This window comes from Tursiops truncatus, chromosome 6 (genome assembly GCF_011762595.2).
Source record: "Tursiops truncatus isolate mTurTru1 chromosome 6, mTurTru1.mat.Y, whole genome shotgun sequence".
In the NCBI taxonomy this organism is placed as follows: domain Eukaryota; kingdom Metazoa; phylum Chordata; class Mammalia; order Artiodactyla; family Delphinidae; genus Tursiops; species Tursiops truncatus.
In genome coordinates this window covers 86,149,848-86,221,936 of record NC_047039.1, presented here as the reverse complement: position 1 = coordinate 86,221,936, position 72,089 = coordinate 86,149,848, and the positions used below count along the sequence as shown (strand labels likewise).

The following is a 72,089-nucleotide window of genomic DNA, read 5'->3' as shown; positions in this document are numbered from 1 at the left end:
TAGCTAAGAACACACAGGGGAATAGACACACATAGTACAGAGAGTAGATTTTTTTAAACTGATCTTATCACCATTATGTTTAATGTGTTCATTCAAAATTAGAGCTGGCAAGCAACTTCCACAATAGGAAAATCACCTCCTGAATGGGGTATTGCATTCCTCCAGTGTGGTAGAACTTTCAATACATCTTCACTGTAGTCCTGAAATATAATCAGACCAGAGTTAAGTAAGATACTAAAGTTTCTCTCCAGATGCAACAATTTCTACCAAAAGAATAAGCACAAATTCCTCTACTGAAGTTGTAAATTCCAAACCCGCAACCTTAGGAATTTGAGTGATTAAAACTATAAAATGAACTAGTCTCATATATCCCCTTTCATGTGTCCTCCAAAATTCATATGTTGAAATCCCAACCCCCAGTACCTCAGAATGTGATTTGGAGATAGGGAACATTAAATAGGTGATTATAGTTATATGAGGTCGTTAAGGTGGCCCCAATCCAATATGACTGATGTTCCTGTAAGAAGAGATTAGGACACAGACACACAGAGGAAAGGAAGGAAGAGGGAGAAGGATATCTACAAGCCAAAGAGAGGTGGCTTAGAAGAAGTCAACTCTGCAAACACCTTGCTTTCAGACTTCTAACTTCCAGAACCGTAAAAAAATGAATTTATATTGTCTAGGCTACCCAGTCAGTGGTATTTTATTATGGAAGCCCTAGAAAACAAATATACCCCTCCTGTGTAAATTCTAAGAAAGATTTATCAACTATATCTAGAAAAAGTTAAAGAGGGTCCAATTGATATTTGGTTATGCCAGGTTTAGAAAAATACATGTTTTGAATATACTTACTTGCATTCAAATATGTATAAATGGGGGGAATGCCATAAAAGAGAAGTTTATGAAGAGATAAGCAGAACATATAGTTGATGGCCATACTTTTTTTTAAGATCAATTCATTAATTAAATTAGAGGCAACAACTAAAAACACTTTCCTTGAAAATTAAACATCCCTTTATGAAATAAATATATTTCAGATGACTCCAAACCTTCAGCAGTCGGTAGATATCCTTTATGTCTAAATAAGAAAACTATAACTATAATCAAATGAACTTTGAGATTTTCCAACTCTTTAATATTAGTTTGAACTTTAGGAGTATTCAGTATTAATAGGATGTATTTTAATGGTTAGTTCATTTTTAAAATTCTTTCACAGCTGCTGCCCACTTTAAATTTCATTTTAAAATTTTCTTCTCTGTCCTCCTTACTATTTCCTGACTAACTCTTCATTTATTCTCCATAAATACCATTAAAACAAGAATAGTGGTGAAAATGGTTTTCATTGCAGGTATGGGACAGCAGATAACAGTAGATGTGGCAAGAAAAAAAACTTACATACTAAACATGACTGTCTTAAAATTAGATGTTCATTACACATAAAGGGTAATTTATTCCTGGTCTTCTTATGCCCTTTTTTGCTATCTTACCCTTGCCATTTAGGATAACTTTCTTTAGCACCAACTGCCAGCTTCCCTTCCTTCCTCTCATAAAAAAAAAAGTTTCCTCTTTACTTTCTATGTAGAGAAATTGACTTTTTTCTAATGTAAATGTCTCCTATCTGGGCTATGCTTAGAAGACCTCATCTTTCATGCTCATTTATCCCATTATTCCATTTCAAGGTAATTTGTCTAAGACAAAGAAAGCATTTCTTCCTAAGAGGACGTTTCTTTTCCTGCTAATTCAACTGAATCATTTGGCAGGCGTCTTTTTTCTTGATCACAAGAAAATCACTTACAAGCAACGATTAATGAGAAGCTAAGACAGCAATTTGAAATTAACAGGAGACTGACAAAGAAAGCAAAAGAATTTAAACCACAAAAACCCACAATCCTATACTACAATATAAAGTCCTTAGAAGTAGTAAATAGCAGAAAGTATAACAATAATGGGGTAACTGACTTGCATACAAAAATTCTATTAAAATTCTGAAGGAAAGAATAAATGAATAGAATGAATGAAAAGAACATAATTGATAAACAAAAAATACAGTGGCTTAAGGCTTCATACACTTCACCCATGTGCGGTTCATGATAGGGCTCCTGATGCGTGGGAGACTTTTCACATGGTCATAGTCTTGATTACCTTTTTTTGCTTCACTCCCATGATGTGATTAAGGGAATCCCACTCATTAAGAGCTGTTCTCCTTGGTCCGCTATATAATCCTTGGGGGATTGAAGAACAGGAGAAGAAGAATCATGCCACACTGATTGTTACCTACACCTCACAATAACTCTGACATTACTTTTGCACCATTTTTCTGCCCAGTAGCAGCAGCAGCATGCAGTGATCTTCCCATGGCAATGTGCTAGAGAGAAAAGCTGTCCCATTCTTTGACCTATTCTCTGACCATGATGGTGAACGTCTGCTACCAGAGGTTGCTGCTTTCCCTCAGTCTTAGGCCACTCTCTTTACCTATTTTGAGTTCTTTATCAGCTTTTATTTGACTTTCATTCATTCAGTCATTCACTTATATCTCCAGATGTGAGCTTGAACTGGGAGTCAGCAGTTGAGATTAGTCTCCATCTTTCCATTTTGTCTGGTTTCACACATATTTCAAGTTGAATAAATAAGGTTATTTGGGGGCAAAGCAAGAAATGAAACTAGAAGATCAAAATATGCATAGGCACAGTTTATAACTAGATGTAAGGAGAACATCGTTATATCTAGTTATAAAGGTCAAATATAGTCAGAGATAGAAATGCCCTACACTGAAATGTAGTAATCCATATCCCTTGACATGCTCACATAGATGTTCCAAGGAATACTTAAGAGACATATTTTAGAGATGATTCATGTTGAAAATGTCTCAAGGATTCTGTTATTCTAGATATATCATTAGATTTCCAAACATATTACGTGGTATTTAATCTTGGTATCGATAAAATCACACCTTTACCTTTTTCTCTACAAAATGTATTTCCAGTGTTTATGTATGTTTTTGATTTAACCTTCTTTATCCCAAGTTGAGTCACACAATTCAGTGTTCTGTCACTTTTACTCTCGCTACACAGCATGAGATTTCTTTCTTTTATTATTGCTAACTATAAGAATTGCAAGTGTAATTACCATGGCAACTATTTCCTTTCGCCTGCAAGAACTTAGGAAATGTAAAAAATGTAGCACATATTATAACTGTTTGAAAACCATAAAATTAATTCTTGAACAGATTAAGCACCTTGAGATTTCCTATTATTTTTCTCTTCTACTACCTCAGTCTGTTAAGAAAACTAGGAGTCACTTTCCAGATATACTCCTCTTATACTTACCCATAGTAATATTTTTCATTCATAACATATTGTACTTTGTTTCCACAGGTAATTTTATTTTTATAATGCATTATAAATGCATTATAGGCTCCAGATTAGGCTGAGTGCAGGAGTTCTGTTTGAATCATTTAACAAGGAGAGACTTGAAATGGAAGCTATGCTTTCCTAGAATTTATTAGATTTCTCCAGATGCTACATTGAATGATGATCAAAACCCAGAATTCTTCCATCTGGTCTATTTACTAATGAATTATTGTCCAATGAATAAATAAAATTGATCTGGCAAACATGATGTAAAAATACTAAAATAACGAAAGAAGACCATGGGAGATAGAAGGCAGATAGGCAGGTAGGTAGGTAGGTAGGTAGGTCAGTAGATAGATAGATAGATAGATAGACAGATGGATAGATAGACAGATGGATATTCCTCATTAGTGATCTTTTGAGCAATTTGTTGTAACAATTATCTCTCCCCTCTCATTTTTACAGAGAATGATCCAGATTTTACCAAGTTATTCCTTCACTACTTGACAAAGATATATATTGCAAAGGGAATTTGAATAACACCTTTTTCAGAATTGCATTCATATTTTCCCTGAACTATCATTTTTTTGAAGAGGCCAAATTTTGTGTAAAAAAATAATGCATATCCACAAAACTTTCATGTAAGTTTTGGATACTTATGGGCTTTAGGTTAATACCTGCTTCCCTGTAGGTAAACTTTTTTGTATACTTCATGAAGAAACTTTAGAGAACTTTACTGTGTAAACCCACAGAGTAATGGTTTTGGGGTTTTGCCACCTCTTGTGTGAGACTGACCCCTAAGACTGTATTAATAATGCTTTATTCTCTTAACCGTCCTTCATTTCCCTCCTTTTCAAAATCAGTTAGCTTCACATGGACCCCATTTTTGTCACTTATGTGGTTTCATCAGGTTTCAAGTACCATTACAAGATGACAGTCACCTTTTCTACAGGAATAAGTTAAATTCCTTTAACCTGAAGTACCAAAATTCAATAATAAGTGACTTTTCATCAAACCTTTGCGACAGTGTCTGGCATGAAACATGTTTTGAGAAAAAGGATATAACTATTTAACATCTTGTAGTACTTGGAAAACCTAGATTATCAAAGTTATATAGAAACTTAAAACAAAAGAAAAATAATTGAAGCAACTTTCAACTTTATAAAAGCAAAAAAATGCAGAAGAAATGCGTGTTCCCTTATTCGGCAAACACAATAAGGAAAAAATGCAAAATCCAGTCTATTAGTGTCTATTAGTTGTATGTAGGGGTGTGTATGTGCATTTATGGATAGTTTTGGCATTAACTCTCAGTCCATCAGTGCCTGTATACAAAAGAAACCCTTATGTAGGAGAGTTAGAAAACATTCTGTCTTTATCATTAGCGGATAGTCTTATTGTTGTCCTTTCATCTTATGTGACCCTATGTGACAAACATATCCCTGTTCTGCATTGTTTCTGTTTCACTAAGAGCTGTCCTATTCTTGATAGTCTTAGAGGCAATATTAACAAGGTTCCAAGGCTACATCCAAGGCTATAATCCCTCAAAGATGTCATTTTATTTTACATGACATGATATAACGAGTGGATACCAACATAGCTGTTTTTTAGGTTTACACTTTGTTTTATTAATTATTGTTGCATAGATCTGTTTGGTAACTCCAGGAGTTTGAATTCTCTTATGTTGACTTTAAATGGCTTTGGAAATTTTTGAAGGCTTATAAATACTTCCTGCTTTCTAGTCACTTGCATATTCCTCCAGCAGATATAGTTTATTATCTTTAGCCAGAAATCTCAATGCATGGCTTTAGCTAAATTTTCCTTATAAAAGAATATCACATAAGATATATGATTTATATAGTGAGTTTTGCAGATATGTTTGATTTTTGGTCAGATAATGAATACCTATGATTTAAGCTCTGACTGGAGCTTATTACTCTACTAGCCATCTATTTGTAATTTATTCTTTTTATTGTATACTTATAAAAACATCCTCCCAAATTCACTGAATAAGGATTAAAAATAGCTGTCTGAATGTGTTGTTTATTGCTAGTAAATGACATAGTTAACATTTATTTTGTAAAAAACAGAATAAGTAATGGTAGAAAATTCAGGCTTTAAGTATGACATATTTTTTGAACGTTATCTGTTTGAATCTAGCAAAGTACTCTAAAGTTCAGATGAAATTTCAGTATGACCATTCACAAAGTTGAATAATTATTATTATAATTTATTTAATGGGTGATTATGAAGATTAAGTAAAGCATTTATATTATATTTTGAATGGTGGTTGGTTCTGAGAAAGAAGTATTGTTTGTTATTGTCATTGTCTTTTGTTTTATTGTTGGTAATGTTTTTCTCTATTCTTCTCAGATAATCCCTTGATTTTAGCCATAATAGAACTTAAATTGTTACCTAATTTCTTCCACCAAATTAAATTCGGTATAGACTTAAAGTTAAAAATGTAAAATTATAAAACTGTGAATAAAATAGAAAATGATGTAGGTGAGTAATGATATAATATCAGGTATAGGGTAGTATATTGAAATTAACAATACACTTTTTTTGTCAATCATTTCCTCTCCATTCCTATACTACATCTTCATAAAGGAACCAAATTCTATCTCACAGGAATTTAGTATTTAGATTAAGAGACTCAAGATAGTCTATGTTGGACACTTGTACATGGAAATTATTTAAAATCATAATTAGCAAAGCTTTGTTATTTCAGTATACTTTCAGAAACAGACCAAACTCATCTACTCCAAAGAAGAGAGTGAAATAAAGGATAAGCTCAGATACTAAGTGGAGATGAAAGTCTGTATAGCGCTAGATTGATGCATACCCTCAGTTCCCAACATTCTATTTCCTGATTCAGAGACTCATAGATTCTTGCTACGTTTCTTTCCTTGTGTTCTGAGAGAGATCTCTAAATCCTTCCAATAATTCTTATTTTTATTGACATAAAGTAATTTGAATATATGTCTATTTTAAAATATTTCTTGACAAAGATAGACTAGCCTTTCTTAAAATACCTCTAAAGGAAATGTTTAACTGATCAACAGATTCAGCTGCATTAAAATTATGAAATTTTCACATGAGAAATATACTAATTTTATTTCATTAGAATCTTGTCAATTGCTCAAACTGAATTTTGGAGATAAAGGATTTTCATCCGAAGAGAATGGATTTTCCTGCTTTTAATAATCCTGGAAAATAGGACAGAATATGAGGCAAACATTTGAATGACAAGAATAGACATTTTCTCCTATACCAAGTTCAGGTTTTATGGAAGTATAAAGTCATAAGCATTTCCAAAGGGGAGAGAGTGAAATGTTCGTGAATACATATATCAAAATAGAAATTAGAAATTAGTTGTACTACTGTCCTTTTCTTTCCTTTAGTATCACTGGCAAAAGCAATTTCTGGCAGTATCACCAAATCAATAAATCAGAAAAAGCATCCTATTTAAAAAAAAAATGCTAAATTTGAGTTAGTGTTGAAGGAGTAGCCCAGCAGAGTTTAAGATGCCATCTTCCCGGTGAGAACCATAAGGAACCATGCCATTTCTTCAAGATAGGAATAGAGCAGGGGAGATAGCAGGGGTCACCAGCAGAGAGTTACTGAGCTTGCAAAGTGAATTTCTTTATGGGGACAGTCAACAGTAATGATGGTGTCATGGCCAGAGGAGAGGTGGAAAAATTTTTTTTCAAGAGTACATTTTTCAGAATTAATGTATTCTACCACCAAACTTTCCTCTTCCACAGGATTATGACCAGCAAGCATTACATGCATAGATCACTAGTTATGGAAAACAAGTATCAATTTTAATTAATTTTGGCAAGAATTTTATGAAAAAATGTGGATAGAGAACATGACAAAGGCTGATGTCAAAAGAGAAGCTTCCTTCTTTTTACCTCAAACCTAAACTTCACAACCCCTTTCTACCCAAGCTTTGTGTTCACTTAACCACTAGCCTCTTTCTGCAGCAGTTTAAGATTGAGTCATCTTCCAAGGGAATTGATTCTCATTAAGCAACTCCATAGTTACAGAGCAGCAATATTATATTTACAAGAAACAGAGATATATAAGCAGATGTTCAATAGTGCAGCATTTATTCTGTAAGTATGATTCAGTTACAATTTTCACATTCCCTAAGCCTTCAGAATTTACAAAGTGTGTTCTATGCTCTTACTCACAATTTTTATCCTCCTTCATATTTTTCATAAACCAGGCCTTCGTTAAACTTCACTGCTCCAAAAACAACTAGAATCTTTTTTTTCCTGTTTGCATGTTGCAGCCCTAAATAACAGACCCCTAGCATTTCATGAGAGAAAGAATAAAGGGGAAAAAAATCTAGAAAATTAATTTAAATTTATCAATACCTAATACTTCAAAAGGAATCTGACACAATAGACCTGCTGTACCTTTTCTACTCCTTAATGCCTGAAGCCAATTGTGACATGTGATTTGAGATACAACTAACTTGGCCCTAGAAAATGCCTGGATTCTCAAAATAAGACTTTGAAATTTCTGGGGAAAAAAAAGTCCCTCTTTATTCTAATTTCTTCAGGAGAGAATTTCTTTATCTCAGGAAAGTAAACTATGGATTGCTATCCATAAATAGATCTTTGCCCTTTGACCTTTCAGATAAGCACATTTTGATTCCCACTGTGAATTCCTATTCTTTTTGACCCCAGGTGTGATCCTGTGACTGAACACAGCAGTCAAAATTATGTTAATCTTAACTGTGTATATAAGCAAGGAGAGAAAATTATTCAAATAACTGTACAAAATTTGATTAACAGAGTCCTTAATCTTCCCATGTGACATTTAGGTACCAAATATTAAAAATATTGCATATACTTATTGGACTTTAGCCATAGCACACCCGTGTTAAGGGTACAGGGTGTTCTGCTTATTCTCTCTTCTCTTTAGGATTTGTTGAACGTATAGTATACACACACACACACACACACGCACACACACACAAACACACACAGTTGTTGTGAGTTTATGCACATATATATATATGTGTGTGTGTTTAATTTGAGCAATCTTCCTGTATCACCAGTGAGACACTCTGGCAGAACCTGCAGTGAGAAATACATCTTGTACCATAGACTAAAATAGGACAACCTCAAGTTTTCCTGAGCCAAAATTGTTGCCATCAGAACGTAGTGTTAAAGAAGTGTAACATATTACTAAAAGTCAGAGAAAGGCCTAGTTTTTTGTTGGGTTTTGTTTTTAGTTACTAATTGTCAGAATTAACTATATATTTTACCAGCTTTCTTTCTCATTTCTTATTTTCATAATTCTTCATTGATTAATTTATTGTTGTGCAAAAATACATTTAATAGTATTTCACTCTTAGAAGGTCATTGTGTGGTAAACTTTGCTTGCATTTCTGAAAATGTTTTTATTCTACCTTCCCTGTATATGCTACTTTGGTTGAGTATAAAAGTCTAGGTTCTGACTATTTTGGTTAATATTTCTTCATTGACCGCTGTGATTCCCCTAGATGATAAGTCTGATGTCAATTAGTTTTTTATTCCTTTGTAGATACTCCTGTGATGCTATTGTGTTTGTTATGATTGGAGCTGTTTATTCTCTCTGGAAACTTTTTATATTGCGTTCTGTCCTTTTTACTTTCTTTTTATAACTTACCGTGATATTCCTTAAATTGTGTACTTTTATATGAAATATATCATAAAGACAAATATATGAAACATATATGTGATGCATAAGGGATAAGAATAAAATAAAGACCCATGAACTTGCCAATCAGCTTCAGCAGAACTTTCCCGTCCTCATGGAGTCCCTGGTGGCCTTTTCCTGACTACAACCCACCCTTCTCCCTCTCAGAGGCCTGCTAGCCTCAATTTTGTTTTATTTCTTTTACTTGTGCTTTCTTTAGCATTTCATCACATGTGTGAATTCCTAAAAATTATATTTTAAGGTGGGTGTTTTTGCCATTTAAATATATGATATCATTCTGTAATTTATTGGACTTTCATATTTCTTTCTCTTAAATTGCCTCTCTAAGCATGTGTCCATTTATCTTCTGGATACTTTGTGATTTTATCCTAAATTTTGCAGTCATATATGTTGAAAATACCATTGATTAGCTTATGTCACTGTCATATGACACTGCCATAATTATGGCATCTTTAAAAATAATACTTGTTAGTTATCTGGCTGATAAGTCTTGTTCTTTAGGAGTTCCTTGACTATTTTTGGCCCTTTGTTCAACCACTTAAATATTGTACTCTGTTAATTTTGACCAAATCCTATTGGGATATTGACTGAAATTAAGTTGAATTTATATTTCATTTTTGATAAATGTGTGGCATCTTGTGTTTTCTAATTTATGTGTTCTCTTGATTATCTCCTTTAATATGTCAGTAAATTTTATGTATAGCAAACATATATACTGCATATAAAATATACAAATTTTGTTATGGATAAATATTATAAATATATATACATTTTTTTCTGTAAAAATGTTGCCCACAATTTCTTAGATTTTACCTCTTAAGTACGTTAGAATTTTTTGTGCTATGTTAAGTGATGTATTTTAATTAGATATTCAAAATGCTTATAACTGTAATATGAAAGTGTAATTAAATTTCCAATATAAATTTTGTATACAGACATTCTACTATGTTCCATTATGAATTTTAACAGTATGCTTGTAAATTATTTTCTCTACATCATCTGTAAAAATAAAGGATCTGACTTGACTTTTCCTATCCCCTTATCTATTTTCTTTACTTGACTTATTGCACCGGTCAGTTACTTAAGCAAAATTTGAAATAACTCCAGTAAGAATGGATGCCTTTTATTTGTTTCTGGTCATAAAATAAGCACTTTAAATGTTGCATATTATGTGTAATGTTTGCTTTAAGTTTTATAATAGTTAAGGATTATCAGTTAACATTCCATTTTCTGCTTGTTGGGGTAAGATTTTTTTTAAATAATCTTTTTTGTGTGTAACTTTTGGGATGATTACTTATTTTGTCATATACAAGTTAATTTATGTTATTTTATTTTATTTCATCTTTATTGGAGTATAATTGCTTTACAATGTTGTGTTAGTTTCTGCTGTACAACAAAGTGAATCAGCTATATGTGTACGTATATCCCCATATCCCCTTCCTCTTGAGCCTCCCTCCCACCCTCCCTATCCCACCCCTCTAGGCTGTCACAGCATCGAGCTGATCTTCCTGTGCTATGCAGCAGCTTCCCACTAGCCATCCATTTTACGTTTGGTAGTGTATATATGTCAGTGCTACTCAAAAATAATACATTCCTGGGGATTCGCTGGTGGCCCAGTGGTTAGGATGTGACATTTTTCAGTGCCCTGGGCCCAGGTTTGATCTCTGGTCAGGGAACTAAGATCCCGCAAGCCGCGCAGCATGGCCAAAAACAAAGAAACAACCAAAAACATACATTCCTGCAATAAGTTCAAATTGTTCAAGATGTATTATCACCTTTATTTATTCTTGATTTGGTTTAAGTGTATTTGTTTTAAGATATTTGTACCTATGTTTACGTGTGAGAATTGTTTGTAATTAATTTCGATTTAAGATTGTCTAAAAGAGTTGATACCAACGTTATGAGATTTGGTTAAAGTGATGTGAATGTGTTTGTTCTCTTTCCATTCTTTGTCATAGTTGCATTAAATTTGATTTTATTTTTCCCTCAATTGTTAGTAGGTAAAAACTTCTTGCACCTGCTTGGACCGGATCTTTTTTGTGGGATGACTTTTAAAAACCATTTTGGCTTTTGTAATGGACACAGTAATATTTAGGTTTTTGGTATTGAGTCAGCTTTGAAAAATAGTATGCTTTCTTGAAAGTGTAAGTTTTCAGATTTATTAAGATAAAGATTCCACTTTTCTGGGCTTCCCTGGTGGCGCAGTGGTTGAGGGTCCGCCTGCCGATGCGGGGGACATGGGTTCGTGCCCCGATCCGGGAAGATCCCACGTGCTGCGGAGCGGCTGGGCCCGTGAGCCATGGCCGCTGAGCCTGCGTGTCCGGAGCCTGTTGCTCCACAACGGGAGAGGCCACAACAGTGAGAGGCCCGCGTACCGCAAAAAAAAAAAAAAAGATTCCACTTTTCTATCTGTTATTTTCTAAATGTTGCTGTCCTCTGTTTTCATACATGTTTTACTTTCCTGATCTGGTCTTTTTTTTTTTTTTTTTTTTTTTGCGGTACGCGGGCCTCTCACTGCTGTGGCCTCTCCCGTTGTGGAGCAACAGGCTCCGGACACGCAGGCTCAGCGGCCATGGCTCACGGGCCCAGCCGCTCCGCGGCACGCGGAATCTTCCCAAACCGGGGCACGGACCCGTGTCCCCTGCATCGAGCGGCGGACTCTGAACCACTGTGCCACCAGGGAAGCCCCTGGTCTATTTTTTGCCTTCTCTCTTACTTCTTAATTTAATGTTTAAATTTGAAAGGCTATGAATTAGTTGTTTTTCCAAAAAGCTCACTTTTGTTGCTACATTGATCTTCCCTTTTTGTTCATTTCCTATTTTTATAATTTTCCCTTTTCTCTTTTGATATTTAATTTCATTCTACTTTAGTTTTTCTAATTTAAGGTCCATTATACAAAGTTCTCTACTGTAATTTTAATTAGATACACAGATTTTATTATACTACAGTTTTGTTATTACTTTTTTTTTTCTTTTGAGGTACGCGGGCCTCTCACCTTTGTGGCCTCTCCCGTTGCGGAGCACAGGCTCCAGACGCGTAGGCTCAGTGGCCATGGCTCACGGGCCTTGCCGCTCCGCGGCATGTGGGATCTTCCCGGACCAGGGCACGAACCCGTGTTCCCTGCACCGGCAGGCAGACTCTCAACCACTGCGCCACCAGGGAAGCCCTGTTAATACTTTTTATTTCTGATTTTATTAAAGCCGTTTCATTCCTTGAGTTACTTAGGAATGTTCATTAATTTCCAAATAATTGAAATGTTGGAATGTTCCTAAATTTTGTGCGTTCTTAATTTTTAAATTTATTAATTTGTGAACAGTGATTTTTGACACCTTAGAGCCTCAAATGAGATAAATTTTTATGAGTGGACCTTGCATGCTGGGGAAATGGTATATATTTTCTTTGTTATTAACTGCAAAGTTACATATTTGTCCAGTATATTCAGGTGTTAAGTTTTCAAAATTCTTACTGATGTTTAATGTCTGTCACTAACAGAGAGAGATGAGTTAACTTCTCCCAATAATAGATCTGTCTCCATTTAATTGTTCAAGTTCTGCTTTATAGCTTTGAGATGATAGTATTGGGTGCGTAAAAGATTAGAATCATATTTTCCAGGTGAACTGAAACACATGTTATTGGGTTGGTAGTGACTCTCATTTCAAAGCTTTTATTTTCTCAATTAGTGATTCTTCTGAGTTATTTTAAAATATGAATACCAGTGATCTTTTGGTATTACCCTACAGTTTTTTGTTTGTTTGTTTTGCGGTACGCGGGCCTCTCACTGTTGTGGCCTCTCCCGTTGCGGAGCACAGGCTCCAGACGCACAGGCTCAGCAGCCATGGCTCACGGGCCTATCCGCTCTGCAGCATGTGGGATCTTCCTGGACCGGGGCATGAACCCGTGTCCCCTGCATCGGCAGGCGGACTCTCAACCACTGCACCACCAGGGAAGCCCTACCCTACAGGTTTTTTAATCTGTTGTTGTTGTATGATTAGTTTATATTGATACTGAAAATACCTGTAATAAGATGCTTATTGTTTAGTGTGAAATGTAATATTTATATTATTATGTAGATATACTGTATCTGTCTTTTATTATTTTTGGAATATTTCTTTACATCAAACTACACTTGACAGTAGTAGGGGAAAACAATGCACTACTGGGATTCAGATGTGTCTCTCTTGTTCTCTGAGAATTCAGGGTCCTAATTTTGCTAGATAGAGCAAACTACCCAAAGGCATTGCCCTGTCTTTGCCAACAGGTAACAATTGTTATAAATATCGAGAAAAAAATGGGGATTGGAGAGAGAGAGATAGGCAGACAGACAGAAAGACACACACACACAAATTTAAAAGTTTGTCAAAATTCCCAGTTTGTCACTTAAACTGAATTTTCCTTACACAAACAGGGGTCTTGAGAATAACAACTATATTACAAAACACATGTGACTAAATTTGCCACATCATGGACTTCTAAAGAAGTAAAGGGATAGTACTTAAACAATTATTATTCTGAGTAGTTACATCTTATTTTGGAGGGAGAGGTTATCTAATCTGTAAGTGCTTACTAGAAATTTCTCTAGAAAAACCTTTACCTTTGCCAGGTTTTACCCCCAGATTCAGTGATTGCTATCTACTTTTTACATTAACAATACTTGATACCTCATGGAAATGAGATTGGATAAGTATATATCAAGTACTGATATATATTTTAAATATATATGTAATAGTATTTTTAATTTCAACATTTTTATTTTATTATTATTGATATTTCTGATATGGAATGTGGACCATAGATTTCTTAAATTTTTTCTACTATTCAGGTAATAAATAAAGGAAAAAAATGGGCTCTTCAACCAACAATATTATCATGCTTATTCACACTTTCAAAATGTGAAATGACATTTTTCAAATGTAATGATATAAACTTTTTAATGATTCACATTAAGTTCAATTTGAATATACGTAGAAAAAATATTTTGTTATTTTATCACCAACTGTAATCTTTTGACAGTTTAATACTTACTGAATAGTATAGTAATATAAGGTATGGAATATTAAAGTTAAGACTAACAGTCAAGTCTAAGTAATATCTGTTTATTCTCTGCATGACCTAAGTCCTACCAGGAAGCACAAATAAAGTTTAATTTGTACTTGGGTGGATGGGGGGATTCGTGCATTTATTTTTTTAGGAAGTGTGATTTTATATACAATTCAAGAATGGCTGAAAGTATGAGTCAGTCCTTTTCCATTAGTGAAGGATAAATTCTGACAATTGCCTAGTAATAAAATGTAGCTTTAGTAATATCCTTGATGCTTCTATTTACTCTAGAATACACAGGAAGATATTTATAGGGAAAATGATGTGAATACCTCCTACTATAAATAGTTATATAAATTAATTACAATCATAATGGAAAATATATTAACATTTTCCATGTAAGTTCACTATTTTAAATTCACTTTTGTACAGCTATAATAAGAAATGTTCCTTAATCTATAAAACTGAACTTGTGATCATTTAAAGGGATTTTAACTTGTTACAAAAGTAAATGCATAGTTCACAAAGATTGGATGGAGGATGTTTTGATGAGATTTGAATGCCCAGCAGACAAGCATCACATATGAGCTAAGTGATGGTCTCACATACATCATCCCGCCATTAAACATTATTAAAATTCAGCAAAATTAAAATTCAGTACATACCATAGACCTTGAATAATAAAACCTTGAAAAGTCTTCATTGCCAAAGTTCTGTTGTACTTCTAGTAGGACCTTTATAAATTTCCTTTTTCTGTGTGTCTTTCCTCCTTGGTTTTCTCATGCTCATGTTCTTAATTATCTCTATGGTGTTTAGCATAGTCTTTTCTTAGAACATTCTGTAAATGATAAAATAGTGTAGAAACATGATTAATATTTGTGGCTGGGGCTAACCTCATAGCCAGTGTGAATGGAAGAAGAATTTACATTTCCAAAACTACACCTGTATTTCCAAATTTAGAACTTATACCTGGGGTGTTTACTATTACTTCACTCTTCCTAAATATTGTCTCTACTTTCAAATGTTCTTGATCATAGCAGTGTTTATTTAATACAAACTTCATTTCAATTTATTGAAAAGGAAATAAATTACTGACGGTAGGACTTAAAATTCAAAACCCATTGTATTCCAATAATTATTCTCTATTAAAAAAATATGACATACATAATGAAAGTCAGTGGATTTAGGACATGGACCAGTAAATATACATTTTTTAAAAAAAATTAATAGCCTTGTCATAGGATACCCATGAGTGGTGAATATTTTATAGATATGTGCAACAATTCACAAAATGTCTTCTTTGGTGAAATGTCTATTTAGGTCTGCTCGTTTATTGCTTTTTATTATTATTATTATTGATTTGTATGAGCTGTTTGTATATTTTGGATATTAACCCCTTGTTGGTAACATCATTTGCAAATATTTTCTCCCATTCTGTAGGTTGTCTTTTCATTTTGTTGATGGTTTCCTTTGTTGTGCAAAAGCTTTTGAGTTTGATTAAGTCCCATTTGTTTATTTTTGCTTTTATTTCTTTTGCTTTGGGAGACTGATCTAAGAAAATACTGCTATGATTTATGTCAGAGAATGTTTTGCCTGTGTTCTCATCTGGGAGTTTTATGGTGTCATGACTTATGTTTAGGTGTTTAAGTCACTTTATTTTTTTATGTGGTGTAAGGGAGTGTTCTAATTTCATTTCTTTACATATAGCCGTCCAACTTTCCTAACACCACGTTTTGAAGAGACTGTCTTTTCTTCATTGTATATTCTTGCCTCCTTTGTCATAGATTAATTGACCTTAGGTGTGTGTGTTTATTTTGGGGCTCTCTCTTCTGTTCCGTTGATCTATATGTCTATTTTTGTGCCAGTACCATGTGTTTTCATTACTGTACCTTTGTAGTATGGTCTGAAGTCTGGAAGGGTTATGCTTCCATCTTTGTTCTTTTTCTTCAGGATTGCTTTGGCAATTCTGGTCTATTTGTGGCTCCATATAAATTTTATTTTATTATTTTTAAAATATTTATTTATGTATTTATTTTTGGCTGTGTTGGGTCTTCGTTGCTGTGCGCGTGCTTTCTCTAGTTGCGGCAAGCAGGGGCTACTCTTCGTTGAGGTGCACAGGCTTCTCATTGCTGTGGCTTCCCTTGTTGTGGAGCATGGGCTCTAGGCACACAGGCTTCAGTAGTTGTGGCATGCGAGCTCAGTAGTTGTGGCTCACGGCCTCTAGAGCGCAGGCTCAGTAGTTGTGGTGCATGGGCTTAGTTGCTCCACAGCATGTGGAATCTTCACGGGCCAAGGATTGAACCTGTGTCTCCTGCATTGGCAGGCAGATTCTTAACCATTGTGCCACCAGGGAAGTCCCGATATAAAATTCTAAATTTTAGAATTATTTGTTCTAGTTCTGTGAAGAATGTCATGGGTATTTTGATAGGGATTGCCTTAAATCTGTAGATTTCTTTGGGTAGTCTGGCCATTTTAACAATATTAATTCTTCCAATCCAGGAGCGTGGGATATCTTGCCATTTCTTTGAATCATCTTCAGTTTCCTTTATCAATGTTTTATAGTTTTCAACATATACTTCTTTCACCTCCTTGGATAAGTTTATTCCTAGGTATTTTATATTTTTTGACGTGATTTTAAATGGGATTTTTTTCTTTCTCTGATATTTCATTATTAGTATAAAGAAATGCAAAATATTTCTGTATATTAATCTTATATCCTGCTACCTTGCTGAATTCCTTTATTAGTTCTAATAGCTTTTGTGTGGACATTTTAGGGTTCTTTATATTGAGTATCATTTCACCAGTCCAACTGATATATTGTGTCATTTAGAACCTTTGTTACTTTGTTATTATTGTTATTATTTTGTTATTATTGTTATTACTTTGTTACTTTGTTATTATTGATTTTCTATCTGGATGATCTGTCCATTGATCTCAGTGGGATGGTAAAATTTCCTACTACTGTTGTGTTATTTTTAATTTCTCCTTTTATGTCTGTTCACATTTGTTTTCTATATTTAGGAGCTCCTATATTGTGTGCCGGTATGTTAATGTGTGTAAAATCCTCTTTTTGTATCGATCCCTTTATCATTATATAGTGTCCTTCTTTGTCTTTCTTTATGGCCTTTGTTTTACAGTCCATTTTGTCTGATATGTGTTTTGCTACCCCTGCTTTTTTGTCATTTCCATTGGCATGAAATATCTTTTTCCATTCCCTTACTTTCAGTCTCTGTGTATCTTTTGCTCTGAAATGAGTCTCTTGTAGGCAGCATATTGTAGGTTCTTGTTTTCTCTGTGTCTTTTGATCAGAACATTTAGTCCACTGACATTTAAAGTAATTATTGATAGGTATGTACTTATTGCCATTTTAAACCCGGTGTTCCTGTTGTTTTTGTGGTTCTTCTTTGTTCGTTTCTTCTTGTTTTTGTTTTTCCTTTTGTGGTTTGATGATTTTCTTTTGTAATATAGTTTTCAGTTTCTTTCATGGATTTTTGTGAATCTATAGTATGTTTTTGATTTGTGGATAGATACTGTGGCATTCAAGTACAATATGTTGACCCATAACTATATCTACTTGCTTTAAACTGATAGTCATTCAAGTTCAAGCAAATTATAAAAGATTTACATTTTTATACTCCCTTTCCCCATATTTTGTTATTTTGATGTTCTATTTTATATCTTACTACTTATCCTTTTACTGTTATAGTTATAATCACTTTTACAATTTTTTATTGTTTTTTAACCTATGTACTGACTTATTTAAGTGATCTTCAATCCTTTTACATACTTGCCTTTCCTATCGTGATTTTCCCTTTCCTATAGATTCTTGTGTCGTTTCTATTTATAGAAGACCTTTCATTATTTCTTTAGGGTGGGTTTGGTATTGCTGGATTCTTTTAGTTTGCCTGTCTTAGAAATTCTTTATCTGTACTTCTATTGTAAATGATAACCTTGCTGGGTAGGGTATCCTAGGTTTCAGGTTTTTCCCTTTCAAGACTTTAACTGTATCATTCCATTCCCTTCTGGTCCACAAAGTTTATGCAGAGAAATTAGCTGATAGCCTTATGGGGGTTCCCTTGTAACTGACTTTTTTTTATCTTGCTGCCTTTAGAATCCTCTCTTTTTCTTTAGCTTTTGCCATTTTAATTATGATATGTCTTCGTGTGAGTCTGTTTAGGTTCATCTTGTTTAGGACCTTCTGTGCTTTCATTTGTCTTTCTATCTGCTGTTCTCATTGGCTGATTTCCATTATTATGTCTTCCAGATCACTTATTCATTTTTGTCTGTTATTAATCTTCTGTTCATTGTTTCTAGATTGTTTTTTATCTCATCTATTGAATTGTCTATTTTTGATTGCTTCATCTTTATAGTTTCTAATTACTTGTTACAGTGATCTGCATTTCTATCTATAATCTTTTTAAATTTCTTAAGCCTTTTTATAATTATGGGTCTCAATAGTGTCAGGGACAGGTGTCTCTGACATAGCTACCTAAACTCTCCTCTGGGCTGAGGACGAGCTTCTCCAAGAATGGCGACAAGTCACCAAACAGCCTCCTTTAGCATTTTTATTACCTCCTTTTTGAACTCAGGGTCTAGTAGACTGGTGAAGACTGTTTCATTATTTGATATTTCAGGGGATTTTTCTTATTTTTCTTAATTTGGTGTCATTTCTCTGCCTTTTCATTTTACTTATATTACTTATATTTCTCTTTCTCCATGAATTTAGGAGAAACAGTTATCTACTGTGGTCTTGAAGGGGTGTTTTTATGTGAGAGCATCCCTGTATAGACTGTGCGTGTCCAATATTTTTGATGCAGGGGCTCATTTTGGTACAGTCACCTGTGTTTCCTCAGGGTGTGCTGTCCATTATCCCCTTGATAGAGGGTGTGGTTGGTGCTGATATACCTAGAGCCTGTGTGGGATATGAGTCAGGGCTTCCTCTCTGCTCCATGTCTGTCATTGCCCTGTTGGGGACAAGATCTCCTCTCCAGTTGTTGGATTAGAAGCTTTGAGGGTCAAGCTCAATCAGGCTTTGTTGCCCATGCGTGTATACCTTGCCCCAAAGGAGGTGATTGCTAATGTAGTTGAGGCCTACGGTCACAGAGGACCTATAAGCCGCCTCCGTAGGTGTCCCTGGTTCTGCTCAGAAGCAGCCCAAGGTCGCATCCATTTCTCTCTTGTTTTCATCCCAGATCTAGTTAGTGCAAAGCTGTCCTGTGTATTAATCTGCAGGTGGGGTTGGAGTTTGGGAGTTGTGGCTGCGCAGGAGTTGAGGTGACTGCACTGCTGCCTGAGATCTTGGCTGCCTCTGTGGCAGTCTTCTCCCAGGACTTGTCTGCCTCAGATCCAGCACTAAGCTGCAGTGTGGAATGGGCAGAGCTTGGGCACTGTCACTGGGAGACAAACTGCTGTGTACTTCTGAGCGTGCTGACAATGGCTGTTGCCATCCCAATGGGACCACACCCCAGATCCTCCGGGCTGTCTCTCTGTAGCTAAATGAGTCCTATCCCAGGAACTCTTTGCTCCAGATTTACTGGTTAGCCTTTGCATACTGTTGTGCCACCATCCCCCTCTTTGCACACACTGACAATGGCCAGTTTTGTTTGTATAGGAGTTCTGCCAGTTTCCAGTTAGTTTTCCATGAGAATTATTCCACATGTATTTATACATATAGATATATGTATCTATATGTATAAATACATATATATATATATATTTTTTTTTTACTGTGATTGCATTGAAATGGAAATAAGTATAGGTAGATTAGCTGTAGTGGTTTAGGCAGAACCTGATGATACTTTCGACTCATATGCATTATTGGAGATGAGAACTGAGGACTACTTAGGAATAACTACAGAACTTGAAATCAATTTGAACTGCAACAGTACAAGTTAAGATATTTAATACTGTACTTATTCTTGGAGTCTGCAGTTCAAATCATGTCCCGGGGTAAATGGTGATATTTTCCTCATTAAGATATTATGACAGATGAATTAAACTTTTTTGCCCACTTGACTTAATGATTCTTTTTTCTCTAAGCCTTTTTTTTTCAGTTTTATTGAGGTATAATTGACAAATAAAATTACACATCATGGTGATTTGATATACACATACATTGTGAAAGGATTCCTCCCATGAGTTAATTAACATATCCACAGTTGTTAACACTGTATTGTTTAATGAAATTTACTAAGAGAACTTAAATATTGTCACCACCTCCCCCAAGAAAAATTACTCTTCTCCCAACATTGGCAGTATGACTAAGCATTGACACTATTGAACACTGTCTTTCGTTGATCCCTTTTGTATCTTCTGGTTAATATTATGAGTATTTTTTGTGTATCAGTGAGAAAAAAATTAGCATGTTTACTTGAAACATGTAGCAGAATGACAAAGGTAACTCCTATAACTGCTGTGCCTTTGAAATTTATCCCAGTCTTATTCATAACATTAATTGGATTATTCACCCATTAACCAAAGGCATCTCACATGCTGTGCATTTTGAAAGGTCAAATCTGTGGGAAATTTTATTAAAGAAATCTCAGTGCTGATATTAATAAAAATAGTCTTCACGTTAAAGCAGGGTGGCAAATACATGGCCTACATGCTCTCTCTCTGTCCTTCCGTTTCCATGTCTGGGATACTAATTGATAAAGATATGATTTCCTACTGAGCCTTTTGCGAATCCTCCTCAACACAACACGCTATGCAGCCAGTTGATCAGAGCTGGCATCAGAGTTGGAACTCATTTGTCATCCCCATTTTAACACTAAGTAAATCCTTTGTTACCCCCAAATACTCACCTTAAGTGCGTATTTACTTAGGTTTTTCTCCCCCCACAAATATGGTTTTCCGGTTTTTGTCAACAAGATCTGCTGCTCCTTATCTTTTTTTTTTTTTTTTTTTGCGGTATGCGGGCCTCTCACTGTTGTGGCCTCTCCCGTTGCAGAGCACAGGTTTCGGATGCGCAGGCTCAGCGACCATGGCTCACGGGCCCAGCCGCTCCTTATCTTTTCAGCTCACCTGAGCTCACAGGCAACTGTGGATGTTTCCAGCAAACTGACAGTCCTGCCTTAAGCACCAGAGTCTCTTATTCTCTGCCTCAGAACTTTCTGTGTCACTACAGGTGCTTCCTAAGCAGGGACGACCCAGAACTGTGGTAAGGTTCTCAGTCTGTATTGCAATACTCAGTGAAGACCAATCCATTTCTCCCAGTGGGAGAGGAGAGTCAGCATAAATGCCCTGGCCTTGCCATTCCACAGTAGGAAGGTTCTGATGTGTGTTCTCTGTGGCTTCTCAGAAGATCCGCAGGGGGACTGAGTGATTATCTGCTCATTAGTGTTTTGCTTCCCTGATTCACTTTTCTCATTCTTCATTTGTGCTTCCTAGGGTCACTGAAGTCCTTACGTCAGGGTCTGCTTTTAGAACTAAAGCTAAAATGGTGTCTTTTGTCTTCATGTTATGTAAAACATTGATTCACAAACTGCAGTCAGTGAAGTTTCTCCTGATGATCCACGGACTGAGCTGTGAGCTCTGACTCGCCACTCCACAGCAGATCCAGTAAAGCCATTTTTCCTTCCTCTATGGAAAGTCCCACAGGACTACCTTAGAGCACTGTAGGTCAGAAATCCAACACGGATCTCACTGGCTAAAATCAACATGTCAGCACAGCAGCATTCTTTTTCTGGAGCTCCTAGAGGATAATCTGTTTCCTTGCATTTTCCAGTTTCTGGAACTGGCCACTACTTGTCATCTCTATCACTATAGATGTATTTTTGATGTGTTTGTTGTGGAGAGGTGAGCTCCACGTCCTCCTACCCTGCCATATTAATCCCCCTCCTTTTTACTAATGATCTTTATTTCTGTATTACAATTATTGATAATAGTGGTTTTATTAAAATTAGAGAAAACCAGTAGTATCTAAAATATATAATTTCAGAAAATTAGTGTATATTTTATATGGGGCATAATGTGATGTTTGCTCTCTCTTACATAAAACATTTCTTACAAAGCATTAAAGTCCATCAGTTATTTCATCTTTAATGACACTCACTTTTAACATTTTTTTCTTACGTGCTCTGTGATGTTGACAATGTTACATTAACACAGACACACATATGCACACATTCATAGGAGAAAAAAAACAAACCAAAAACACCTTGTAAGTATTCATACCACTACAGGTGCTGAAGCATATTGTGGAGTATTTATAGAATTCTATAATATCAAACATGACTAAATGATGATTTATTGTACTACCTTACCTTTCCATTTAAGGAGGCCAGAGAACTTACATATTTCTTTCAGGACATATACATTTCTAAAGACAAGATTTCTTTCTTTTTTTTTTTTTTTAATAGTATTGCTTCTGTGATTTTAGTCACACTGAAAATCTTTAACCATCACTGCAAGCCATTGCAATGATTTAGTCATATATCCACTGATCAACAAGCTTACAAAAGTAGCAATTCTTTAACATCTGTATTTCAGTTTTACAGCTCTAAGCTTTACTCAGGGAAAATTAATCAGTAAAAGAGGGAAAATTAATCAGTAAATGAGGAAAAATATCTTCCACATATAAATTGTGTGATGAAAGGTCTAAATTGAGAATTGAAACATATGGCAAGATTATTGAGTAGAAGGTTGTCCTGTACATGGAGCTCTCCCTTCAAATTGAGCTCCCAGACTGTTTCACCTCCCGTTTGGCCTTAGTAGGAGACCAGGCAAATAAGGGTTAGAGAAACAATCTATAGTTAAACAACCAATCATCTCTGTTGCTTATTGTTAGGAATAAAGAAAAAGTTAGCAAATAACTAAAAGTTAGAAAACTGGATATTACCTAGAGACATGTATAATTCTCATTGACTGAATGATTTTCTTAATATTTTATTATAATTTTTTAATTTTAGTGACCAAAAGCCTTTTTTTGCATATGAGTTACAGTTTTAAATTTTTTCTTTAATCATTTTCATATATTTCTAACAGTCAGAACTCATAGCCCACATTTAGGTCATAAAATATAGCTTTAGAAAAAACCCAAGAGCCTCTGCCATAGGTCAAAGTCTAAACTGATAAGTAAATTCATTTTTAGGTGATACTAGTAGTCCTTATGGAAGAATTAATAAGTACATAGGTTAGAAATCAGAGCTACACGTAAAGACTGAAAAACCGTGCCTGTATTTTTTTCCCCCCACTGTATTTGAAGGGGGTAAAATCCTTAATTGCCCTTATGTAGTTCAAACATTTTTTAAAATTCTACTTTGTTGTGCCGGTCTATAAATAGGAAGGGTATGAAGCTAGGTAACATAACTTCTAAGTTAAGCTAACCATTTGAGAGGGAGTATAGTTACCTTGAGAGGAATCTTATCAAATGAGATTAAGCCATATCCTTGTGAGCAAAATAGCAATTGAAGGATTAGTCTGACTTTGCTAAGACTTGTATGTTTCAGTTTAGGATTTTGGAGAAGCCTACCCCAAGTAAGTCATTTCAGTTAGGTGCTCCAAACTGACATATTCATTTACCTGACATGTGGTTTGAGTGTATACTACATGTCTGAGATAGTTTTTTACCCTGAAGATACAGCAGTAAATAAGTCACATACTTTCTTTCCCTGGTGGAGTTTTTATTCTTGTTGGGGAGATAAGCAACACACAATAAATGATTTTGACTAGAGAGATAGGTAAATAGATTAAAGATAAATTAGATTAGAAAACAGATAAGATAGATTGATTGATAGATATAGACAGAAAACAGGTGGTCGTGTATGTTACATAGAAGAATAGAGCATGTTAGTGGATAGAAGCAGCTGGGTGATAGGAAAGTGAATGACAAAGGATGGGCAGAGAAACATGTTTGGATCAAAATGGATCACAGACCTAAATGTAAAATGCAGAACTCTGAAAGTCTTAGAATATAATATGAGAGAAAATCTAAATGATCTTGAGTTTGGTGGTAACTTTTTAGATACAAAACCAAAGAAATTCATGAAAGAATTGATAAGCCAGACTTCATTAAAACAAAATAAAAAATTCTGCTTTGTGTAAACATTGACTAGAGAATAAAAAGACAAGCCACAGACTGGGAGAAAATATTTGAAAAATATTTGATAAAGGACTTATCCAAAATATTCAGGGAACTCTTAAAAATCAACAATAAGTAAACAAACAGTCTGGTTAAAAAATGAGTCAAAACCTTAACAGACACATCACCAAAGAAGATAAACAGATTGCAAATAAGCATATGAAAGTGTGTACCACCTATGTGTCTTGGAAGAAATGCAAATCAAAACGAGATACCACACTAATTAGAATGGCCAAAATCCAAAACACTGATAATGCCAAATCTGGGAAGGGTGTAGAGCAACAGGAACTCTCATTCATTGCTGGTGGGACTGCAAAATTGTACAGCCCACTATAAAAGACAGTTTTCAGGTTCCTTTTGTGTGTGTGTGTGTTTATGAGCAAGTGTGTGTGTAATATCTATATGTGTATATATATATATAATATATAATACATATATACATATATATATACACACACACCTTTTTTGACATGCAAAAAGCTGTACATATTTAATGTATACACGTTGATGACTTCATGAGTTTGGAGATAAGTATACACCTGTGAAAGCATCACCACAATCTATGCCATAAACCTATTCATAACCTCCAAAAGTTTCTTCCCACCTTCTTTATATATTGTTACCATTTTTTATATGATAAAAAGCAGATCTACCCGCTTAGCAAATTTCTAAGTACATAATGTAGTATTGTTACAAAACTAAACATATTCTTATCATACAATGCAGCAATTGTGCTCCATGGTATTTACCCGAAGGGGTTGAACATTTATTCAAAGTTTAGAATCAACTAATATATTTTTCAGTTGGTAAATGGATAAATAAACAGTCTTACATCTAGGTAATGGAATATTTTTCAACGCTATAAAGAAATGAGCCATGAAAAGACATGGAGGAATCTTAAATGCATATTACTAAATGAAAGAAGCCAGTCTGAAAAGGCTACTAACTATATTATTACAACAAAATGATATTCTTGAAAAGGAAAAACTCTGGAGACAGTAAAAAGATCGGTGGTTGCTAGGGGTAGGGGGAAAGGGTGGGATGAATCAGCAGAGCACAGAGGAGTTTTAGAACAGTGAAATTACTATATATGTCATTATGCATTTTTTTAAAAACCCATAAAGTGTATACCACTGAGAGTGTACCCTGATGTAAACTGTGGGCTTTGGATGATAATGATATATAAATGTAGGTTCATCAGTAGTAACACGTACTACTCTGGTGGCGGATGTTGACAATGGGGGAAGCTATGCATGTGTGGGTACAGGTCATATATGCGAAATCTCTGTACCTTCTGATTAATTTTTCTGTAAACCTAAAACTGTTCTAAAAAATAAAATCTTTTTAAAAATATCCAGAAAGGTAAAATTTAAGGTGAAAATTGTTAATTTGAAGATGTCAACAATATGAAGTTCGTGGAGAATTGTGTTATAAGCAGAGGGAACAAGTGTGAAGCCTAGAAACCTTAATGGTCTATATAGTTAAATACAGAAAGAAATCCAGTGTGGCAAGAGCATGGTAGGCAACATGAGGGCAGAGAAATAGTCAGCAGCCAGATCATTAAAGGCTTTATAATCTAGAGTAGAAGAAAATTTATGCTAAATGTGACTTTGATACACTAGAAAGTTTAGAGTAATGGAGAAACATCATGATTTTTGTGTTGAGAATGGTTTGTGGCAAAGTGGTGAGAAATGATGTAGGGGGCTTCCCCTGCATTTAGGTAGGGTTTGGGGGGGTTCCAATTGAGATATAATGGCTAATTGGACTTCTAGTGTGGAAATGGTAGAAATGCAGTGAAGTAAACCAATTCAGTTATCTTGGAGGTAGTCAGGAAGGACTTACTGACTGATAAGCAGGGTAAAGAAAAAAGTAATTATGCATGACCCATCAATTTTGGATTGAGTCATCAGGTTAGATGTCACTGTCATTTACTGAGTTGGTGAAACTTTGGAGAACCACAGGTTTTGGTGGAGGGATATCAAGAGTTCTATTTGGGACATGTTAATTTTGAGGTGCCTGGAAGACAGTCATGTAGATGCTTTAATTTAATATTTGGATATATGAATTTGGAGTTGGGTGGAGAAATCAATACTACGTTTAAATGTGGGATTCAGCAGCATAAGAATGTTGTATAAATCCATGGGGATGGATGGAATAACTCAGGGAAATATATAGATAGAAAAGAGAAGAGGGACCAGGGTAAAAAGATACTGCTATTGGATTTGGCTACATGGAGGTTCCTGGTGACCTTGGTGCATTTCAGTAGAATAGTAAAGGCAGACACTCAGTTGTTCTTTCACTGTACATTAAATTTGAATCTAAAATTTGGCTTTTGAATACTGTGTTAGAAAATGATCTTAAAAGCATTTTTAGAGGTAAGAGGGGGATTTAAAATGATTTCCTAAACTAGTACAACATTGTTGTGTTATCAACTATACTCCAATAAAAAATGAAAAAAAAATGATTTCCTAAATTCCCAGAGTGATGCTAACAATTTCAGAAAAGGTTGAATGCCTAAACATAGAATTTTACTCTAAGCAGAGGGAGAATGAGGAGTTTCCTGGAAGGGGGAGGAGAACAGTGGGGCAGGATTTGATTCTCTTTGTCATTGCAGCTGATCCAGATCAGCAAGGTAGGACCATCTGGAAGACCGTGAATTACAATAGCCATTAATCCTTGAGCAGTTGATGTATGGGGGACAGGGGCCAATATTTAAAGAACAGGCAAAACAGTTATACTTCACTATTAATAGAAAGTTAGCTCTTGAGGGCATATGGAATAGGAGACCCTTCCTTTAATATCAAGGAGAAGCTTTAACTAGGATCTAGAGTTTACACTGCAAAGAATAAAGGGGAGAGAAAATCACTTGGTGAGTTCTGCAACGATGCTGAGTTTATCTGAGAGAGAATGATTTAAATCAGAAAATATTTAATTGGCACTAATTGGCAGGTCCAAGATTTTACCTTTTGCTTTATATTGCTTTTTATTTTTCTTCACATTAATAAGATTCATGGGTCAAAAGAGAGTTTAATATAGTTATAAAGATATAAAGTTAATTGTTTCCACATCAAAATAATATCATATAGGTATTTTCACTCTGCTAGATTCTGTTGAATTCTGGTTAATTTGGTTTTGTATATATATTTATCAGATTATCAAGAATCAATATGTCTCATTTAAATTTACTCACATTTGTAGTTCGGACAATTTTGATTTTCATCCTTCCTTAAATGGAGAGAAGTTGGCCACCATTTTCTGTTAGAACAATCAAACGAAACTTTTGTTAAGTAATTGTTAAAATTATTAAAGTTCTATATCATAAGCCAGTCTCTTCTCCCTCACCTTAAATAATTCTACTTCCCTTAACCTTTTCATTGACACTTGTAAAATCTCCATTCATGTGGTGTTTCCCTCCATATTCTTAAATATTTCTTATTATGAAAAAGTCCAAACTTGCTGAAAGTCTAGTAAAAATCTAGTGAGCAGATTATGGAGATTTTATAAGAATGATAAATTTCAATTCAAACCTTTAAGTCAGTTTAATTGTTTTTAATCTTATTTGACTTAAAAGAAAACAAAACTAACTTACCAAGTATGTTTATCTTGTCTTGGAAGCAGAGTATTCAAAATCCATCCACCTGGTTGTGGCTGTTTATACTTCAGAGATGGTACAGGCTCACAAAAAAGCAGTAATTTTTTTCCTCTTTTTCTTTTTTTTTTTTTTTCTTTTGAGGAACGCTACCTTTAATTTGTATTTGTACTTATTTGAAAGTAGACTTTATGAAATTTGTTTGACTTCCTCTCATGACTCCTGTGGTTCTTTATTTAAATCTGTGGGTGCAATTTCAGGTTGTTTAAATCTATGGTTTCAATATCTGCATCCTTGAATTTTGTTGACGCCTTTGTTGATTTTTTTCTTCTTTGTATCCACAGATTCAACATCATTAACTTCTGAATATTCTTTATGAATCTTTCTAGGGATCTTTCATTGAATTCTTCATATCCCCAAATTTAGCATAAGTATCCTCCAAGTCCTTTTAACGTCTTTCTTATATTTTTCATGAAGGTTTTCTGAGCCCATCTTTGTGTTCTTCTTTCCCCCATTTAAAAACTTATTCCATTAATTCTTTGAATCCCCCTTTTCATATATTCAGTTTCAGACTACTAAAATTGTTCCATCAAATACTCTTTTGAATTACCATCCAAGGCCTACTTGCCCTTCTTGGCATCTTTCTTTGCATCCTTCTTGGCATCTTTCTTTTCTTTCTTGGCAGCATCTTTTGACTCACTATCTGCCTCACCGGGCTTTTCATCTTTCTTATCTTTTTTACTCTCCTTCTTCTTTGAATCTTTCTTGTCCTTTGATTCATCTCCTTTCTCGCCAGGTTTCTTTGAATCCTTGCTCCCTTTCTTATCCTTCTTTCCATCTTTCTTTTCACCTTCTGATTCTGTAATGGACTCCTTGCCCTTCTTTGAACCTTTCTTATCTTTTTTGGAATCTTTCTTTGCATCCCCTTTTTCACCTTCTAATTCTGTAGCAGACTCCCTGCCCTTCTTTGAACCTTTCTTATCTTTCTTTGAATCTTTCTTTGCATCTCCCTTTTCACTTTCTGTTTCTGTATCAGACTCCTTGCCCTTCTTTGAACCTTTCTTATCTTTTTTGGAATCTTTCTTTGCATCTCCTTTTTCACCTTCTAATTCTGTAGCAGACTCCCTGCCCTTCTTTGAACCTTTCTTATCTTTCTTTGAATCTTTCTTTGCATCTCCCTTTTCACCTTCTGTTTCTGTATCAGACTCCCTGCCCTTCTTTGAACCTTTCTTATCTTTCTTTGAATCTTTCTTTGCATCTCCCTTTTCACCTTCTGTTTCTGTATCAGACTCCTTGCCCTTCTTTGACCCTTTCTTATCTTTCTTTGAATCTTTCTTTGCATCTCCCTTTTCACCTTCTGTTTCTGTATCAGACTCCTTGCCCTTCTTTGACCCTTTCTTATCTTTCTTTGAATCTTTCTTTGCATCTCCCTTTTCACCTTCTAATTCTGTATCAGACTCCCTGCCCTTCTTTGAACCTTTCTTATCTTTCTTTGAATCTTTCTTTGCATCTCCCTTTTCACCTTCTGTTTCTGTATCAGACTCCTTGCCCTTCTTTGACCCTTTCTTATTTTTTTCAGAGTCTTGCTTTGCATCTCCTTTTTCACCTTCTGATTCTGTAGCTGAGTCGTTGTCCTTCTTTGAACCTATCTTGTATTTTTCAGAACCTTTTATTGCACCTGCTTTTTCATCTTCAGATTCTGTAACTGACTCCTTGCCCTTCTCTGAACCTTTTTTCTCTATTTTGACATCTTTCTTTGCATCTGCTTTCTCTTCTTTAGCTCCTGGTTCTTTCTCTGAACCTTTCCTAAGTTTTTCCTCTGAAACTGTGGACTCTGCTTCTGCATCTGATTTGTCCTTCTTGTCTTCCTTACTTTTCTTAATTATTGATGGAGATAAAGGTTTTGCTGCATCTTTAGCATCCTCCCTGGAGTGTCGAGCTGGTTTCTGTAGAGGCTGCCTCCTAGCAGCTAAATAAACAGATGGTCTCTCAGAAATTCTCATTAAAGAATGGTGCATCCATAATGGTGGTTTATGAGCTCCCCTTAATTTGTCTTCATCATATCTCTGAAATATTGGTTAGAATAATAATGAACAACTTGTGTGTGAGTTACACAGCCTTTATTACCAGATATTGAATACATTTAACTTGAACCATGAAAAGATTTTAGATTTTGATAAATAGTGGGTAAATGGTAGATTGCATAGTTTATTATGCTTTTTCAACTTTGTTCCTTTTTTGTATTAAAGGACAGCATGCCTCATTTAAGGCCTAATTTTAATTTAGAGGATCTTCATAATTCCCTCAAGATTTTATGTTAAAATTCTCACAGAACTTCACTGACTAATGACAAATCAGAACCTCTCTTCACAATCATGAGAGATTTAGGTTTTGTTTTTGTTTTTGTTTTTTTACTCTGTGTTCTTGAGATTTCTTGGAATGTCTTCCCCACCTTCCATTTCTGTGCTAACTCAGAAACTAATTATTCTCTAATATCTAAGAGTTTCATGTTCAGGCATATCCTGGTCTCTATTGTCATATTCAGAGTCTCTGGAATTTAGAATGCTACCTGTGGTTAAAAGTAAAAGCCTAATACTCCTCTGCCTGACAAGATATAATTTGAGTATCAGATAGGAAACTGCAGTAATGAAAACTATAACATTCAGTATACATTAGTTTGAGCAGAATGGTACATTCTGTTTTCAACTCCTAATCAAATATTTTTAAAAGCTTAATTGCAAAAATAGCAAATTTTGGAAAGAATGTTAATGGCTGTAAAAATAAATTTAATAAAGAAAGGAAAATGAAAAAAGGATGAGAAAACAGAAGAAACCTAGGTTACTACTGATTAAATATATTCCCTAAAATAAACAAGAGTTCATGATATGTTATTTTGTGAAAACTTTTCTTGGAACATTTTCATATTCCTTGATGATTCCAGAAACATTGGGAAATATTAATCTTCTAATACTCAAAATCTGGAATTCTATATTATAGGAAATGAGAAAGCATTGAAACTTCCTTAGTTTATAATGTAACTCCATGATTCTCATGAGGGTGTTTCTCCAACTGGGGAATATTTTCTGAATGTTCATACTAACTGTAGCCTTAGGATCTCCAGATTTCTGTGCTTCTTGGATACATATTTTCTATAATGTGGGATTGCTGAGCAAATATTTAATATGAAATAAGGGAGTAATTTTTATATACTGAAATGCAAATTAAATATATCTACTTTCTCCAAGTAGTAGAATTGAATTACCTTCAACTGTGCTGTATAATATGACATTTAAAGGCCACATGTGTGAACTGAATCAAATTGAATGTAAAATTCAACTGCTCAGTTGCAGTAGCCTCATTTCAAGTGTTCAGTAGCCATATTGGAATTGGAATGCAAAGATATAAAATACTTCCATCATCACAGAAATCCCATTGGTCAATGATGATCTGTAACATATATAGCTATACATGATTTCACAAGATTATTACCAGTAAAAGTATGTGATCTTTTCAAAACTCACAGGAACTGTTTTCTCTTGTAGTTGGGAAGGTTTTGATCTCCTTCTTGTTCCTGGCCGTGGTGGTTTGGGAAATACCAGGGCAAAATGTTGCTGATTCCATGATTTTTTACTTAATTCACTGACTAAAATAAGAAAACATTAAGCATACACTTCAGAATAAATAGAATTTTATCAGACCTAAAATGGCAGTAAGTTTCTCTTGCCCATTCTTTCCCATTGCCCAAGTACTGTCAAGAGGTTAATAATTCATAAATAAATTTGGTTTGGTTTAGAAAAAATAAAAAATAAATAAATAAAATGGCAGTAAGTAATCATATGTAAATTAATAAATAAATGATTCAAATTATGGCTTCATGTATTTGGTAATGTTTGAAATTCTGTACTATTAATATGAGAAAATAAAATTTTATTTTTTAAAATTTTAACTAGGTTTTTTTTTTTTTTTTTTTTTTTTTTTTTCTGTACGCGGGCCTCTCACTGTTGTGGCCTTTCCTGTTGCGGAGCATAGGCTCCGGTCGCGCAGGCTCAGCGGCCATGGCTTACGGGCCCAGCCGCTCCGCGGCATGTGGGATCTTCCCAGACCGGGGCACGAACCCGTGTCCCCTGCATCAACAGGCGGACTCTCAACCACTGCGCCACCAGGGAAGCCCTTAACTAGTTTTGTAGTTAATTATATAGTCATTGTGAAACTAATATAGTCTGTAATATAAATGGAAAAAAAACAGTTTTACTGTTTCCTTTTAATCTTTCTATCTCTTCCAATCTAGATTTTTCCTTTATACTCTTTTGGCTAGAATACAATTCTACTGAGAACAGAAATTATGGTAGCTACTTTTGTAACTCCCAAAGTACTTAGCACAGTTCCTATTTAAAATATTCAGTAAATATATGACTGAATATAAAGGCTAACACTTAAGATCCCCTTAGTTAGTAACCATATTCTAAGCTACAAGAGTAAATGTCATACACCCCAGAACCGCATTGTCATCGGTGGCATACTAATGAAGAAAATCGATAAATAAAGAGTACCTACAGAATTGTGATTGTGAGAGTCGAGTTACATAGAAACTATAATATAAATGGTTAAAAATATTTAGGTTACCAATAAGACCTGTGAGAGAGATATCCTCATCTATTTAAGTATGTACAAAAATGCTGTATATAAGAGAAAATAGACTTGTCCTGTGAGTCTCCTAAAGATAGAATCAGGATCAATGAGAAAATATGCAGAATGAAAGATATATTTAAGTTTAATATATGAGAGAAAATTGATTACTTGATATAAGAAGTCCTTCACCATCAGATTGACTGGCCTTGTCAAGTAATGAATTTTTTTGCCAATTATATGTCCGATATAGAATATCAGCAATGTAGCAGAAGACGTTCCTGACACAGGTAAGAAGTTATTTATCCATTTTTTTACACTGCCTTTCAACTGTAAGATTATCTAACTGTTTGAATTCTAACCTGTAAATATGTCCACCTTTATGTTGCTGAACATATTCACTTAATCTTCTGTGGATAGTAAGACAAAATATCTTTAGAAGGTATTCACTGAGCCCATGAGAAAGGTGCTTAGGAAAATTAAAAGCTGATTTTTAGTAATACTCCATGACAGCTGTTGTTTATTACTTATCCCTAAAATTAATCATACCTGTTTTAAAAAATTGAACTTTCTTACCTGGGATGTAATTATCACATGTCCCGAAGTTTATTTTTTGGCTATTAAAATAAGAGGGGAAAGTTTTAATTAATTTATACAAAATCACTCTATTTAACGATCATTACTGTACATAAACACTTGCCATGACCAACTAGAGAAATATTTTACATTCTTAGATCTCTATTATTATGTAAGATTACTTCATCCTAGAAAAATAGAAATGACCAAATATGTGTTTTTAACACAAACTTCAACATAACTAAAACAAGATGGATAAAAACATTTTTAAAAAAAGTCACCAGGACTTCCCTGGTGGCGCAGTGGTTGACAGTCTGCCTGCCAATGCAGGGGACACGGGTTCGAGCCCTGGTCTGGGAAGATCCCACATGCCGCGGAGCGACTAGGCCCGTAAGCCACAACTACTGAGCCTGCGTGTCTGGAGCTTGTGCTCCGCAACAAGAGAAGCCGCGACAGTGAGAGGCCCGCGCACCGCGATGAAGAGTGGCCCCCTGCAGTTGCTCACTGCAACTGGAGAAAGCCCATGCACAGAAAAGAAGACCCAGCACAGCCAAAAATAAATAAATAAATGAAATTAAAAAAAAAAAAAAAGAAAGTCACCAAAATGCATATCTGAAATATGGACATTTATGGGCTTTTTAATGACACCACGATTGAATTTTTCCCCACTTTATGCTCCAAATTCTCTTACAATTGAACTGTAAGACATTGTAAGAATTATAAGACATCATCTTAAAAACACTATGCCTAGGTGAGATCAGATCCTCAAAATAATCTCAGAATTTAACCAAATCCAAATCACTCAATGGCATGCATGTCTGTCTGTGAATGTGTGCATGTGTGTGTGTGTGTGTGTGTGTGTGTGTGTGTGTGTGTGTGTCAGTGTATATCACAAGCATTGATATGGATTTTGACTTTTTTTCTTCTCTAGGAAAATATGAGAAATAAAACTATGTTGCAAAGTAGTTTCTATTTACAAATTTCCATTTGTCTTAGTACTATATGAGCATGTTTATTCTCACAAAGGGGAGTTTTATATCTAATTCTTATTTATTTGTAATGGAGGCACATATTAAGATCTGTTAAATATTATTATACATCATCCCATTATATTACAGAAATAATGTCATTGTTGATCATGAGTGAGTTTGGGGCTTACACACACACGCATACACACACACATAAAAACACACATGCTCATAGAGTGATTTCCTTATTTTAACATTATATAAATATTAAGAATAAAGTGCAGTACAAAAATATCTTGGTACCTTCATTAAAATTTTTGTTCCCAGTAAAAAACCTGGCACATTTTTGCCACTCTACAAAATTTTGAATGAATTAATTGAATAAAATTCAGGATGTGTTGACTAATAAGTTACCTGGTCTAGTGATTTCTTAACTGAGGGCGTGTATTAAAATTACTCACCCTACTATATCTCTAGGTTTAAACCTAGCCAATCTACATTTATATACTGCTTAAGAAATTTTGATTTTCAACCATGATTATGAACTTCTCTTTTCTAAATGCTCTGAAAGAGGAACTATGTCATGAAACAATATTATTAAATTTGAGATTTAAAAAGTGGTACATAGGCATGGTCCATTAAGTTCTGTGTAAGCTCTGAGGAATATTCTTTGATCATAAAGCAATTCAATTAAAAATCAATAACAAAATTACAGTTGACCCTTGAACAGCAAGGGTTTGAACTTCATGGGTCCACTTATATGTGGATATTTTTCAGTAATACTACCATACTACAAGATCTGTGGTTGGTTGAATTCCTGAATGTAATACCGCAGATTTGGAGGGCCAACTATTAAGTTCTGTGTGGATTTTTGACTTTGTGGGAATTGGCTCCCCTACAGCCCATGTTATTCATGGGTCAACAGTATATTGAAAGTACATAAACATTTGAAACATAAACATCTTCTAAATAACCAGCGGTCAATTTACAATTCACACTTATGAAAAAGAAGCAAATGGACAATAATTTATAACAAAAATTGTGGAATACTGCAGACAGTACATAGAGAGAACTTTATAGCTTTAATGCATTTTATTAGAAAAAAGTTTAAAATCAATGTTGTAAATTTCTGCTTTAAAATTAGGAAAATATCATAATAAAGTTAAAGGGAGAAAATAATAAAGCTTAAGCAAGAAAAATCAGTGAAAGGGAAAACAAAATTAGAGCAAATATAACCCCACTTTTATCAGTGGAAAGATCACCCAGACAGAAAATCAATAAGGCAACACAGGCTTTAAGTGACACATTAGACCAGATGCACTTAATTGATATTTTTAGAGCATTCCATCCAAAAGCAGCAGAATACACATTCTTTTCAAATGCCTGTGGAACATTCTCTGGGATTGATCTCATGCTGGGCCCCAAAGTGAGCCTCAGTAAATTTAAGAAAATTGAAAACATATCAAGCATCTTTTCCAACGACAAGGCTATGAGATTAGAAGTCAACTAACAAGAAAAAAAAAAAAAAAACCTGTAAAAAACACAGATATGTGGAGGCTAAACAATGTGGATCATTGAAGAAATGAAAGAGGAAATAAAAAAAAATACCTAGAGACAAATGACAATGATAGCGCAATGACCCAAAACCTATGGGACACAGCAAAAGAAGTTCTAAGAGGGAAGTTGATAGCAATACAATCTTACCTCAGGAAACAAGGAAAATCTCAAACAATCTAACCTTACACCTAAAGCAACTAGAGAAAGAAGAACAAACAAAACCCAAAATGAGCAGAAGGAAAGAAATCATAAAGATCAGAGCAGAAATAAATGAAATAGAGATGAAGAAAATAGAAAAGATCAATGAAACTAAAAGCTGGTTCTTTGAGAAGATAAACAAAATTGATAAACCTTTAGTGAAGCTCATTAAGAAAAAAAGAAAGAGGGGTCAAGTCAATAAATCTAGAAATGAAAAATAGGAAGTTACAACTGACAGCACAGAAATACAAAGTATCGTAAGAGATTACTACAGCCACTATATTCCAATAAAATGGAAGACCTAGAAGAAATGGACATATTCTTCGAAAGGTATAGTCTCCCAAGACTAAACTAGGAATAAATAGAAAATATGAATAGACTGATCATAAGTATTGAAATTCAACAAAGTACAGGACCAGATGGCTTCACAGGCAAGTCTATCAAATATATAGAGAAGAGCTAAAACCTATCCTTCTCAACTCTTCCAAAAAACTGCAGAGGGAGGAGCACTCTCAAACTCATTCTGTGAAGCCACCATTGCCCTGATACCAAAACCAGACAAAGATACCACAAAAAAAAAAAAAAAAAAAAAGAGAAGAAAATTACAGGCCATCCACTGATGAACATAGATGCAAAAATCCTCAACAAAATACTAGCAAACAGAATCCAACAATGCATTAAAAGGATCATACACCACTACCAAGTGGGATTTATCCCAGGGATGCAAGGATTTTTCAGTATCCTCAAGTCAATCAATGTGATAACACTACATTAACAAGTTGAAGAATAAAAACCATATGATCATCTCAATAGATGCAGAAAAAGCTTTTGACAAAATTCAACACCAATTTATGATAAAAACTTTCCAGAAAGTGGGCAATGAGGGAACACACCTCAATATAATAAAGGCTATATATTACAAACATACAGCTAACATCATACTCAATAGTGGAAAGCTGAAAGCATTTACTCTAAGATCAGGAACAGGACAAGGATGTCCACTCTTACCATTTTTACTCAACATAGATTTGGAAGTCATAGCCACAGGAATCAGAGGGGAAAAAAAGAAATAAAAGGAATCCAAATTGGAAAAGAAGTAAAACTCTCTCTCTTTGCAGATGACATGGTACTATACATAGAAAATCCTAAAGATGCTACCAGTAAACTACTAGAGCTCATCAATGAATTTGCTAAAGTAGCAGGATATAAAATTAATACACAGAAATCTGTCGCATATCTATACACTAACAATGAAATATCAGAAAGAGAAATTAAAGAAACAATCCCATTTACCATAGCATCAAAAGAATAAAATATCTAGGAATAAACCTACATAAGGAGGCCAAAGACCTACACTCTGAAAACTATAAGCTGCTGCTGAAAGAAACTGAAGATGACACAAACAGATGGAAAGATGTTCCACGTTCTTGGACTGGAATAATCAATATTGTCAAAATAACTATATTGCTCAAGGCAATCTGAAGATTTATTGCAATCCCTATCAAATTACCAGGGGCATTTTTCACAGAACTAGAACAAAAAATTTTTTAATTTGTATGGAGACACAAAAGACCCTGAATAGCCAAGTCAATCTTTTTTTTTTTTTTTTTTTTGGCCACGCCACACAGCATGTGGGGTCTTAGTTCCGCCACCAGGGATCAAACCCATGCCCCCTGCATTGGAAGTGTGCATTATTTTCTTAACCACTGGACTGCCAGGGAAGTCCCAAAATCAATCTTGAGAAAGAAAAACATAGCTGTAGGAATCAGGCTCCCTGACTTCAGACTATACTACTAACCTATGGTAATCAAAACAATACAGTACTGGCACAAAAACAGAAATACAGATCAATGGAACAGAATAGAAAGCCCAGAAATAAACCCACGCACCTATGGTCAATTACTCTATGACAAAGGAGGGCATGACTATACAGTGGAGAAAAGACAGTCTCTTCAATAAATGGTACTGGGAAAACTAGACAGCTACATGTAAAATAATGAAGTTAAAACATTCTCTAACACCATACACAAGAACAAACTCAAAATGGACTACAAACCTAAATGTAAGACTGGATACTATAAAACTCTTAAAGGAAAACATAGGCAAAACACTCTTTGACATAAATGGTAGCAATATCTTTTTCAGTGCATCTCCTAGAGTAATGGAAATAAAAAGAATCAAATGGGACCTAATTAAACTCAAAAGCTTTTGCACAGTAAAGCAAACCATAAGCAAAAAGAAAAGACAACCCACAGAATGGGAGAAATATTTGCAAACATTGTGACCAAGAAGAGATTAATCTCCAAAATTTACAAACAGCACATGCAGCTCAATATCAAAAAAAAAGAAACAACCCAATCAAAAAGTGGACAGAAGACCTAAATAGACATTTCTCTGAAGAAGACATACAGATGGCCAAGAGGGACGTGAAAATATGCTCAACATCACTAATTAGTAGAGAAATGAGAAATGCAAATCAAAACTACAATGGGATATCACCTCACACCAGTCAGAATGGCCATCATCAAAAAGTCTACAAACAATAAATGCTGGATAGAGTGTGGAGAAAAGGGAACCCTCCTACCATGTTAGTGGGAATATAAATTGGTATAGCCACTATGGAGAACAGTATGGAGGTTCCTGAAAAAACTAAAAATAGAGCTACCATATGATCCAGAGTCCCACTCCTGGGCATATATCTGGAGAAAAGCATGGTTCAAAAGGATACATGCACCCTAGTGTTCATTGCAGCACTGTTTATAATAGGCAAGACATGGAAGCAACCTAAATGTCTATTGACAGATTAATGGATAAGAAGATGTGGTACACATATGCAGTGGAATATTACTCAGCCATTAAAGAGAATAAAATTATGCCATTTGCAGGAACATGGATGGACCTGGAGATTATCATACTAAGTGAAGTAAATCAGACAGAAAAAGACAAATATCATATGATACCACTTATATGTGGAATCTAAAAAAAAAAATGAAAAAAATGAACTTATTTACAAAACAGAAACAGACACACAGACATAGTAAACAAACTTATGGTTACCAGAAAGGAAAGGTGAGACATATGGATAAATTGGGAGTTTGGAATTGACATATACACACTACTATATTTAAAAGTAGATAACCAAGAAGGACCTACTGTGTAGCACAGGGAACCATGCTCAATATTCTGTAATAACCTAAATGGGATAAGAATTTGAAAAAGAATAGATATATGTATATGTATAACTGAATCACTTTGCTGTACACCTGAAATTAACACAATGTTGTAAATCAGCTATACTCCAATATAAAATAAAAATTTTAAAAAACCAAATTAGAGCAAATATAAAAATCCAAAATTTGTTTTTGAAAAGATTATTAACATTTATTAACTTTTAGGATTCCCTGGTGGTGCAGTGGTTGAGAGTCCGCCTGCTGATGCAGGGGACGCGGGTTCGTGCCCTGGTCTGGGAGGATCCCGCATGCCGCAGAGCAGCTGGGCCCGTGGGCCATGGCTGCTGGGCCTGCGCGTCCGGAGCCTGTGCTCCGCAGCGGGAGAGGCTGCGGCGGTGAAAGGCCCGCGTATCGCAAAAAAATTTATTAACTTTTAGAAAAACTGATGAAGAAAAACAGAGAGAACACACAAATTACCAATATCTGGAGAGATGAAGCCTTTGTAATTATATAGATTTTAAAGGATAATGAGGAATATCAGTAACAATTTTATTGTAATAAACTGAGCAACTCAAGTGAAATAGATGAGCTCCTTGTAAAACTCAGTTTATTTACCAATACTGACACAAGATGAAACAACAAAAATGTGAAGAGCCCTATAATTATTAAATAAATTTAATTCACTATCAAAAACCTTCCCAGAAAAGAAGGCACAGGCCCATGGAGTTTTATTGATAAATCAAATTAAAAACTTAAGGGAAAATACTAACAACTCTACACAAGTTTTTCAGAAACAAGAGGAAGCAGGAAGATATTTAAACTCATTTTTGAGATCAATATAAGTAACCCTGTCACCAAAATGTCTCAAGGACATTACCAGAAATGTATATTATAGACTAATGCCATGCATTAACATAGATGCAAAAATTCCTTAACAATTTATTAATTATTCTTGCTGAACAATCTATAAAAAGGCTAACATATCATGATCATTGAGGTTTACTCTCTGCAATGTAACCTAGTTAGTTTAATATGAATTAATCGTTGTAATCACTCCAAATAACATATAAGAAATTCATCTGATTATCTCAAGTATGCAGAAGTAGTTTTGAAAAAGAGTAACATTCATTCATAATTAAAAACTCTGGGGGCTTCCCTGGTGGCACAGTGGTTGAGTGTCCGCCTGCCGATGGAGGGGACGCGGGTTCGTGCCCCGGTCCGGGAGGATCCCACATGCCGCGGAGCGGCTGGGCCCGTGAGCCATGGCCGCTGAGCCTGCGCGTCCAGAGCCTGTGCTCCGCGGTGGGGGAGGCCACAACAGTGAGAGGCCCGCATATTGCAAAAAAAAAAACCAAAAAAGCAAAACTCTGATAAAACTAGGAATAGAAGGCATCTTCCTCAAATAGATAAAATGAGTCCTGACAATAGTTATTATTAAAATCAAATTAATTAATGGTGGAATATTGACTGTCTTTCCTCTATAAACTATAAACAAGGCATGGACGCTCACTTCCTTCAGCATTGTAATCCAGATGCTGTATTGTTCCATAAGGCAATAAAAGCATTAAAATGGAAAGGAAGAAGTAAAATTGGACTTTATTCACAGAGGGCATTGTTTAGTAAGTAGAATATCTAATGACACCTAAAAAATAATTTAGAGATATTTTTTGAACATAATAAGATCATATGATACAAGGTCTAATTATATCAACTAATTATATTTCTATAACTAGAAAAGTTGGGCATATAAATTTAAGAAAACAATATAATAGTATAATTTGTAATAACAAAAATTATTTTAAAATAATTTTATTGAAATATATGTGAGACCTGTATAAGAGAACTAAAGAAAAACAAATTCCTCAGGGAAATTAAAGATGAAAGGGAAAAAATATATATATACACACACACACACATATACACACACACACACACACATATATATATCTGATTAGAAGTAAAAGAACCCTTTAAACCCACTAGAATAGCTAAAGTTAAGGATTAATGACACCAGTCATCAGCTACAATATAGAGCATCTGACATGTTCAGCATCAGTGGTGGATGTACAAATGGTACAACCACTTTGGAATACCACTTGATTTTTTTTTTTAATTTTTTCTTTACTTTTTTTTTGATATGGACCATTTTTAAAGTCTTTATTGAATTTGTTACAACATTACTTCTGTTTTATGCCTTGGTTTTTTGGCCGCAAGACATGTGGGATCTTAGCTCCCTGACCAGGGATCGAACCCGCACCCCCGGCATTGGAAGGTGAAGTTTTAACCACTGGACCATCAGGCAAGTCCCTTGATTTTTTAAAAATAAAGTTAAACATACACATGTTCTGTGTATGGTTCAGCATTTCCACTAGTAGGTTACCCAAGAGAAATCTCCAAAAAACTTGGGAAAAATGTTTATAGCAACTTTATTCATAATAACCCAAAACTAAAGTAACCCATAATAATCCAAAACTAAAGTGATCAACAGGAGAATGGATAAACTAAGTATGGTATATTCATGTAATGGAATACTACTCAGCCATGTAAAGGAACATATTACTGATGTATGCAACATGGAAACATGGATGAATCCAAAAAAATATATTATACTGAAAGAAAAAAATCCAGAAACCCAAAAGCATATAAGTTATGATTTAATTTGTGTTAATTTCAAGAATAGGCAAGATTTTCCATGGTAACTTAGCAGCCATTTGTGGGGGAGAGGCAGAATGGACTGACTGGAAACTGGCAAAATGTAACTTAATGGTGTGGTTGAAAATTCTTATGTTTCTTAAGGTTGGTTAGGTTAGAGTTAGTGACAATTCAATACATTTAGTTTTATTTTTACTGAGAAGAATTTATAGGACCCCTAAAATAGCAATGATCCAAATACCATAGTTCTCACTCTCTATATAAATTTACGTATGTCATAAGCAGTTAAATCAATTTAATCTTTTAGGGCTGGAGAGAATTTTTCCATTCTTTCCCCTAAGTCTAGTTCTGCTGGTGAGAGCATCTCTCGCCTTGCCTCTCTGGGACAGTCAAGAAATTTTCTAGACCAGGATGCATTCAGATTCAATTCTTGAAGTTTCTTATGAAAAAAATACGATCTCTCAGTGTATGTTTTATTGGTTTTTATTTGAAAACTATTTTTATGTGAATATAAATTTACTTCTATCCTTTTTAAAATGTCCCTCAAAAGTGTGAAGATGGTCTAATTTAATTACTTACTCTAAAAAGAAGAAGAAACACAACAATTAAGTCAAACGGTTGTTATTTTGTGATATGCCTAGTTTTTTAATTAAGGTCTTGGAATACACACACACACACACACACACACACACACACACATACACACACACACAATAACTAATACTTCATCTTAACTAAGATTAAATGGAACACAGAAGCCACAAATCTGCCTTCGCTTCAGGTCCACATATCTAAACATTCCAAAATCAGTCTCAGTGTCCGTCAGCTTTTTAATGTAAAGAAGATACACATTGTCAGCCTTGTGGAATGTAATATTACAGATTACAGTAATGTACATTACATTGTAATGTTACACGTGTACAATATAGTAATTCACAGTTTTAAAGGTTATGCTCCATTTATAGGTATTATAAAATATTGGCTATATTCCCTGTGTTGTACAATATATCCTTGTAGCTTAATTTATACATAATAGTTTGTACCCCTCTCTGCACTGGTAATCACAAGTTTGTTCTCTATATCTGTTAGTCTGTTTCTTTTTTGCTATATTCACTAGTTTGTTTTATTTTTTAGATTCTATATGTAAGTGATATCATACAGTGTTTATCTTTCTCTGTGTGACTTATTTCACTTAACATAATACTCTTCAAGTCCATCTATGTTGTTGCAAATGGCACAATTTTATTCTTTTTTATGGCTGAGCAGTATTCTATTTCATATATATCCCAATATATCCTGACAACCGGCTCTGGATTTTGGGATTCTGTGTCAGATGCACAGTAAATAAGGCCACAAAGGACTTAGCAGAAAGTTTTCCAGGGACGGACTGGGGCCTGAGTCATTGTTGTATTGCTAGAGGGGTCTCGATGTAAAGGCAAAGGTCAAGAGCCACATGGGTATTTTCTTGCTGAGGGATGGCTCTATGTGTAGTATCCTGAGATTTCCTGTCTTTTTCTAACATTTTCTAGAGCAGTGTTTCTCAACCTGAGTGTATTTTGAATCTCCTCCCCCAGGGGATATTGTGCAACGTCTGAGATATTTTTGATTGTCACAGTTGTGTGCATGTGTGTGTGTGTGTGCGTACGCATGTGTGCACACATACTTGCTGATACTGACATCTAGTACGTAGGGAACCACAAATGCTACTAAACATCTTATAATGCACAGGACCCCCATTCCTTCCTGCCCCCCACCCCGTCCTCAACTCCAATAAAGAGTTATCCCCCCTAAAATGTCAATAGTGCCAAGGTTAGTAAACCCCGTTTTATATCAAGGTGAAACCCTAGGCCAAGATAGTAAGAGAGGACTTATTAATGCAGCACAGGGGAGAGAAAGATAAAATGTACAGTGGATATGAGATCTGGAAGCTAATGCTGGAAGTTTTTAAAGTTCAGATTTTTAGATACCTATCTGATGCCAAATCTTTGGGCAAACCTCTTGCACTTCCCTCAGATGTCTTAGACCTATTCAGTATTAATAATGGAAGGATTGAGTTGACTGACACTACTTGAATTGAAGACAAAGGCAAGAAGAGGTGAAACTCTTGAGTTGGGTTGTTGCGATTTGGATGAACAAAGGTATTAAAGAAGATTAATTGGGCAGGGGGTGTACTGAGCTCAAAGAGGAGAATTTTCTTTATCAGGTACAAAGTTGGTAGTCATGGCACAGAAATGTAAGTCTAATATTAAGTTCCTATCATTGTTAGAAAAGTTCAGAGGAAAGACAAGCAGAAAATTATTTTCTGCATCTCAAATTCTCTGTTAAGAGAATGGGAAGTTGCCACTTGAGCCTAAGGAAATATGATAATTAAGGATTTTTATGTGGGCTTCATTGGCTAACAATGAGGCCATTTGATTATGAATTCAACCGCACTTTTATTCTACAATAGCACAAGAGTTTGGGGATTACAGTAGAAAACAACATAAAGAAATAGTCATAAAACCAAAAATAGGTTTTTAACCATTATGGTGAAGTTCTTTGAAAGCTACACAATCCTCATGATAGTAGTAATGAAATCAATATTTTATTGTGCTTAAACATTTTAAAGTAAGTACAATATGATGTTATTCTGTCATGGTGTATTCCCAAGCAGAGATTACTGTGTAATAGTGAGCAAGTCACTCAACATCTAAAGTAATCAGGACAAATACAGTCAAACATTTTACTAAAGATTGTCCTTTAAAGTAGTGATTGTATTATAATGAGGTAGGCACAGGGAAGCCTGTTTTATTTTCAAGATTTGTGTTTTATCTTTTCTTTAACAGTAGTGTCCAAAGAAAACCCAGTTACACTTTCCTTTATATTTCCAGAGTTACATGCCTTTGCCTTTGTTCCGTGTCTTCACAGTAAAATGGTATACATAATTGAAAGGTTTTATTTTCCTACCTCACTTTAACGCAAGATAAATTAAGAATATGGACACTATTATCATCAAACTTCCCATGTCTGCATAGTCTGCTTTTCATTGCAAAGTACTTTTGCATACTCAGTATTTCTCAAGAAGATACAATTAGTGTTTAGTTGTTCTTCTTTGTGTTGGGCTGCCCCACTTACTACCAAAGGTTTAACACCCTTGACCCATGCTGTCTAAAGTTCAGCAGCACTCCTTAGTCACTGTGACAAAAAAAATGTTCTTATAAATTTCCAAATGGCCTCTAAGGAGATGATAGTTATCTGAATGTCAATCATGAATTCTTTCATTCTATATGATCCAAAATACAATATGATAAAAAAAGGAAGAATCACATGGAAAAAGAATTATCCATAGCCATGTATATATTTTACCCAAGTGAATGAAATAGTTAAGTCTTGGATCAGAACAACTTATGATATTGCTTGAGAAGATAAGTGTCTGTTAAACACACACTCTCTTGTTTGTCGGTGACGTAATAATAATATAACAAACATCTCTTTACATTAAAGAGAATAAATGTAAAGTTAACTAGAGCATTTCAGTTATTTTAAAACATAAAATTTGACAAGAGGACTTACAATCTTGGTACAGACATTTCCCCCACCTATGATTTGCCAGGACTTAAGCACTGTGAGTTCAAATTAGTGATGTTGAGAGGTGACATCATAAAGAGGCCAAGACCACTGAGAGTTAAAGGGGAAAACAGGAAGAGCCACTATTACTTGTGTTTTCCACTATTACTTGTGTTTTATGTTCTCTAATATTCAGTCTAATATTGGTGTTTACTTTCATTCATTATTACTGACTAAATACAACTGGTAGTTTCAAAATAACCAATTGATTTTACATCTTAATAAACAGATTGTTTCAATTTTTTATATAGTTTTAATTTATTGATGAAAAGGATGAATCTAAACATTTATCTACTAAGCTTGATTGTAATCCTAACTTCCCTGACATTCATGTATCTTTTGTTAAATCATTTGCATAACTTAACATTGCCTTTTCCCATTGTAACCTTATGGGCTGCTCATAGATACAAGGTTTTAAAGAAGGCTAGGTGATTATTAAAATTACCAACTTACTGACAGAGCTGAGTTAGATAATTTTAATTCTGCCTACCACTCCACCCCACTAATAGATGAATAAAAATACTACTAGTGGGGCTTCCCTGGTGGCGCAGTGATTGAGAGTTCGCCTGCCGATGCAGGGGACACGGGTTCGTGCCCCGGTCTGGGAAGATCCCACATGCCGCGGAGCGGCTGGGCCCGTGGACCCGTGGGCCACGGCCGCTGAGCCTGCGCGTCTGGAGCCTGTGCTCCGCAACGCGAGAGGCCACAATAGCGGGAGGCCACAACAGGGAGAGGCCCGCGTACCGAAAAAAAAAAAAAAAAATACTACTAGAGTAATATTTGAAAATGTTGCCATTATTTAGCTCCTTTTGGGGAATTTCAACTGACGTTTTTTTCCCCTAAAGAGTAGTTTGTTTGTTTTTTTTAAATTTTCTTGAAGTTTAGTTGATGTACAATGTTGTGTTAATTTCTGCTATACAACAAAGTGATTCAGTTATACATATGTATATCCTTTTTCACATTCTTTTCCATTATGGTTTATCACAAAATATTGAATGTAGTTTCCTGTGCTATACAGTAAAACCTTGTTTTTTATCCATCCTATATATAATAGCTTGAATCTGCTAATCCCAAACTCCCAATCCTTCCCTCCCCCATCCCCCTTGGCAACCACAAGTCTGCTGTCTATATCTTTGAGTCTGTTTCTGTTTCATAGATAAGTTCATTTGTGGCGTATTTTAGATTCCACATATAAGTGGTATCATATAGTATTTGTCTCTCTCTTTCTGACTTAACTTCACTTAATATGATCATCTCTAGGTTCATCCATGTTGCTGCAAATGGCATTATTTCAGTCTTTTTATGGCTGAGTAATATTCCATTGTGTGTGTATGTATATCACATCTTCTTTATACATTCATCTGTTGATGGACATTTAGGTTGTTTCCATGTCTTGACTATTATAAATAGTGCTGCTATGAACATAGGGGTGCATGTATCTTTTTGAATTATAGTTTTGTCTGAATATATGTCCAAAAGTGGAATTGCTAGATCATATGGAAACTCTATTTTTAGTTTTTTGAGGAACCTCCATACTGTTCTCCATAGTGGCTGCAACAATTTACATTCCCACCAACGGTACAGGAGGGTTCTCTTTACTCCACATCCCCTCCAACATCACAGCCTCACACCATACACAAAAATAAACTCAAAATGGCTTAAAGACTTAAATATAAGACATGACACCATAAAACTCCTAGAAGAGAACATAGGCAAAACATTCTCTGGCATAAATTGAGCCAGTGTTTTCTTAGGTCAGTCTCTCAAGGCAATAGAAATAAAAGCAGTGATAAACAAATGGAACCTAATCAAACTTAGATTTTGCACAGCAAAGGAAACCATAAACAAAACAAAAAGACAGCCTATGGACTGGGAGAAAATATTTGCAAATGATGTGACTGTTAAGGGCTTAATTTTCAAAATATACAAACAGCTCATACAACTCAATAACAACAGCAAAAACAACAACAACAACAAAAACAGGCAAACAAACAACCCTGTCGAAAATGGGCAGAAGACCTAAATAGATATTTCTCCAAAGAAGACTTACAGATAGCCAGTAGGCACATGAAAAAATGCTCATCATTGCTAATTATTACAGAAATGCAAATCAAAACTACAATGAGGTACCACCTCACAGCGGTCAGAATGGCCATCATTAAAAAGTCTACAGGGGCTTCCCTGGTGGCACACTGGTTGAGAGTCCACCTGCCGCTGCAGGGGACACGGGTTCGTGCCCTGGTCTGGGAAGATCCCACGTGCTGCAGAGTGGCTAGGCCCGTGAGCCATGGCCGCTGAGCCTGCACGTCCAGAGCCTGTATTCCGCAACGGGAGAGGCCACAACAGTGAGAGGCCCGCGTACCGCAAAAATAAATAAATAAATAATGCTCTAAAAATTTATAACAATACACTTTTCATAATCTATGGTAAAGGCATCATCAAGAAAGGTAGAAGAGACGATTTTGCAAATACTATCAAAACTCACTTTCTCAGTAGTATGCCCACTCGTGTGATGTCCTGGGGTCTCATCATCCCTTCATATACATCAGACAATCAACACTTGAAAACTTCTTTAAAATGCAGTGGTCTGTTGGTACCAGGGATAAGGCCCAGGACCTCAACATTCCTCTTAAACACCAAACTCCCATAGATAAACTTGAATATCCAATATAGACTCTAGCACTGTACACATAAATATATCTGAATAACAAAGGTGATTATAAAACTGCAAAATATAAATGTAATATGATGAGAATACTACAGTGTAGAATTTAGCTAGGAATAAAATCACCTCCAGAGAAGCAAAGTGCAGAGACGTTACAGATTAAAATAAGTTTGAAATATTTACTGATTAATGATGTTTCTCACATAAACCAAAGTTCTGAGTATAAAAAATAAGATCTTTCTAAAAAAATCAAACAAAAAAACAAAAACAAAATCAGATCTTTCTAATATTATAGTTACTTTTTTCAAAATGAACAATATGGAGCACACACACTGTTACACTTGTTATTTCTTTCTTATATTTTTTCCTTTAATTTAACTAGTGATTCTTTTTCAATTTACCAGTCTCAAGGTATCAATACGTCTGCCTAGGTCCTGTAGGATAGAACTCCCTATCAGTCCTTACGTAGCTATCTCGGCTTGGTTTCCTAACATAGGGGTTGACAAACATTGTTTTATTTTGTTCTAGATTTGGTTTATTTCAACCCTAGTTCTCCACCATTGGTAATTTCAACCATAAAACTGGACAGTGGCACCATTTCAACTCCATTTCATATCTGGATAATGTATTTCTGGCTTTGGCTTTATTTTGGTGCCAAGTTTTAAACCACTTACAATGTGTGAACTATGTAGTGGCACCAACTCACATCAATGTATCTATATTTGTGGCCTTCTTTTGGTAATATATTTATTTCTGAATTATAAATCCTTCTATGGTGTTAACATGACTTAATTATTTATTACATTTAAGTGTATCTAATATTTCTGTGTGTTGAGAAGTTATTAGAGATTTTGTCATGTACTCAGTTCACTGCCTACCACAAGGAATCTTTTCAAAAAGTGTCACTGGATTAGAAAGTAGAACTTTATTTAACTATTGAAGCAAACTTTGAATTTCCACATCAAATATGAACATGCAAATATGGAGGGATTATCAGTAAGAAGCAACTGAAGTATCACTCTGCTTCATATAATGACTGATGCCAAAAGCAAACTTCAGAGCTCTCACTCCCCCACATCTCTCTCTCTATCTCTCTCTCTTTATATATATATATATATATATATATATATATATATATATATATACACACATACACACACACCAACAGTAGCTCTATATTTAAAAAGTGACGGTAACCAGTACTCTTTTAGAAACTACCTGCTGATAGTCCACATGGATCAAAGAAATTCAAGAAGTGGGCCTCTCCGTAGCTCTCAAGAATTTCCTTTTTAAAGCTGATATCATCTGTTTATGAAGCATCAGGAGAGATCTTCCTCTAACTTAGTGCCTGGATAAATTAAATGCTCAATAAACATTTGTTGAATAAATTAATAAATTTGAAATTGAACATGCAATTGAATAAGAAATCACATAAATAAGTGTCAGGGTTTTCACCCACTGTCTTCCTGGAAACACAATTTAGAATTTGAAAGAGGCAGTCAATTTGGGCTTGCCACACCCTTGTCCAAATGTTTACAAAGTTAAGTGTTAAACTAGTCTCATGAAGCAGTTGTTTTAATAGTAAAGTTAGATTGTTTTCAGGCATTGCAACTTTTGACATATTGAAGAAATAAAGATGTTGCCACATAAAAAGCTATTTCCAAAATGTTGATTAACTTAAATCAGTATAGAAGAGATCTAACCATTCCTGCCCTTGATTTTTTATGTGCCATAGGCAAAACTGATTATCTCTAAGAACTTTAGATGTCTAAAACAGTGGTTTAGTGTCTCCCATTATACTCGGGTTATTACCATGTATCTACTCTCCTCCATTTAATTCTGGTATCAATATGCATCTTTTTATTTGAGAATATTTCTTTCGTATGTATCAGAACCACCTGAAGGACTTGTTAAATACTGATTGTTGGGACCCAACTCTAGAGTGTCTGATTTAATGGTTCTCTGGTAGGGCTTGAGAATTTACAGTTCTAACAAGTTCCCAAGTGAAAATAATACTTCTGCTAAAGAGACCACACATTGAAAATTATTGCTTTAGGCCTGTTGCTATGATTTAATAAATTAAAAAATAATTATTTAATCTTGTTATTAGAGTTAGTTGGAGGAAAGGGTCATCATTGCTATATATAAACGTATCAGTAATGACAAATGACATTGTACTTTTTAAATTTAAAAAAAAAATTTATACAATTTTTAAAGATTACACTCCAATTACAGTTATTACAAAATATTGGCTGTGTTCTCATGCTATATGCTACATCCCTTTAGCTTATCTTACACTCAATAGTTTGTACCTCCCACTCGTTCACCCCTCTGTATCCCCTCCCCCACTCCCCACTGGTAACCACTAGTTTGTTCTCTATATCTGAGAGTCTCTGTTTTGTTATATTCAGTAGTTTGTTGTATTTTTTAGATTCCATATGTAAGAGATATCATACAGTATTTGTCTTTCTACGTCTGACTTATTCCACCTAGCATAATGCCCTCCCAGTCCTTTTTTTTTTTTTAGAAAATTGATCATATGTCTTTCTTCTCCTGCATTAAAATAAAATTTTACATTCAAAATTGGCTCATTATTTTGGAATGTTATTTCATAAATAATCTAGGAAAATAAAAATATAGATAAGAATTTTTAGTTCATTCTTAATGCAATTATACTATATATTTCTGTTACAACCAAGAGAATGCAAATGCTATTAGTTAAACAGTTTGTCACAATTATGTTTATCCATAAATCATTTTTTAGCTTGGAAAATTGTCTAAACTTCAGTTAGAAGGTTGCTTTTCTTCCTTTGTGCTTAGCTACAAATTTAATTAGCTGCAATATCTTTTCCCCCTTACAAAGTTGTTTGTTTTTGTTTTGTTTTTTTTGCTTACTTAAGTGACAGTAATTAAACTGTCAGTGAAAGGAACATTTAGAACACATACAAGAACATAACACGTGTAAATTTTGGTTATTCTGCTATGCCAAGTACAGGAAAACTGTGATATAAATGATAATGATAGAACAAAATAAATTGCTTTGAGGATAACTGATTTTAGATAGCAATTGCAAAATCTTTTTTTCCAGCTACTCCACTCAACTCTGGTGTTAATATACATCTGTCTTATTTGTTTGGGTATTATTATCCAAATATAAGTATCTATCAAATCCAAGTATCTTTTGTACTATGAATGTCAAAACATTGTATTTCTGAATATGGTATTCTAAAGAACCCACTGTTGGCTAGAACATTTGTTATGTGATTACAGATGCTCAGTTTATTTATTCACTCATACAGTAAACACTTATTAGATTTCTGTTGCACATCAGGAGTTTTACTATCTATGATATGCAAACATAAGAATTATGTTATAAAGTTCCTTGAATATATTAACATAGAGAAACTTGGAAGAAACTAATTTCAAGCCAATTTGAGGAAAATATGAGGATAAAAAAATCATCAAAGATTTTTCTTACTCTTTTTCTATGACTTAATGAAATAGTTTCCATTGTTATCCCTGTTTTTATTTCAATATCCAAGTGTAACATTTGATTAAGTTGCAGATCAAGAAGTTGTACGTAGGCTGTTTGGTTCCAGAATCAGTTCTTTTAAGCACTGCACATATAGCTCATAATCTTTCTACTTGCAGAAGGAAGTCTGAGGGGTTATGTGATCACAAAGAAACAACCCTGCCAAGAGAATTCAAAGAGTAATGTTTTATAGAAAGATGGTACTTAATCTGGGTCTTGAGGGATGAGAAATACATGAGCATTGATAAAACATAGAAATATAAAAAATTAAGGAGTAAGGAGAAAGAAAAGTAGTTTAATGTGGAACAACTGACACAGAAAGAAAAAAATGTTGAAAGATGAGGTTAGGATTTAGGTAGGCATAAGTTTGGTGTAATATCTGTATGCAAATAAAATAGGTTTAGATGATGGTTGAAGAGGAAGCAAGTGCACAGTTAAAAATATAACAAGACAAAACAGTGACATGGGCAGTGTTGGCATGAGAATCAGGAGTTACATATAAATCCCCATCTAGTGTCTCTATCACAGTGCATAAGACATAAACAAGTCACTTATTTAATTTTCAACGTTCCTGTCTGTAAAAGTATTGAGCTGGATGTTCTTTTCAGATCCTTTTCTATAGAAGGATCACTTTTATTGAGGCAAAAAAACCATGGATGTGCTTTTCTCTTTAGATGTGTATTGTGTGAATAAGAATAATTGCAACCTGTTAGTTCCTCTCTCTCTCTCTCTCACACACACACATTAAAAACTGCCAGCAAATGGGTTAAATTCCTTATATACTATCAATATCATTAATAATTTTAAATGATGTTTTTTGCGCTCATTGATGCTATTAGGGATGAAGAAATTATGGAAACTAATGTAACCTAAAAATAGCAGGGGATTTCATGTGCAATCCTCCAACAGCTACGTGAGTCGTGGGAGGATTTTAAGTGGAGGTGTGATGATTTGACTTGCAAAAGACCATTCTTTTTTTTTTTTTTACATCTTTATTGGAGTATAATTGCTTTACAATGGTGTGTTAGTTTCTGCTTTATAACAAAGTGAATCAGTTATACATATACATATGTACCCATATCTCTTCCCTCTTGCGTCTCCCTCCCTCCCACCCTCTTGCTGCAGTCCATTGTAGGTCTTTCAAAACTACTTTGCCTTGAAGATCTTCTAAGAGGAAAATGGAGGAAGTTACATTTAAAACCTTTCTACCTATCTGAGATTATTTAGGTTCAGTATTAGATTTCTTTAAGTTAATATTGAGCAATTATTTTCTTAATTCAGAGACATGATTCACAGGGTTATGGTATGGATTAAATTGAGTTAGATAAAAAGGGCATCATAATAGTGTATAATGGTAATAGTTTACCTCCTTCCCATTTTCATGTAATGTTTAGCAAAATGGCCAAAACACAGTAATGGTTGGGTGAGAGCTCCATGAGGGTAAGAGCTGACTAAAAGTAAAAGAAAATTGCATTAGTTTGAGCATAAATTTCAACATAATGTTACCTTACAAACAACAGAAGTATTCTTGTTAAATCTTTTTATCCATCCAAGAAACACTGAGGACTACTTCTTAGGGATTAACGTTCAGTAAGAAGCTGACTATAGAATTCTGATCAAAAAATAATGAGCATTCATTCTGAATAGGAGTCTTCCTGAACTCACTTTAAAAAAAGTGTAAAACAGGTTATATCTGAAATGTTATCTATAAAAATTCAATAAGATTTTAAAATTAATGTTTTAAAATAAAAATAAATGATATTGCTCCTATTATAAAAGTTAAACATGCTTATTTTAGAATGTGGAATAGTAGAGGTTATAAACCTGTATTTATTGAGTTAATTAAATGTCGACAGTTACTGCCCTGAACTCAAGGGAATGGAGGTGAGGTTTTCTCAATCTTTTACTCATTCTTCAGAAATGCCACAACAACTATATATCAGTTTTAGAAGAACAGCAATGAAGATTAAACCAATAATGACTTAAAAGATTGTTTTCTGCCCTCCAGCAGGTGATAGTTTATACATGAAAATAAACGTATATTTCCAATATAAAGTGTGGGAAATAGAATCACACACTATATAAGGGTTGATATGGATATGTGTTTAACGTATCTTTATCCAAAGATGAAAAAATAAAGTGAACATAGGTAAATAATAGTTTATTTCTGCAAATTATCAATGATTCACTTATTTCATTCTCAAGTGCAATAGTTGGCATTCATTATTCTAAAACTGTCATGGAATTCAGTAAATGCTAAAATACATATGATGAATTGGGTTATATCAAATATGTAAATCTGCAGTTACCTTTTTAAAAAGCAATGTAATGAGAAGACAAACAGTGCAACCGATGTCTAATTGTTCCAAAATTGTATTTTTTCTAGTTCAGATTTATAAAATGAATTCAGTTTTGCTGCAAATATGAGATTTCCCATTCTATACGTAAAATTTTAAATTGTATGTAAAGAGAATATACATGGCATATTTCTGTAGCATGAGAATATTTTCTGGAATTTGAAAACTAATTTTTAATTTTTTCCTACTTGATGGTATTACTGAAAAATTCAGACAATCCTAGTTGTGACATGAGTGTCTATATGTGTCTCTGCATATCTATATATTAACAAAATATTTGAAAAGTCATACAGAGGATTAAAATCACTTATAAATGCATTTATTATTTGAAAATTATATACTTGACAGCACACTCTTGAGGATATATGGCTTGAAGATTTGTTTTTATTGTTATTTTAGCCAATTTTCTTTCTGTTTTTCATCTAGATGTTTATATAGATATGAGGTTTTACTTTCTGTCATATGGAGAACTAATTATATTGTCTTTTCTTCAAAGTAATAGTTAGGTTATATTAATAGGATCCTCATTTTTCTCCTAACTTTAAATCTTGTTGGATAAGAATGAAACTACACCCTGAGAGAAGATTTCAATATTGTGCTTAAAACAAAAATGATAGTTTGATTATTTCAAAATTTCTTCATTGTTTTCTTACCTATATGTTAGGTGTCCGCAAATAAACCCTACTCCAACATCTTTTTCTATATTTTTTGTTAAAGTTGCCAAGTTAATTTAAACAACTTCTGGTTCATAGTACTGTTCCCACAAAATTCACCTTCCTACACTTGGTACGCCTGCCTTGTCAGCCCTCAACCATGAAAACCACGTTCCATGCACTTTTCCCTTAGGTCCCACTAGAACACAAGCTACATAAACGGAGAATTTTTATCTTTTTTCTTCATTGTAGTATCATTAGTTCTTATTATGTTCTTGACATATAGTGTATGCTTAATGTATAGGTACTGAATAAATGAAGGCCCTGAATTTATATCTTTATCAGTGCATGTCTCCTAGACCTCATCTATTATTCCTTCAACTCAGCTGCATTTTCATCACCTCCCAATTTAAGTCATCCTAATCCCATTTCAGTTGAAAGTCCAGGGGTTTACCTCCTTTACTTTCATTGTAATTAGTGGTTTTTATCTAATACCTATTGCTACTTAGGGTATTTAATAAGTGCAAAAATACCATCATTAGGACATATAAAGCTAGAAACGCAATTAAAACATATATAGTACATTGTTACTTGGCCTGCATTTCTTAGTTCAATATGGGATTAATCCATGGAAGACCTTTAGGGAAATTCTGATTAATTGGCATGGAAATGTTTCATAAGCCTAAATTTCATCTGATTATCAAAAAATCTATATCTTCACCAAAGCCAGTGATTTAGCATATAGTGATCTGGGAAATTTTGATCATGATCCACAAGAACAATACACTCTTTTTTCATCTTGGCCTAGTACACATACATATACACACACGCACATATATGTTGATTATTAAAAATTACCCGTATAACAAATGAACCATACTTTCATTTTCTATTCTAATATATTCTATCTTATCATTTGAATTAAAATACTGGTTATAGGTTATTAAAAAAATTCTGTAGCCCTGAGACAATTTATATACTGCAGTTTTAAAATCACTGATCCACTACAACCTCTGTATTTTAAAAATAAGGAAAGACACTCAGACAATTGAATTAGATTAATAATGATGACATCACATTCTTATTTTAGCTAAAACTGCTTTGAAATTCATTTGTAAAAGAATGATACTCAGCCTTCAAAAATTGTTATTATAATATAGATACATGGATAATATTTACTTTGTAATAAGCTTATGAAAAATTATTATATCATAGTACTTCCTATAACAATGTCAAGTACCATTCAACACCTCTCTTACAAGATTTCCAAATCATAAAAATGTAAGCTGTTCAACTTTTAAATATGTATGTAAATAATTATTTGCACTTATTTATTTCTTCCAAGAGGGTGGTCATAAAGGCTCTTTCATTAGTCACATAACTGCTTACAAAGTGGAAGATTTCCTTCTTTTTGTAGCATTTTAATAATACAAAGTGAGTAATTTATAAATTAAATACAGGCTTTTGGTAGAGCACCTATGGATATAGATCTCGAGAGTTGCTATTCTGAGTTTTCTTTAATTCTTGAGGAAATAAGATTCATAATTATGATGCACCCAAGGCTGACGTTTACAGTAGAATCTGTACTTTTTCTCACATATGTGTGAAATTATATGAAGCCAGAAATCTGTTTATAACTGGTTTCATATCAGAGTTATTTATACACAAGTATACAATTTAAAACTTTGTTACACCTGTGATCAAAACTTTGAATAGTTGTTCATTACATCTATTGCATGTGGTTGTTGTGAAGATCAAGTACAATTTTATATAAAGACTACCCCTAGCTAGTGCTTGGTATATAATAAATATTCAAGAGTTATCTATTCTTTTCTCTTTTGTTTAGAAGTTTGGAAGTAAAATGTTAAGAATGGTTCTTAAGAATTGTTTTTTCAATGGGTACAAAGTTTCTTTTATGAAAGATGATTAAGCTCTAGAGATCTGCTGCACCACACAGTACCTATAGATAACAGTATACTATTCAGAACATTTTGTGCTTAAGCAGAGAGTCAACCATTCCTAGACTGACTGGAAGGATTAATAGGAGGGCCAGTGGTGCAATGGATAACCTGTCTGACTCTAAGGATCACTACAAAAACTAATGTAAGATGGTAAAATTACAAAATAAAGTAAAATAGCATGCTTGACAGAAACTTAAAGTATGATATGAAAAGGAAAAGAAAGGGAAGATAGATTTATCACACAAATATGTGTTTATTCAACCATTATTTATTGACTATACTTTAGGTATTAGTGTCTTGCCAATGTCTGAAAATTCAAGACAGAGTAAGACATTATCCCTGTCCTCCATAGCTTACAGCCCAGTGGTGTTGGGAGTGATGTATTTGTAATACTAGTGTAAAAAGTTTATTAAGGGATCAAACGGGTAAGTTACAGCTTTGGTTTGCTCTCATCATTGCCCTCAAACAAGGTATTTCAATCACCTGCTTCCAGTTTTTAGGATATCTCAGATGCATTCAGTAATTTAGAATTGTCCAATTGGGGAGGGAGGTGCCATGCTCCCCTTCTTGCAAGCATTCCAGATATCTAGAGCAGTTCTTTTGGAGACATTATCTCCCCTTTGAAGATGGAGCAATGATGGACACAATTTAGGTATCAGTAATCAACAGAGTATATCAGCAAAAGTGACAGAATGAATGAAAGGTTTTTGTTACTGTTCTTGTATGTCATCCTCAAAAATACGAAAACAGTTTGGCCCTTTGCAAAGAATGAGTCTCGACAGGCCACCACACTATGCTTCATTGTCTGAGTTTGCTCCAGCAAACAGGTGGAAAGAGACAAATATTTGTTCCTTGGATATAACTGGACAAAATAGGTTCATCAGGGGAGTGTCAAGTATCAGTGTTCTCTTTTCTACAGGAGGATAGAAAATCATTGTTTGGATAACTGAAATGGGGCACTGAAGAGTTTAAGAAGAATGCTAAAGGGAATGAGGTGGGTTTTATTTATTTATTTATTTTAATTTTTTATTTTTGGCTGTGTTGGGTCTTCATTGCTGCACACGGGCTTTCTCTAGTTGTGGCAAGTGGGGGATGCTCTTTGTTGCCGTGCGCAGGCTTCTCATTGTGGTGGCTTCTCTTGTTGCAGAACATGGGCTCTAGGCATGCAGGCTTCAGCAGTTGTGGCACGTGGGCTCAGTAGTTGTGGCGCACGGGCTCTAGAGCGCAGGCTCAGTAGTTGTGGCGCCCGAGTTTTATTTTGTACCCGAAATAGGTAAAGCATAGAATATAGGTTTTGTACCTTACAAGACTAGGAAACCACAGGCAAAGGGAAAGGGCTTAGGTAACTAGAAAATATTGCATTTTTCTCTAACATGGATTAAAAGAGGGGAAACCTGGCTGGTATGTTGTGGGATAGTATTGATGACTTGGTTTTAGATTTATGAAACATGGTCCAGGATGATTGTTGAATGATGAACTGCTGACTGAGAATTTGTGTATATTTTGAGACATAGGAAAACTGGTTTGTTTAGAGCCTAGCTAACCATACTCATATAATGCTTTAACACTTCAATAATGACCAAACCCCACAATAACATGTTCATCTCTTCTTGCTTTGTGTCAGACTTAAACTTCTGATAGCTCAGTGGATTTGCTGATTAGATCTTCCTCAGCTTGTGAATAACTAGAACTTAGCTCTGTGTAAGAATAATTTATTTATGAGTTTATATTTGTACTAAATGGAAACAGTATCATCAAGACAGATGAGTTCCTATTACTGCATACACTTGCAACAGAATTTGCTACAAAAACCTGGGAACATCCTTGCTGCAAGCCCTGAGTCACCTGCAAAAGGAGATAATCTTGAAAGAGTCAGAGTACGTGGTACCACCCTCAAAATTGAAGGCCTATGCCATTCAATTTCTCCAGAAATCATTTATAAGTTACAAAAGAGAAAGGTGGAAAGCATGAAGCATCTGCCTGATATTCTTTTAATATCTTAACTTTTGTCCTGAGAAATTACGCATCTGTGTTACTTTGTAAATACATACATACATATACACATATATGGATATATTGTATACACACATTATAACACACACACACACACACACACATAGAGAGAGAGAGAGACAGAGACAGAGAGTGAGAGACTGAGAGAGAAAGAGAGAGAGAGAGAGAAATCTCAAAATTTTAGTTACCCTAAGAAGAAAAGCTATAGTTTTCACTGTTAATCATTTCAACTATAAAAAAGAGAATTGAATCACCTTGGTCCTTAGAAGCAGAAAACAGGTCATGTCTTCAGAGCTTCACAATGGAAGAGTCACTCTTATCAACTGTACCTAAGGCAGGGGCAAAGTCTCTACTCTTGAGACATTAAAGCAAAAGGAAAAAAAAAAATCTTTCATGCCTAATGGTTAGAAAGAAGTGAACAGAGTCTCTGACTTTTACTTAAATAATTTCTTAAGAGAACTTAACCCCTTTCTAAAGATGGCACTCTTAAAGTTCTAAATTTTGTATTCAGGTAAAAGCTGAAACAATGAATCAATGTAGGTGTACAAAGAAATTGGTATCTCTCAGAGAAAACAATTTCCTAAAATAGAAACGTGAAGAATAAAATATAACAGTAAATCTAATAGTGCTTTGGGATGGAGCAGATCTAAATTTTAAAAAGGAGGGAAAATAAAAATCTGTCAAAATGAAAATAGATAGAACTAGAATAGTAAGAAAATATAACATTTGGTCTTATATCACCAGGTTGCAGTGGTTTAAAATGGGAAGTGAATATCCCTATTACGTATTATAATGGTGGAGTGACATTAAGAGTAAAAAATATGTGCCTACCAATGATCCCAAATCAAAAATTAACTCAAAAATGTATTAAAGTCCTTATCTTAGGGATGGAAGTATAAAATTCCTAAGAGAAAATAGAGGGCAGAGTTTCATAACACCGGATTTGGCAGTGAGCTCTTGGGTATGATACCAAAAGTTCAGACAACAAAAGTGAAAATAGACATATGGGACTATATAAAACTTAAAAACTTCTGCATGGCAAAAAGAGTGAAAATGCTACCTATGGAAGGGGAGAAGATATTTGCAAACCATGTATCTGATAAGGGGCAAATATCCAAAATATAAGGAATTCCAACTCAATAACAAGAAAACAAATAACTGATTTAAAAAAAAAAAATGGTCCAAGGACTTGATTAGACATTTCTCCAATGAAGATATACAGGTGACCAACAAGCATATGAAAAGTTGATCAACATAAATAATCATCAGAGAAATGCAAATCAAAACCACAATGAGATATCTCCTCACACCTGTTAGTATGACCACTGTCAAAACAAAACAAAACAAACAAACAAAAATAACAAAATAGGGACTTCCCTTGGTGGCGCAGTGGTTAAGAATCCGCCTGCCAATGCAGGGGACACAGGTTCAAGCCCTGGTCCAGGGAGATCCCACATGCCGTGGAGCACCTGGGCCCATGCACCACAACTGCTGAGACCCGTGTGCCTACAGCCCGTGCTCCGCAACGGGGGAGGCCACTGCAATGGGAAGCCTGCGCACCACAATGAAGAGTGGCCCCCACTCGCCGCAACTAGAGAAGGCCCGCGCAGCAATGAAGACCCAAAGCAGCCCAAAATAAATAAGTTAATTTATTTTAAAATAATAATAATAAAAAAAATTGTTGGAGAGAATATTGAGAAATTAGAACCCTCATTCACTGCTGTTGGGAATGTAAAATGTGCAGCCTCTATGGAAAACAGTATACACATTTCTCAAAAAATTAAAAATACTATTACCATATAATGCAGCAATCCCTCTTCTGGGTATATATCCAAAGGAAATGAAATCACTGTCTTCAAGAGATATCTGCGCTCTCATGTTCATTGCAGCATTATTCACAATAGCCAAGAGGTAGAAGTAACCTAATGCCCATCAACAGATGAATGGATAAAGAAAATGTATATACATGCAATGGAATATTATTCAGCCTTAAAAAGGGAGTCATTCTATCATATGCTGCAACATAGATGAACCTGGAGGACATTATGCTAAGTGAAATGAGACAGTCACAAAAAAACAAATATTGCCTGATTCCATTTATCTGTGGTATCCAAAGTAGTCAGACTCTTAGAAACCGAAAGTAGAATGGTGGTTGCCAGGGTCTGGAAAGAGGGGAAAAGAGAAGTTTTTGCTCAGTGGGTATAGAGTTTCTGTCTTCCAAGATGAAAACATTCTACAGATCTGTTGCATGTCAATCTGCATATAGATGATGCAACCGTACTGTACATTGAAAGTTGTTAAGGTGGTAAACTTCATGTTATGTGTTTTTTACCACAATAAAAAAGAATACATATTGCCCTTCCCTTTGATATAAAATCTACTGAAAATTATTAATCAAAATGTGAAAATTCAAAAAAGAGATTTAAAAATGTATATTATATATATGTAAAATATACCATAATAGATTCTGATGACTTGAAAGGAACAAATGCATTGGTGAGAGTATACAAAATATACTATTCTTGTAATGTGGAGACTGCCCATTTGATAAATAACTAGACAAGCATTTGCTGATTTCTGTGCTTCCAATCTAATGTATTTTTGTCCTCATAAGCCTTGTATCCTAGGATGCTTCATATATCAGTGGCATCTTTCCTTTCCCGTATACAGATTTAATTATTCAATAATCAAAACCCATTCTCAGAATTTTTTTTTTACTTTATTATGTCTTGAACATTTATTCAAGTAGCTACATTTTAAGTTGCCAAAGTCATTACAAGGTGGAATAGCTTAACGCATTCTACTTTTGGTGAATTATGTTTAGAGAGGGTGGCAAAATTAATTCCTCATATCATGCAGAGTTTTATAGTTTTTACTCATATAGTTTTACTCATAGCTCCTCTCCCTTTTCTAAAGCTAATATGGAAGTTTCAAGAATTGAGCCAGGGGAAAATTATACAAATCATTTATCTCTTATCAGTCTTCTAGATATGATGAATTTAGATTAATCTCAAGCTCCAAATACCTGTACCATAACACCAATCCTAAATAAATAGTAATCCTAAATAATGGAGTAAAGCTGAATTCAACAAATATTTACTGATTACTTTATATTAACCTGCATACTGTTCCTCTAGGGACTGGAATAGAGAACTGAGTAATGCTTGACCTCAAGGAACTTCGTGTAAATTGTAGATAGCATATATATATAGATAGATAGATAGATAGATAGAGAGAGAGAGAGAGAGAGAGAGAGAGAGAGACATACACATATATACACATACACACGTATGGGGGGGATGGGAGGGAGAGGGAGAAAAAGAGAGGTAGAGGTAGAGATAGAGAGAGAGAGAATATATTATCACTAAGGAAGAATTCAAACAAAAGGAAGTACCTTACCCATAACAATGTGATATATGAAATATTACACAAGTATTTTATCAGATAATTATGTGGTTATGTTGAGTAAGGACAATACTATACTCACATAGTAAGGTCATTCACTTACATAAATTGAAAATAAATAAATGAAGAGTCAAATAGCTATTAAACTTTTAACTGATTTATTTTAAGAATATGTCTTATTCCATCACTTTACTTCTATTAAAATACTTCCATCATGTTATTGAAATTGCTACGTCTCAAAGGATATTCTTAAATACACTGTAAGTCAAAATATTCACAGTTGAAGGAAATGTTAGAGTTAAATTGCATTTTTTAAAAGACTGATCTTTTAAAATATTAGCACCAGAACTTCAAAAGTGGTTCAATTCACAAGATGCCATATGGCCATTAATTTCAGAAACCAGCATGAAAATATATGGGCTGAGTCAAAAAGTGAGGCAGAAATTGCATTAGAAAAGTAAATAGATAAAAAATGAAAAAAAAACCACATTAATTTCTCACAGTCTCTGGATGCTACTAAATTTCTAAAGGATGTGTTTGTGCTTTCTGCAAACTGATCCATTGACTTGCCAGTTGTCGACCTAGATCAGTCTATAACCAACTATATGTTTTTATATGTACAGCACATTATATAGCATACTATACATATAGTCATTTTGTTAATATGTTCTTTGCCCTGAGAAAGTGTATACTCAACCCAGTAATGTTTTGAGTGAGTTTTTTGGAATTATTGAAAAGTATGTGATATGAGCTTTATACTTTGCAGAGGAGGGATCCATGTGTTTTGCACATAGTTACAGGTGAGCGATGAATGTAAGTCAACATTGTATTTTAAATACTTCACTAATTAAGCTTTCATATATTTTGAATGTTAAAAGTTTGGCAGAGAATGTAAAACAATTCTTAAATTGGCCACAATCTCTTCAAGAAGAGTAAATCAATATTAATGTGGTGTTTGAGCTATTTGCACATAAATACACACACACACACACACAATTTAAATAGGGAAATTTTTTTAAAAGACAACAACCTTTAAAATAAGAGGAAACCATTGCGCCTTCTCCATTTATTCAAAGTTTTTCTAGGTACTTCATTAAAGATTTGAGCTTTCTTCTTAAATTCCTTGCAGTTTTGTTCATTTTATTTTGAAGTATCTAAATTTTTTACTTTATCTCTGAAATTTTTGTTTACATTTCAAACTATTATTTGCTTAGTGTAAGATTCTCAATATATAATTTTCAACCAACTGCATTACTAAACTATCTCAGTTTTGCTATAGATGGTTCCCTTTTTCTCAGGTGAAAATCATATGTCAAATTTTATTGGTCTTCTGTAGAATACATTTAATTTATTTTTCTTAACTTCTTTAAACATTTTAATGTAACTTTCAGAATAATGATAATATGATTTTTTAGCAACCATCCTCATACTGATCTTTATAATATTGGTTAGGGTTAGTAAACATCCTATTATTTTTGACTTACTAATTTATTTTTAAAAATCAAGAATGAAGATGACATTTTATCAAATATGTTTAAAGTATCTACAAGTATATTAGTCTGCTTAGGCTGCCATAATAAAATACCACAGACTGGATGGTTTAAGCAACAGATATTGATTTTTTTCATGGTTCTGGAGGCTATGATGAAGGTGTCTGCAAATTTGTATTCTGATGAGAGCTATTTTCCCAGCTGTGGGTAGATGGCTGCCTTCTACCTGTGTCCTCAAAAGGTCTTTTTCTACTTGGTTTGTAAGAATACAAGAAATATTAAGGAAATTAACACTTTATCCTATAGCATGAAACTGTTTCTTGGACTTTTAAAGTTTTTGTTAATGATTTTTTGGCATAAAGAGGTCTTAAATTCATCTGTTTCTTTTAATATGAAAGTCTACAAGTGGAATGAGGAAAACATCCTTATTCTAAATTCCATAATCATTTGCTGTCTTTTGGTTTAAATGAGATCCCTCTCTTTATATATAGATGATGGGTAGATGGATGATAGATTGATAGACAGATAGATAGATAGATGCTTTTATGTGTGTGTGTGTGTATATATATATATATATATATATATATATACACAAACCAAGCATATAAGTATGCTTATTTAAATTTATTTTAACCATATGGGTATACTTAGTTAAATTAGCTCAAATTACTGCTTTATATAAAATGAGTATGTATTTTATAGTCTCATATTTCCTCAGTTTTCTAATTTGTAAGACAAAGCATCTCTTTAGTTATATCTGTGTTTTGAAAACATAAACTTTCATATCACATGTTACTTTTAAGAGGCATCTTGAATTCAAATATATTGAAATGTAAAAAAAATTGATTTATTAGATTTAAGTAATGTGCTTTTGAACTGCATTTGAAAATAGATATGCATATAGGAATCTATATGGAATATATAGAAATGGAAATACTATAAATATAGAAGAGATAGAGATACTCAGATCATAGTATGATATTCTGATCAATTGATCAAATGACCATTTTCTGTTACCATACGACACATTTAAACAATTTACATTTTTAAAACTATCGTTATTCAAGATGCAAAAATTCTCTGAATAACCCTTTAATTCAAATTTTTTCTTGGCAAATTTTACTAGTTAAATTTTAGGAGCTTTTTGGGAAAAAATTATCTCTTGAGATTTCAATTAGAAAATTTTTAATTTAAATGTAAATTTCAAAAAAGTACTCATCAACAATATTGAGACTTTCATATATAAACAAGATATATGTTTCCATTTTTAAATGTTTCTTATCCTGTATATGCAGAAAAATTTTATAATTTTATATTCTGTTGTTGTTCTTGTTGTCAGCTAATTCTCCATGGAGACCTTGGCTTGCTGGACATCTTTTGAGCAGATGCAATACAGATTTTTTAACAGGCTATCTTTTCAAAGTTATTTGTATATAGCTAATAGCCTTGTTAAATAGAAATAGTGCCTTCCTCTAGGGAAGAAGCTAGATTTGTTTGCTTTCCAGGAAAACAAAGATATTGTCCTATTCTGGAACAAGGATTGTGAAGAACTGCTAGAAACCTTTAAAAGACTGGGGCTTCCCAGTTTAGTTATACAAGCAAAGCTTAATTTAGCTTATTTTGCAAAACAAATGAGATTAACTTGACCTGGGTCACTTCTTGCTTATGTCTCTGGAAATCATAGGCAAGAACTGTTCCCCAAAATTGATATGAGGTAAACGCTAACCAATTCCCTACATTTAAGAAAATTCTAATATTGAAAACAATCAATGTGAAGAATAAGCAGTCATTGCCTCCTCACTAATACAAGCTGCTTTATAACTCCACATCCATGGGTTCCACAATCTTGGACTCAACTAACCAAGCATGAAAAATATTCAGAAAAATAATTCCAGAAAGTTCCAAAAAGCAATTTCCTGCAAGCCAGCAACTATTTACATGGGATTTACATTGAATTTACAGCTATTTACATAGCATTTATATCGTACTGGGTTGGCCAAAAGGTTCCTTCTGGTTTTTCCATAAGATGTTATGGAAAACCTGAAGGAAACTTTTGGCTAACCCAATATTAGGTATTATAAGTAATCTAGAGATGAGTTAAAGTTTGTGGGAGGATGTGGGTAGGTTATAGGCAAAAACTACACCATTTTATATAAGGGACTTTAGCATTCAAGGATTTTGGTGTCTTAGTGGGGGTTGTGGAACCAATCCCCCACAGATATGGAGGGACAATTCTATGCCCCTGAGCTTTCCTCCATGTTTTGTTTTGAGTGTACTTGGTTCGTGAATTTTCTTTTCGTTGTGAGCACAAAAAAAAAAATCAAGATTTCCTAAACTTTGACTTCCTCAGCTGTACAACACAAACCCACTTTGTGTGCAGCATCTATCTGGGTCACTCCATATCACACTTATTGGACTTGGGAGGTAAGAAGAACTGATGCAAACATGGAGCTCATGCTTCATGCTGTTCCATGATAATAAGTCCTTTGTCTCTGATAAGGAGTATCCTGTCTTCTACCAGAATCCATGGAACTGTTGCAAGCTCATTAAAATGTCAGAGCCTTTATAGTTCTTAACATGAATCTCTAGAATAATGATATCATTTTCATAGAATGGTAATTTTGTACCTATTTCCTAACAAGTTTTTTTCATAATTTGCTTCATTTATACATTCAAAACAATGTTGATTGTCAATGTTGACCATCATTCTCAGTGTTCTCTTGTTTATTTTCCTTGTCATCTTCCTTGCTTATTCATCAAGTTTATCATCCTACTTCATCTTTTCACCTCAAACCTTCTATATTTTCAGCAGAGTTGGTCCTATCCGTAAGGCTTTCTAGTCATGTTTAATACAGCCATTTTTGTTGTATTCTATTAAAAGTTACTAAATATATTCACAAGTATCTTAATTTTATACTAGGTCCTATAATAGATACTTTTTAGTGGTGTGCTCTAATTTTGTTCTTTCAGTAGAGTATTATGTGGTAGTTTTCTCAGGCTATTTATGTTGAATATTAAGTTGCCCTTGAATAAGTTATATATATTCAGAGTGCTTTGATATGATGTGTTAACTTCCCTTGTCTCTGCTCTATTTGCATTTCTGAGACAACGATTCTCTTTTTCTGTTTTGCAACTGTAAGTGAAGCTTGGGGTGTATAATTATACTTTTCTTAGGGCTTCATCTAATGTGGATTTTCCGTATAGAACTTTAGCTTTTCCCATTACTTCAATTCATTCATTCATTTATTACATATATATATATTCATATACATACAATATATTGAACATTTGTCAGGCACCAGACACTGTGTTAACTGCCAAGGATAAAATGGTGAATAAAACACACAGAGTCTCTGATTTCCTGGAGTATGTGTTCAAAGAAGTACAAAAAATACAATAGTTAAATAGATATATAATTTAAAATAATGTGAGAGATGTAAGTATAGGAGGGTAGAAAAGGCTGCTCTAGTTCTGGTGATCAGGGAAGTCTTCCCCAAGGAATTGACTGCAAATGATCCAAACTCAAGGAAAGGTGGGAGGAAAAATTTCCTGAAGAGTCAATGCATATGCAGTGGTATTAGACATAAGAGAGGATGTCCTGTTTAGAGAACTTAAAGAATGTGTGTGGGCTTCCCTGGTGGTGCAGTGGCTGAGAGTCCGCCTGCCGATGCAGGGGACATGGGTTCGTGCCCTGGCCCGGGAAGATCCCACATGCCGCAGAGCGGCTGGGCCCATGAGCCATGGTCGCTGAGCCTGCGTGTTCGGAGCCTGTTCTGCACAACAGGAGAGGCCACAACAGTGAGAGGCCTGCGTACTGCAAAAAAAAAAAAAAAAAAAAAAAAAGAATGTGTGTGACTGAGGTGCAAAGAAGGAGTAGAAAGGGACATGAGATTAATTTTAGTACATAGATGTGGCCATGACCTTAAGGTCATCATAGGCTAAGTTTGTTTGTTTGTTTTTATTTCTAAGACCATTGAGAAGCCATTTTAAATAAGGCTTTACCTATTAAGATATGCATTTCTGAAGACCTTCGAAGAAAAGAAGGTTAAAAGAGGAAAGGAGTTGAGGATATTAGGAAGCTACCACAGTGGTCAAGTATTTGGAGAAAAACAGTGGAATAGAAAAGATTATGAAATATTTAGTAGTCAAATTTCACCAAGATTTGATGATGTGCCTTCAGATGCATTGAATTAATCTCATTCCATTAGGAAAAGCTACTAGCTTCCTCTCTGTCCCTTCATATACTTATTCTCAGATAAGTATCTTTTACTTGTTTTCTTTGAAGAAATTCCTCTCTGAGTGAATATAGAAAAACTGTGAGAAGAACAGAAAGACACAGGATTTGGACTTCTCTAACAGGAATATCTGCACAACAGAGTTAAGACTGTCCAGTTTTTTATTTATGTTTATTTATTCATTTTTTTTCCCAAACAATGGGACTTAGACTCAAGGGAAGAGATGGCTATGGTATGCAATACCTTTCTATATTTTGTAAATTATTCTGTTTTATGAGGTAAAGCTGTGGATGTCATGAAAGAAAGCTTAGGTTGTCATTATCTCAATTCAGCTTTATCTATTTGTCAGAGTTCTTCAAAATTCTAACATTAGGTTTTATGTCATCTTAACATAAACAGGGCTTTGTAGATATTTTTGTGTTTATTTGGTTTTGTTATCCCTTTTGTCCTCAGAGATATTATAGAAAGAAGTTGGAAAAGGCAATATAGGCTGCTGATAAAAACAATTCTACTTTTAATTAGAACTTCTCCTAGCATTTAATTTAATTGGGATTGGGCTAAACTTTTATTCAAAGAGCTATGAGACCTTCATAAATCATTTAGTTCTGTACCTTTGCCTTCAGACAATTGAGTACCTAAAACTAATGGGAGAATATTCAATCTTGTTCTTTAACTACTCAAAACTAAGATAAGGCAGGATCAATAGGCAGGTTCACTTAATTACAACTGTTAACTATTTGTAAGCTTGATTGTGTTATCTCCAATGACTGCTGACTTCATGCATAGGATTCACCGTAGGACTGGCTGACAAACTTACTGTGATTGATTTATAGTGATATGAGTATTATCGATGCTCCCCCCACCACCAACCACACTAAAGAAACACAATAGTTTTAATAGAATTCATACATATGTTATCAAGTCTTTGCACTGTCTTGTGACTTATATATCACTTTGTAGAAAATCCATTCATCAATTAATTCATTTAACAGAACAGACTATATGCTACCTTCTACTCTATGCCAGGTTTTATAATGACTGACTGTTATGTGCTAGGCACTGTTCTAGAACTCAATTTACCTCTAAACAAAACAAGTACAAGCCCTGCTGTCAAGCATGTTACCATTGCAGATAACTTTGGAATCCTACTGGAGAACATGTGCCTCAGATTTATTTCACCTGTGGGGCAAGGCACTGGGGTATATACACCTGAATTATCATTAGACATCAGTGTGTATTGTTCCCAGAGGGTGTTACATTTTCAGTGTTTCTGGCTTCTGAGGACACAAGTATAACAGACTCAGCTGGCACAGGAATCTTTCAAGAAAACAGATGCATATGCTAGTAGTTAGAAATTGAACCAACGTGTCCTCACAATGCTATAGTTGGAAGGAAAATGTTTGGGAAGTAATAGCATATTCTACAATCCACCTCTGCACAGCCCAAAGCAGTACATGCTTATGTTCATGCCATCCTGTCACTTAATTTTCAAGGTGGTATCTGGTCACAGTTTCTTTTAAATAAATGACAGCCACAGAATTAGTGAAATGATACAGTCCCTGGTGCTGTATATGGTCTTGAGGACGGTTACTTGCTGAATTTGTGTCCCCACCCCCCAAATTGATACGCTAAAACCCTAACCCCCAAAGTGACAATATTAGGAGGTAGGGTAAAAGAAAATCTTAAAAATCTCCTTCATAAATATTGGTGGGAGGCTTTAGCCCTCATATTAAGCAGGTAGTGGACTAATTTTGGAGTGAGATACTGAGGAGGAACTAAGTGGGCATATGGTTGTCTCCAAAACTCTTGTAGTAGATAAAATATACAGCTGTTTCCAATTAGTTTTGTCAGCCTCAGTAATTGCCTTCGGGGTTGCTGAGTCCTTGCAGAGCCCCTGATGGGAGTAAAAGGCCAAAATCTCAAATACTATGGAAAGCTGAGGGGCTGGAGTGGGAAAGGAAAGGTCTGGCAGGAGTGAACAGAAGGAAGGAGGAGGTAGAAGTTTTGAAGGAGGACATATTCAAGGGATCTGAAGGGAAGATCAAAAATGGTTAAAAAAAAAAAAAGGGAAAAGGATCTGGGATGATGGGAAGGGAGAGGTCCTAGATAAACCACTTAGGGGAGAACTTAAGTTCCCCCCCAAAGGTCATTCAGATTCCAACTTAATCAAATCATGCTGACAAGGAAGGAAGCAGACAGAGTTAGCACCATAGTGACAGAGCAAATGGTCAACAGGAATCTTCAGAGGAGGAAAATCAGAAGAGTGAGTTTCCAGTGGGGAAGGGAGGCACCAAATTAATAGCAACAAAGAGAAAAAAAGTCCTAAAAAGGTATCTACAAAGAAAAATAATCCAAATAAGACTTCTACAAAGAAAGTACTCCAAATGCCAAAGAACCAAAGTTCAGTCAAAGGAGATCTCAAAATTTCCTATGATCTAAACCAATAACTTTCAAATAAAGAAGGCTGGGACTATAACCCAACTTCATGTGTTTACTCAGAATCCTAAGAAACACAAGCTATCCTACTGTACTTCACGTGGACATTCATCCAGAGCACTGGATAAGGAGTACAACTCAAAATTCATAAAGGTTTTAGTAGTTCCTAATAGGTCTAATAAGTCACATACTTAGATGGAATTGGCAAATTTTAATTAGTATATCCTTGTCTATAATGTAGATTCATTTTATTATGCTTTCTTGCATTGTCTTTAAATCATTATTATAGTCCCATTTAATACATTTGAGAGCTTTATACCAGCCAAATATTATGCCTAAAAATAATGATTGATGCACATTTAGCTCTACTTTTCTTTAGTTTTGACAGTTCTATCCTCTTAAACTTTTAAAGAAATATCTTGATTTAATGGTACACAATTTCCCAACTGGTAATATTTCCCTAAAGAACTTAAACAGTGATTACTCTGATCAGCAATATATTCTTAAAAGTTTGTCTTTTCAGTTGAAGCTGAATGGTTCAAATTATCTTTGGAGATATTTGATAGGAAGAAATTTTAAACAGAATGATGTCTATATAAAGCAATAATTATATTCAGAAGAAAATATTTTTCATTGCTGCTCAGTGTTATGACTTTCTAAGGTGACTTTTTCTTTGAGATGCCTCTATTTATTAAGGTCTTTTGTTAAGTGTCATAGAAATGTCTAATTTGTGTTATGGTTGACATTAAGGGAAATGAGAAAAATGTCTATCTCAATAAATTTCCTGGATGTAAACTATTTATAGTTTTTTAAAATATGTATAGCATATAAAAATTAATCCAAACTATAAGAGTTTTTTTTAAACAATTTGAAGGTACCTCTTTAAGTCATATACAGATGCAGATCATTTTCTGCAATTATTGAACAAGGACTTTAGTTTGTGGTATGCCAATTCTTTTTTTTTTAATGGTGCAACAAATGATAATTCAAGGATAGCTATGATGAAACTATTAAATCTTTCTTCTTAAAGTGCCTATAGCTATTTGAGTTTATGCTCTGTTCTCTTTTTCTACTTTCTGATCCAGGGGTTCATCCACTTAACTCCTCTCTTTCATTTGACTCCACCTAGTAAGTTCTGTGCCTTTCCACTATTTTACGCTTAAACAGTCTTACAGAGTCATCACAGTGATCCCAAGATCAGCTACACAAACTGCTATAGTTAAAGAGCTTAGCCGTTCATTAGTACAATAATGTAAATAGCAAAACAGAAAAAGTTAAGTGTCTCCAGAGTGTTAAAGCAGAATTTAGAAATCTTGAAATTTTTAACAATCTGGGTCTGTATACTTGCGAACAGTATTAACTTTCTTAGTTTTAATTTATTTATTATAAGTAAAGTTCTTTTTAAAAAAAATTTTGGCTGTGTTGGGTCTTTGTTGCTGCACGCGGGATTCCTCTAGTTGCAGTCAGCACGGGCTACTCTTCATTGTGGTGCCTGGGCTTCTCATTGCGGTGGCTTCTCTTGTTGCAGAGCATGGACTCTAGGTGCGCGGGCTTCAGTAGTTGTGGCGCACAGGCTTAGTTGCTCCATGGCATGTGGGATCTTCCTGGACCAGGGCTCGAACCCATATCCCCTGCGTTGGCAGGCAGATTCTTAACCACTGTACCACCAGGGAAGCCCCAAAATTCTTACTTTTATTTTATTACTTATTATTGTATTGGTGATTATCACCAGTCAACCCTTTTTGCTGCAAATGTTTGCCTTTTTCTATGGCTGTTTGTCTTTTTAGTGAGACTGTTGATCAAATCATGACAGAGAGTAATAGGTGCCATTTGTTTAAAGTTATTGGCAGATAAGGCACATTCATATGGGCCAACTCTGAACACTCTGTGGTCTTCATTCATCAGAAATGTACCATGTCTTGGGTGTTCACACTGTTTCTTCCCTTCTGTAGTTTTCTTAATTATGTTTGATAGTTGAAGCAATAATTTTAACACTGTCTGATATGGTTATAAATGTATGTGGAGTAAATATTTCAGATTATATGATCAGTGGGGAGTATAAAAGGATGTAAAGAGAGGTAAATGTTCTACACTTCACTCAACCTGGTAAAATTACACTAGTAGACTCTGATAAGTTTTACATATATGTAGTATATAATATTACATATAATTACACATGTATACATTATATTATATATACCTATATACTTTTATATA

At 34.4% G+C, this 72,089-nt stretch overlaps 1 protein-coding gene and 1 long non-coding RNA gene across 2 annotated transcripts; both read right to left on the bottom strand.

The window, feature by feature from the left end:
* Positions 1-85: 85 nt before the first annotated feature.
* Positions 86-14,857, bottom strand: LOC141278897 (uncharacterized). The gene is made up of 3 exons (XR_012332298.1): positions 14,768-14,857; positions 2,143-2,222; positions 86-200 (listed from the first exon to the last, which is right to left on the bottom strand). It is a non-coding gene; the product is annotated as an uncharacterized lncRNA (long non-coding RNA).
* A 13,356-nt stretch (positions 14,858-28,213) lies between these two features.
* Positions 28,214-45,088, bottom strand: CYLC2 (cylicin 2). The gene is made up of 5 exons (XM_073805683.1): positions 45,072-45,088; positions 32,975-33,015; positions 31,294-31,415; positions 29,439-29,838; positions 28,214-29,270 (listed from the first exon to the last, which is right to left on the bottom strand). The coding sequence occupies exons 1-5, from the start codon at positions 45,086-45,088 to the stop codon at positions 28,393-28,395; spliced, it is 1,458 nt and encodes a 485-aa protein (XP_073661784.1). The 3' UTR covers positions 28,214-28,392.
* Positions 45,089-72,089: the final 27,001 nt, after the last annotated feature.

Coding starts and splice junctions, on each gene's coding strand:
- CYLC2 (XM_073805683.1), bottom strand. Junction 31,416..32,974: donor ATGTGATAATTACATCCCAG/GTAAGAAAGTTC, acceptor TTCTTATTTTAG/TCAGTGAATTAAGTAAAAAA. Junction 29,839..31,293: donor TACAAGAGAAAACAGTTCCT/GTGAGTTTTGAA, acceptor CCAATATTTCAG/AGATATGATGAAGACAAATT.